This window comes from Trichosurus vulpecula, chromosome 2, assembly GCF_011100635.1.
Source record: "Trichosurus vulpecula isolate mTriVul1 chromosome 2, mTriVul1.pri, whole genome shotgun sequence".
Lineage (NCBI taxonomy): Eukaryota > Metazoa > Chordata > Mammalia > Diprotodontia > Phalangeridae > Trichosurus > Trichosurus vulpecula.
The window spans coordinates 60,218,475-60,289,225 of record NC_050574.1 but is presented as its reverse complement, the minus strand read 5'-3'; the positions used below and the strand labels follow the sequence as shown (position 1 = coordinate 60,289,225).

General features: G+C 43.2%; 3 protein-coding genes across 9 annotated transcripts; 2 read left to right on the top strand and 1 right to left on the bottom strand.

Moving 5' to 3' along the window:
* The first annotated feature begins 22,187 nt into the window (after positions 1-22,187).
* Positions 22,188-33,963, top strand: PAQR7 (progestin and adipoQ receptor family member 7). 5 transcript variants are annotated; one of them, XM_036747627.1, is made up of 3 exons: positions 22,188-22,263; positions 27,662-27,772; positions 31,158-33,963. In XM_036747627.1, the coding sequence occupies exon 3, from the start codon at positions 31,180-31,182 to the stop codon at positions 32,233-32,235; it is 1,056 nt and encodes a 351-aa protein (XP_036603522.1). In that variant the 5' UTR covers positions 22,188-22,263; positions 27,662-27,772; positions 31,158-31,179; the 3' UTR covers positions 32,236-33,963. The 5 variants fall into 5 exon arrangements, with proteins under 5 accessions (XP_036603522.1, XP_036603520.1, XP_036603524.1 ...); XM_036747625.1 differs by lacking the exon at positions 22,188-22,263 and adding an exon at positions 22,494-22,662; XM_036747626.1 differs by lacking the exon at positions 22,188-22,263 and adding an exon at positions 26,044-26,084.
* Positions 33,964-34,658: 695 nt separating this feature from the next.
* Positions 34,659-47,153, top strand: LOC118838652 (aurora kinase A and ninein interacting protein). The gene is made up of 3 exons (XM_036745999.1): positions 34,659-34,863; positions 42,990-43,131; positions 44,980-47,153. Exons 1-3 carry the CDS (start codon positions 34,777-34,779, stop codon positions 45,819-45,821), a joined length of 1,071 nt encoding a protein of 356 aa, XP_036601894.1. The 5' UTR covers positions 34,659-34,776; the 3' UTR covers positions 45,822-47,153.
* A 1,256-nt stretch (positions 47,154-48,409) lies between these two features.
* MTFR1L (mitochondrial fission regulator 1 like) lies at positions 48,410-66,325 on the bottom strand. 3 transcript variants are annotated; one of them, XM_036746397.1, is made up of 7 exons: positions 66,108-66,325; positions 65,135-65,227; positions 63,750-63,854; positions 56,078-56,187; positions 53,404-53,615; positions 51,775-52,096; positions 48,410-49,402 (listed from the first exon to the last, which is right to left on the bottom strand). In XM_036746397.1, the coding sequence occupies exons 2-7, from the start codon at positions 65,147-65,149 to the stop codon at positions 49,297-49,299; spliced, it is 870 nt and encodes a 289-aa protein (XP_036602292.1). In that variant the 5' UTR covers positions 65,150-65,227; positions 66,108-66,325; the 3' UTR covers positions 48,410-49,296. The 3 variants fall into 3 exon arrangements, with proteins under 3 accessions (XP_036602292.1, XP_036602294.1, XP_036602293.1); XM_036746399.1 differs by having other exon boundaries at positions 65,860-66,110; XM_036746398.1 differs by lacking the exon at positions 66,108-66,325 and adding an exon at positions 65,576-65,807.
* Between the last annotated feature and the right edge of the window lie 4,426 nt (positions 66,326-70,751).

The following is a 70,751-nucleotide window of genomic DNA, read 5'->3' as shown; positions in this document are numbered from 1 at the left end:
TATGGACTATTGGGGGAAATAGGTGAAGAAGGAGTCCTACCAAATTCTTTTAATGACACAACTATGGTAGTAATACCCAAACCGGGAAGAGTCAAACAGAGAAAGAAAATTATAGACCAATTTCCCTAATGAATATTGATGGAAATTTTTTAAATAAAATATTAGCAAAAAGATTGCTGCAACTTATCACGAGAATAATACACTATGACCAGGTAGGGTTTATTCCAGAAGTGCAAGACTGGTTCAATATTAGGAAAACTATCAGCATAATTGATCATGTCAACAACAAAACTAGCAGAAACCATATGATCATCTCAATAGATGCAGAAAAAGCCTTTGACAAAATACAACACCCATTCCCATTAAAAACACTAGAAAGCATACCAATAGATGGAGCCTTCCCTAAATTTATAAATAGCATCTACCTAAAACCATCAACAAGCATTATTTGTAATGGGGATAAGGTAGATGCATTCCCAATAAGATCAGGGGTGAAACAAGGGTGTCCATTATCACCGCTACTATTCAATTTGGTACTAGAAATGTTAGCTGCAGCAATAAGAGAAGAAAAAGAAATTGAAGGAATTACAATAGGCAAAGAAGAAACTAAATTATCACTTTTTGCAGATGATATGATGATTTATTTAGAGAATCCTAGAGAATCAAGTAAAAAACAACTTGAAATAATAAACAACTTTAGCAAAGTTGCAGGATATAAAATAAACCCACATAAATCCTTGGCATTTCTATACATTACTAACAAAGACCAACAGCAAGAGATAGAAAGAGAAATTCCATTCAAAGTTATTATAGACACTATAGAATATTTGGGAGTCTATTTGCCAAGACAAACCCAGGGTTTATATGAACATAATTATGAAACACTTTTCACACGAATAAAGTCAGATCTAAGGAAATGGAAAAAATCAGTTGCTCATGGTTAGGCTGAGCTAATATAATAAAAATGACAATTTTACCTAAATTAATCTATCTATTCAGTGCCATACCAATCGAACTACCAAAACATTATTTTACAGAGCTGGATAAAATAATAACAAAATTCATCTGGAAGAACAAGAGATCTAGAATATCTAGGGAATTAATGAAAAGAAATGCTAGGGAAGGTGACCTAGCCATATCAGATATTAAACTGTGCTGTAAAGCAGCAATCATCAAAACTACCTGGTACTGGCTAAGAAACAGTTGTGGATCAGTGGAATAGGATAGGTATGTAAGATGCAGTAGTCAATGACTATAGCAATCTACTCTCTGATAAACCCAAAGAATCCAGGTTCTGGGCTAAGAATTCACTATTTCACAAAAACTGCTGGAAAAATTGGAAAATGGTAGGGCAGAAACTGGGCATAGACCAATATCTTACACCATATACCAAAATAAAATCAAAATGGGTTCAGGATTTAGGAATAAAGGCTGATAATATAAGCAATTTGGGAGAGCAAGGAATAGTTTACCTATCAGATTTATGGGAAAGAAGAGAATTCATGACACAACAAGAGATAGAGAGCATTACAAAATGCAAAATGGATAATTTTGATTATGTCAAATTGAAATGTTTTGTATAAAGAAAGCCAATGCAACCAAGATTAGGAGAGAAGCAGAAAATTGGGAGAAAATCTTTACACCCAGTGTCTCTGATAAAGGCCTCATATCTAAAATATACAGGGAACTGAGCCAAATTTATAGGAATACAAGTCATCCCCCAATTGAGAAATGGTCAAAGGATATGAACAGGCAGTTTTCAGAGGAAGAAATTAAAGATATCTATAGGCATATGAAAAAATGCTCGAAATCTCTGCTGATTAGAGAAATGCAAATCAAAACAACTCTTAGGTACCACATCTCTCTTGTCAGATTGGCTAAAATGACAAAACAGGAAAATCATAAATGCTGGAGGGGATGTGGGAAAATTGGAACATTGTTGCATTGCTGGCAGAGTTGTGAACTGATCCAGCCATTCTGGAGAGCAATTTGGAACTATGCCCAAAGGGCTATAAAAATGTACATGCCCTTTGACCCAGCAATACCACTTCTAGGGTTGTATTCCAAAGAGATCACACAAGTGGGGAAAGGACCCATGTGTACAAAAATATTTATAGCAGCTCTTTTTATGGTAGTGTGGAGTTGGAAATCAAGGGGATGCCCATCAATTGGGGAATGGCTGAACAAGTTGTGGTATATGAAGGTAATGGAATACTATTGTGCTATAAGAAATGGGGATGAGGGACTTCATACCAACCTGGAAAAACCTACACGATATAATGCTGAGCGAGTGGAGCAGAACCAGGAAAACATTATACATAACCACAGATATATGGATTCTGTGATGACTAACTCTGATAGACTTCACTCTTCTCAGCAATAAAAGGTGCAAAGACAACTCCAAAGGACTCATGATAGAGAGTGCTATCTACATCCAGAGAAAGAACTATGGAATCTGAATGCAGATTGAGGCATACTTTATGCTCGCCTTTTTTTTCCTTTGTTTTTTTTTCTCTTTTGTTTTTGTGTTTTTCTTTGGTTCTGTTTCTTCTTTCTCATGATTCATTCCATTGGTCATAATTCTTCTTTACAACTTGACTATTGTGTAAATAAGTTCAATGTGAAGTTACATGTAGAAGATATATTGGATTCCATGCCGTCTTGGGGAAGGAGGTGGGGAGGGGAGGGTAAGAAAATCTGGAACTCAAAATTATATAGAACCGAGTGTTGTAAAGTAAAAACAAAAAATCTCAAAAAAAAAAAAAGGAATGTAAAGAGAGCAAAGAGGAATACACTGGGGGAATCAGGGAGGGGAAGGAAGATTAGGGGAAATTATCTCACATAATCAGTTGTGCAAGTGGAATTCCATGCAAACAAAGAGGAAGCCAGAGGAGAGGGTGACTTCAACCTAATTTTCTTTTTAGCTGGTCAAGGGAGGGAAGAATACACATACATGTAGTTGGGTACACTCAACAAGGAAATAAGAAGGAAAGGGAGAAAGAAAGGAGGGGAATTAGAGGGAGAAGGGAGGGTAGTCCAAAGCAAACATTCTCAATAAGGATGTATGAAAATATAGCTTTTTTGTGGTAGCAAAAAATTTTAAACTAAGGCCACAGTGTGCAATGACTGACTTTGATAGACTTAGCTCTTCTCAGCAATGCAAGCATCTAAAACAATTCCAGAAGACTCATATGGAAAATGCCAGCCGCATCCAGAAAAAGAAATATGGAGTCTGAATGCAGATTGGAGCAGACTATTTTTTGTTGTTTTGTTTTGTTTTATGTTTTTTTTTCTCATGGTTACTCCCATTCATTCTAATTTTTCTATACAACATGACTAGTGTGAAAATATGTTTAATAGGATTGTGTATGTAGAGCCTATATCAGATTGCATGCCATCTTGGGGAAGGAGAAGGGAGGGAGGGGGAGAAAATTTAAAACTTATGGAAGTGAATGTTGAAAACAAAATAAATTAATAAAAAAATTTAAGCTAAGGGGGCACTCTGGGAAGCAACCAAACAAATTACTGTATATAAGTAAGATAAAATACTATTGTGCTATAAGAAATGACAAAGGGGATGGTTTCAAAGAAACTTGAGAAGATGTGTATGAATTGATGAAGAGTGAAGTGAGCAAAACCAGGAGAATAATTCATACAATGACTACAATATGGTAAAGATGAACACGTTTGAAAGATTTGGGATCTCTAGATCTCTAATCAGTGTAATGACCAACATATGTACCTCCTAATAGAGAAGTGAAGGACTCAGATTGCAGAATGAGCAGTGTGTGTGTGTATGTGTGTGTGTGTGTATAACATGGCCAATGCAGAAATTTGCTTTGCTTTACTACACACATTTGCAACAGGAGTTTCCTTTTTCTTTTTTGAATGTGGGGTGGGAAAGGAGCAAGAGGGAGTGAAGGCAGATTTTTTTCTGATAGAAAAAAATTTTTTTTAAAGTGTCACCTTATACAATTTGCACACTTTGCAACCTTCATTAACAGTCACTGTATTAAGAAATATAAAATGAAATCTACAGACCATTTTTTTATAGTTATGACAAGAATAACCAACTTTTTGGCTTTAAACAATATTATCCCCCAGTTACATGTAAAGACATTTTTTAACACTCATTTTTTTAAAATTGTGTTCCAAATTTTCTTTCTCTCAAGTTCCCCCTCCCTGAGACAGTGAGCAATTTGATATAGGTTTACATGTACAATCATGAAAAACATGTTACTATATTAGACAAAAGTAAGCCAAAACCAAAGGGGAAAAAATACAGAAAGTGAAAAATAGTATGCTTAATTTGCATTCAGACTCCATTAGTTCTTTCTCCGGAGGTGGATAGCATTTTTCATTATGAATCCTTTGGAATTGTCTTGGATCATTGTATTGCTGAGAATAGCTAAGTCATTGACAGTTGATCATCATACAATATTGCTGTTTCTCTATACACTTCTTTGTTCTGCTCACTTCATTTTGCGTCAGTTCATCTAAGTCTTTTCAGGCTTTTCTGAAATCATTCTCATTTTTTCTTTTTTTTTTAAGTTTTTGAGGGTTTTTAAAATAAATTAATTAGTTTTAGTTTACAACATTCAGTTCCTCAAGTTTTTGAGTTTCAAATTTCTCCCCCTCCTCCTCTTCCCCCTCCCCACCCAAGGTGGTATGTAATCCAATATAGGTTCTACATATACCTTCATACTAAACATATTTGCACAATAGAAAAGTTGTGAAGAACTATAACCAATGGAATGAACCACAAGAAAGAAGAAACAAAACAAATAAAAATAAGCCAAAAAAAAAGAGCAAATAGTGTGCTTCAATTTGCATTCAGACTCTGTAATTCTTTCTCTGGATATGAATTGCTTTTTCTATCATGAGTCTTTTGAGGCTGTATTAGAACCTTGCATTGCTGAGAAGAGCCAAGTCTACTAAAGTTAGTCATCAGAGATACCGTGTGTCTGTAATCATGTATAATTTTCTCCTAGTTCTGCTCCCCCTACTCAGCGTCAGATCATATAAGTCTTTCCAGGTTATTATGAAGTACGTTTGCTCCTCATTTCGCATAACACAATAGTATTCCATTACATTTATATACCACAATTTGTTTAGCCATTCCCCATTTAATGGCCATCCCCTTGATTTCCAGTTCTTTGCCACCACAAAGAGAGCTGCTATAAATATTTTTGAACATGTGTGTCTTTTTCGCACTTGTATGATTTCTTTGAGATACAGCCCTAGAAGTGGTATTGCTGGGTCAAAGGGCATGTACATTTTTATAGCCCTTTGGGCATAGTTCCAAATTGCTCTCCAGAATGGCTGGATCAGTTCACAACTCCACTAACAATGCGTTAGTGTTCCAATTTTCCCACATCCTCTCCAGCATTTATGATTTTCCTATTTTGTGATGTTAGCCAATCTGACAGGTGAGATGTGGTACCTAAGAGTTGTTTTGATTTGCATTTCTCTAATCAATAGTGATTTAGAGCATTTTTTTTCATATGACTATAGCTACTTTCAATTTCTTCCTCTGAAAACTGCCTGTTCATATCCTTTGACCATTTCTCAATTGGGGAATGACTTGTAGTCTTATAAATCTGACTCAGTTCTCTGTGTATTTTAGAAATGAGGCCTTTATCAGAGATACTGATTGTAAAAATTCTTTCCCAGTTTTCTGCTTCCCTCCTCATCTTGGTTGCATTGGCTTTGTTTGTACAAAAACTTTTCAATTTAATGTAATCACAATTATCCGTTTTGCATTTCATAATGCTCTCTATTTTTTGGTCATAAATTCTTCCCTTCTCCGTAAATCTGACAGGTGAACTATTCCTTGCTCTCCCAGGTTGCTTTATAGTATGAGCCTTTATACCTAAAATGTGAACCCATTTTGACTTTATTTTGGTATATGATGTGAAATACTGGTCTATGCCCAATTTCTGCCATACTATTTTCCAGTTTTCCCAGCAGTTTTTGTCAAATAGTGAGTTTTTATCCCAGAAGCTGAAGTCTTTGGGTTTATTAAACAGTAGATTACTATAGGCATTGAATACTGTGTCTTGTGTACCTAATCTGTTCCACTGATCTACCACTCTATTTCTTAGCCAGTACCAAGTAGTTTTAATGACTGCTGCTTTATAATACAGTTTAATATCTGGTATGGCTAGGCCACTTTCCCTAGCATTTCTTTTCATTAATTCCCTTAATATTCTGGACCTTTTGTTCTTCCAGATGAATTTGGTTATTATTTTTTCTAGCTCTATGAAATAATTTTTTGTAGTTTAATTGGTATGGCACTAAGCAAGTAAACTAATTTAGGTAAAATTGTCATTTTTATTATATTAGCTCAGCCCAACTACGAGCAACTGATGTTTTTCCAATTATTTAGATCTGACTTTAATTGTGTGAAAAGTGTTTTGTAATTGTGTTCATATAGTTCCTGGGTTTTTTTCTGCTCATTATTTCTTATAACACAATAGTATTTCTTTACAATCATATACCACAACTTGTTCAGCCATTCCCCAATTGATGGACATCCCCTCAATTTCCAATTCTTTGCCACCACAAAAAGAGCTGCTATAAATATTTTTGCACAAATAAGTCCCTCTCCCTCCCCCCTTTTAAAAAGCTTTGAGGTATAGACCTAGTAGTGGTATTGCTGGAACAAAGGGTATGCACAGTTTTATAGCCCTTTGGGATTATTTCCAAGTTGTTCTACTTACTTTGTTTTTTTCCTTTAAAAAAATCATTAGAAAGAGATTGCATTTTGCAAAATCATATGATGATATGAGATTCTAGATTATTGTGGAACAGACTGGTGTAATGCCAAGTACTTCTATAGATATTCAAGTTAAAAGAAGAAACAATTTTTGGTTGATAATGAAAATGAAGCAAATTCATTTTATGATACAAGTTTCCTCTTGCAATTTTACACCCAAAAACAAGCTCAATCATCACATTAATATTTGTTATTGTTGAGAGACAGCATGATAAGGTAGATAGAGAACCAGCCTCAAAACAGAGAAGAGCTGGAATCAAATCCTACCTATGACAGGTCATAGAGACCCTGGGCAAATCACAGCTCTTCAGCACTTTAAGAAACTCTAAGACTTAAGTTTCTTTGCAGAGGAGTTTCTTATAACAATTAAATCATAGGTCCAGTCCCTATTGTTATTTTTATTTGATAAATGTCAAGCTGTGCAAGATTTTATTTTTAAAAATCAGTTATCTTGTTGCATATTATAAATTCTTAATTATGTAAAAAAATGAACTAAAATTGCATAGCTTGTTTTATAAAATGTGGACAGCATGACATTTTTTAAGTGATTATAACTACACAAAGTTCAGGAACCACTGTGTAGGCACATGATAAATATTTGATGAATTTTATTTTGTTGAATGCATGGTGTTAGCTCAAGCTGAAGAAAAATAATTGTACTCCTTTGTACTATTAGTTGTTGTTTCAAGTGTCATTTCTCTTTACCCAGACTTTGAATGCCTCAAGGGTAGGGACTATGTTATTAAACTCTTTGTATCCCTTGGCATATATCCAAGTTCACTGTTTGAAAAAGTTGTGCCTGTCTGAATGCCACCTCCACACCCTCTTCACCCTGGCAGCTGGGTTTACTTCACTTTCACCTGCAGGCTCAGACCTGCTCTAGATTCTGATACCACTAGGAGTGGATATATCCAGTTAGTCTTGCTGCGGTTCCTGCTTTAAAAGGTGTTTCTACCATTATTGAGTTCCCTAATTTATGCAACCCCTTTGGCTTGAAGCCTAACAACAACCACAGCAACAACAAAAAAAAACAAACCACTAAGATCTTGGCAACTGGTCCCATCACTCCCTGGCAAATACAGAGAGAAGAAATGGAAGCTGTTTCAGAATTTATTTTCTTGGGCTTAAAGATCACTGCAGACAGCGACTGCAGCCATCAAATTAAAAGACATTTGCTGCTTGGAAGGAAACCTATGGCAAATCTGGACAGCATAATAAAAGGAGAGACATCACCTTCCCGACATAGGTCTGTATCGTCAAAGCTATGGTGTTTCCAGTAGTGATGTATGGCTGTGAGAGCTAGACTGTAAGGAAAACTGAGTGCTGCAGAATCTGTGCCATCAAATTGTGGTGCTGGGGAAGACTTGAGAGTTCCTTGGACAGCAAAGGAGATCAAATCAGTAAATACTTAAAGAAATTAAGTCACACTATTTACTGGAAGATCAAATAACGAAGCTGAAGTTTAAATACTTTGGCCACCTAATGAGAAGACAGGACTTATTGGAAAAGACCCTGATCTTGGGAAAGATTGAAGGCAAAAGGAAAAGGGGATGGCAGAGAATGAGATGGATGGATAGTGTCTGGAAACAACAAACATGAACTTGGACAGACTTAAGGAAATAGTCAAGGGTAGAAGGGCTTGGTGTGCTATAGTCAATAGGATCACAAAGAGGCAGAGATAACTGAACAACTAAACAATTTATGCCACATTCTCCCCCAACACACACACTGTGACTGGATTCTAATTAAAACTTTTTTAAGGATCACTATGTATTAGAAGTTTGTCTCTGCACTCCGCCCCAATAGAATCTAAGTTAGCATTCCTTTGTTTGTTTGTTTGTTTGTTTTTTGGCTTTTATTCAGTGTTTTATTTTTCCCAGTTACAGGTAAAAACAATTTTTAACATTCATTTTTAAAACTTTGAGTTCCAAATTCTTTCCCTTCCTCCCTCCCCACCTCATTGAGAAGGTGAGCAATTCTATATAGGTTATATAGTGTGGTCATGCAAAATATATCCATAATAGTGAAAGAAAACATAAACAAGAAAAAACTTAAAAATAAAATTTTAAAAAGTGGGCTTCAGTCCATATTCAGACACCCATTTTTCATCATAAGTCCTTCAGAATTGTCTTGGATCATTGTATTGCTGAGAATAGCTAACCATTGCTGTTACTTTGTAAACAGTACATTTTGTTTTGCATCAGCCTGCAAGTCTTTCCAGGTTTTTCTCGAGAGCATCCTATCATTTCTTATAGTACAAAAGTATTCCATCATAATCACATACTACAACTTGTTCAGCCATTCCCCAATTGATGGGCTTCCCTCAACTTTTTTTTAGTTTCACATTTTTATTTAATATTTTAGTTTTCAACACTGATTTCTACAAGATTTTGAGTTACAAATTTTCTCCCCATTTCTACCCTCCCCCCTATTCCAAGATGGCATATATTCTGATTGCCTTGTTCCCCAGTCAGCCCTCCCTTCTGTCACCCCACTCCCCACATCCCCATCCTCTTTACCCTTACTTTCTTGTAGGGCAGGATAGATTTCTATGCCCCATTCCCTGTATATCCTGTTTCCCAGCTGCATGCAAAAAAATTTTTTTTGAGCATCTGCTTTTAAAACTTTGAGTTCCTAATTGTCTCCCCTCTTCCCTTCCCACTCACCCTCCCTAGGAAGGCAAGCAATTCAACATAGGTCACATGTGTATCATTATATAAAACACTTCCACAATACTCATGTTATGAAAGGCTAACTATATTTCCTTCCATCCTATCCTGTCCCCCTTTATTCATTTTTCTCCCTTTTCAAAAGTGTTTGCTTTTGATTACCTCCTCCCCCTATCTGCCCTCCCTTCTATCATCCCCCCCTTTTTTATCCCCTTCCCCTTACTTTCCTGTGGAGTAAGAGACCCAGTTGAGTGTGTATGTTATTCCCTCCTCAAGTTGAATCCAATGAGAGCAAGATTCATTCATTCCCCCTCACCTGCCCCCTCTTCCCTTCCCACAGAACTGCTTTTTCTTGCCCCTTTTATGTGAGATAATTTACCCCATTCTATCTCTCCCTTTCTCCCTCTCTCAGTATATTCCTTTCTCACCCCTTAAATTTATTTTATTTTTTTAGATATCATCCCTTCATATTCAACTCACCCTGTGCCCTCTGTCTATATATATGTATATTCCCTTCAACTACCCTAATACTGAGAAAGGTCTCATAAATTACACACATTATCTTTCCATGTAGGAATGCAAACAAAACAGTTCAACTTTAGTAAGTCCCTTAGGAATTCTCTTTCTTGTTTACCTTTTCATGCTTGATTCTTGTATTTGAAAGTCAAATTTTCTATTCAGCTCTGGTCTTTTCATTGAGAAAGCTTGAAAGTCCTCTATTTTATTGAAAATCCATATTTTGCCTTGGAGCATGATACTCAGTTTTGCTGGGTAGGTGATTCTAGGTTTTAATCCTAGCCCCATTGACCTCCGGAATATCGTATTCCAAGCCCTTCAATCCCTTAATGTAGAAGCTGCTAGATTTTGTATTAACCTGATTGTGTTTCCATAATATTCAAATTGTTTCTTTCTGGCTGCTTTCAGTATTTTCTCCTTGACCTCTGGAATTTGACTATAATATTCTTGGAAGTTTTCATTTTGGGATCTCTTTCAGGAGGTGTTCAGTGGATTCTTTCAATTTCTATTTTACCCTTTGGTTCCAGAATATCAGGGAAGTTTTTCTTGGTAATTTCTTGAAAGATCATGTCTAGGCTCTTTTTTTTGTCATGGCTTTTGGGAAATCCAATAATTTTTAAACTTTCTCTCCTGAATCTATTTTCCAGGTCAGTTGTTTTTCCAATGAGATATTTCACATTGTCTTCTATTTTTCATTCTTTTGGTTTTGCTGTTTCTTGGTTTCTCATAAAATCTTTAGCTTCCATTTGCTCCATTCTAATTTTCAAGGAATTATTTTCTTCAGTGAGCTTTCAGACCTCTTTTTCCATTTGATCAGTTGTGGTTTTTAAAGCATTCTTCTCCTCATCGGCTTTTTGGACCTCTTTTACCATTTGGACTAGTCTATTTTTAAGGTATTATTTTCTTCAATTTTTTTTGTGTCTCCTTTACCAAACTGTTGACTCATTTTTCATGATTTTCTTGCATCACTCTCGTTTCTCTTTCTAGCTTTTCCTCTACCTTTCTTGTTTGATTTTCAAAATCCCTTTTGAGCTCTTCCGTGGCCTGAGACCAATTCGTATTTTTCTTGGAGGCTTTGCATGTAGGAGCTTTGACTTTGTTGTCTTCTGAGTGTATGTTTCGTTCTTCCTTGTTACCATAGTAATTTTCAATAGTCAGAATTTTTTTCTGTTTGCTCATTTTTCCAGCCTATCGGTTGACTTTTAACTCTTTGTTAAAGTAGGGCTCTGCTTCCAGGGTGGAGGGTGTACTCTCTCAAGCTTCAGGGGTTTCATACAGCTGTTTTTAGATGTACTTCTACAGACCTGTAAGTTTTCAGTTCTTCCAAGTTGGTGTGATCTAAGGAGAGTTATTTACTACTCTCCTGGCCTATACTGTTATCTGTGAGCAACTACAAGCACTCTTTTCTGCCTGGAAAACTGGAACTGTGGAACTGTGGGAAGAGTTTCCCCCTTTGCTACTGCTGCAAGCTCTGCTCTGCTAGTACTCATCCTCACCATGGGACTGCCACCCAGGACTACGACTAGGGTCCAAGTATGGGCAAAGCAACAGAGTCCTGCCTCAGTGCTAGTATAAAGACCCTTGTGATTGCCTTCTGACTAGTTGTTTGACTCCCTTACCATCTGTGAGCTGAGAGCTCCGGAAGCAGCTGCTGCCACTGCTGATTCAGTCACTCACAAGACCTGCCCCTGGTTTGTTGGGGCTGGGGCTGTGCTGGCCTAAGTTAGTATTCTTAACATAAAATCCTGAGGCAAATACCCATCTCTATGAGGCCTTTAATTTCTCATTTGAGGAAGCAACCCAGATCCATTCTGTCAACACCTGCTATTCAGTTTGAGAGGCAGACTTCCTTGGGAATACTCATATCTGTATCAATTAGCTAGCATCCTGTAAGTTGTAATTGTTCTTTGCTTTCTTTTGCTTTTATCCCACCAAACCAACCAAAAAGGTCTCTCCCTCCCCCCCACCCCCCCAGTAATAACTGAGCCCAAACAGCCCCATTGTACCTGGCATCATAGACAACACTATCCACATCCCTCTTGTTAGTTAACCTTAAATAAATAGGTAAACATTCTAATCTCATGCTCTCATTCCCCTTAATTATTTATTCTACTCAAAAATCTCAAAGTGAAGATCTGAAAGTAGAAGTAGCAGATGATATCTTATTCCCTATCAATTGATCCTGGAACCCCTAAAAAGGAGGCAGTATCTCTTAATGCACACCAGAGTTAGGAATTTTATTGTATAAAAAAAAAAAAGGGAAAGCTGGGGAGTCATGTTCAGAACTGCTATGCCACTAGTCCAATTTAGACTCTAGTTGGGAGAACTGTAGCATCCTATGCCCATCTCTAGGCTTCTGGAGCCTCTGTTGACTGTACTGCATATCCTTTAACAAATCTTTTGAACATGATAGTTTTGCATATACATGGGCTTTTTCCTCTCTGGTACAAATGCTGAGAGGTAACTTAACAATCATTCATTTGGAGGTGCCTTTGCCAGCAGATGTAGGAAGTCATTTTGTCCTCAGCTGTAGCTGAGTGGTCCTAATTTAATAGGTTCCACCTGGAGATAAGCCACTTTTAGTTGCATTCAACAAATAAAGTGGCAATTACCAGTTTTCAGCCTTCACTCTTGCATTGTGAAGTAAGGTTCATTTGTTCCAAAAGTATTTCTATAAATGTTTAACTGGTTTGCCATGTGCTCTGAGAACATCTATCAATCCTCTTCTGGTTTGTCAAGGAAACTTTTCTGTGACTCCTTGGAGTGACAAGCCCTATGTTTTGTAAACATTATACAGGTTTTTGTTTGGGCACTTATTATCATTATTATATAATGCATCCATCTCAAAGCCAAGTGATTTGTTTTTATTATCCAGTATTTTGAATTGTTTGTTCCTCTATCTTCACTCTTCTCCATGGATAATTGAGAGAAGACTAATGAGTCTGCACCTAGGATGGGTGGGGAACCTGCAGCCTCAAGGCCACATGTGGCCCTCTAGGTCAAGTGCAGCTCTGGGATTGAATCCAAACTTCATAGGACGAATCCCCTTAATAAACGGATTTGTTTTGTAAAACTTGGCCTCTGTCAAAGGGCTACACCCCAGAACCTAGAAGGCCACATGTGACCTTGAGGCTGCAGGTTCCCCACCCCTGACCTAAGATCATAAGATCACATATCTCAAGCTGTAAGGGACCTCAGAGGTTATCCAATGCATATCTTATTTAAAAGAAGATGAACTTAGGCTTGGGGGGATAATATCACACAAGTAGTAAGTAACACAGGCAAGATTTAAACACCAAGTCCTCTAACTCAAGCCAGTGATCCCTTCCACTATACCACCTAGTTATTTTTGGGTTTTTGCTTGTTTTCAGCCTATCAGATTCTAAAATCCTTGAGGTTGAAGCTGGTATCTCCCTCATCCTTGACTCCTTTTCTTGACACACCTGCTCATCAGACTGGGAGTTCCCTGAAGCTTGGAGGCAGTGGAATGTCTGTCATGGAAAGGAAACTACATTTGTGATTAGAAGTGCTGGGTTGGAATCTATGTAACCATAGGCAAGTCATGTAACATCCCCCTGCTACAGTTTCCTCCTCCGTAAAATGAAGGAGTTTAATTCAATGCAACAAACTTTCATTAAGTTCCTAGCTGTGAGAAGGTCCCTGGCTGCCAGAACAGGACCCAGAAAAGATGTGGAGTAGATATGCTCCTTGCCTCACACAAAGATTAACTGAGAAACACTGTGCTCCTAGAAAGACAAGCTAAAATAAACTGCTGCTGCCCTGGAGAGTTTAGTAGGATGATACGACACAGATGGATAGATAACATGTATTCTTGTGTATCATAGGCCAGTCCGTTAGGGTAATGTAAGTGAAGGGTTGTGTGAAGTCTGAGGTTGGAAAGGAGGTGGATCTACTCAGGCCGTGTCGTATAGCTAAGGAGTCAGAGGGCCAGAGTTCAGTTCCCTACTCTGACATTTATGAGTGGATGATCTCTGTCAAGTGATTTTGGGCCCGAAATGAGGGGGTTGGAGTAGATGGCTTCGGAGGTCCCTTCCAGTTCTAGATCTAAAATCATTAGCGTAAGCAGCAAGGCACCCTGAAGAGGAGTCAGGGAAGCCCACTTGAGCCCATGAGCCTTGGGAATAGCAGTGAACCCCATACTCTTAGATATGTTGCCAGCCCAGCCCCCATAGCCACCGTGGATGGGAGAAATCATTGTGGAGGTTTGGGGGCGGGGGAGAGGGAAGTTTTATCAGCACCAGCAGAAATTGCTGACCAACTGCCACCAGTTGTTATAAAGGCCCAGGAACCCTGAAAATGGTAGCGCCTCCTAGACCACAAGTCCTGACTATAGGCCAGCCCTCATAGCCATCACCAGGGAATCAGCTGCTTTTTGGCAGGAACTAGCCGTCCTCACTAATCACTAACCAACTGTCACACCCAGGGCAGCCAGGCCCGCCTAGCTCAAGCAACAAGGTGCGCTGAAGGGCAGCAGGAGGCAAAGCGTGTCAGGAAAGGCAGATGACCACCACCACCTTGACTAGCATCTCCCTCCTCACATCCTGGTGGAGTTAGCCCATGACTTGGAACCGTGGGCATAGTAATGCTTTTAGCCTTCATCTTAGGAAATAACCCCTGTGGAGAAGCAGCCATAGCTGTAAGTGCTACAGCCATAGCTACTGAAAACTCAGAAAAAAAGTTGTCACCACAGTCCTCAACCCTGTCAAATAGTTCAGCATCAGAAACTGACGTGATCTTATCAGTGAAAAGGACATTAAAGAACAGGCATCACCCTCTGCTTTGTCTCTGCACTCTAAGGTTCATGAGACTTTTCCGTCTGACTTGTCCCGGAAACCTTCCATATGTGTTGTCTTCCTCTTTAGAATGAATGTGAGCTCCTGAGAGCAGGGACTGTCTTCTATTTGTATTCCCAGTATTTAGCATAGTGCTTACAGTAAGTGCTTAATAAATACTTCATTCATCCTTTCTAAGGTCCCTTCTAGCTCGAATATTCTGAATACTAGGATTCCATCTTCCCACAACCCTTAGCACAGGTTCTCGCTTACTTATCCCTTGTTGATAAATGACCTTAATTAGGAAATAGGGTCATTTGGTCCCTGCCCCTGTGGCAGAAATTGTCCCAAAGTCTTAAACCAGATTTGGTTCCCTTATAACAAAATACTCACACAATCAGATTGGCTAAGATGACAAAAACGTAAAATGACATGGAGGGACTGTAGGAAAATGGGTACACTAGTGCACTGTTTGTGGAGCTGTGAACTAGTCCAATCAGTCTCAAGAGCAATTTGGAACTATCCCCCAAAAGCCATTAAATTGTTCATACCCTTTTATCCAGTGATCTCTACACCAAAGAGATCAAAGAAAGAGAAAAGAGTCCACATGTACAAAAATACTTGTAACAGCTTTTCACCAGGACAAAGAATCAGAAACTGAGGGGATGTCCATCAGTTGGGGAATGGCTGAACAAGTTGTGGTATATGAATGTGATGGAATACTATTGTGCTATAAGAAATAATGAAGGGGATGGTTTCAGAAAAACCTGGAAAAATTTCATGAATTGATGCAGAGTGAAGTAAGCAGAACCAAGAGAACAATTTATCCAAATAACAGCAATATTGTAAAGAAAATCAACTTTGAAAGACTTAATAACTCTAACATAATGACCCACCACAATTCCAAAGGATGCTTTTTTCTTTTTAAAATAATATTTTAGTTTTTACTCAATTACATGTAAAAACAATTTTTAACATTTTTTAAATTTTGTGTTCCAAATTCTCTCCCTCCCTCCCTTACCTCCCCTCCTCCCTGAGAGAATAAGCAACTTGATATAGGCTATTTGTGTACAATCATGCAAAACATTTCCATATTAGTCTTATTGTGAAAGAAAACACAGACAAAAAAAAAGGCATGAAAAAAAGTAGACAGCAGTATGCTTTAATTTGTCGTCAGACTCCATCAGTTCTTTCTCCGGAAGAGGACAACATTTTTCATCATGGGTCCTTTGGAATTGTCTTGGATCATCGTATTGCTGAGAAGAGCTAAATCAGTCATAGTTGATCCTCACACACTGTTGCTGTTACTGTGCACAGTGTTCTGGTTCTGCTCACTTCACTCAGCATCAATTCACGTAAGTCTTTCCAGGTTTTTCTGAAACCATCTTGCTCATCATTTCTTATAGCACAATAGTATTTCTTTACAATCATATACCTCAGCTTGTTCAGCCATTCCCCAGTTGATGGGCATCCCCTTAATTTCCAATTCTTTGCCACCACAAAAAGAGTGGCTATAAATATTTTTTGTACAAATAGGTTCCCCCCCCCCTCTTTTTTAAAATTCACAGACCTAGTAATGGTATTGCTGGATCAAAGGGTATGTACAGTTTTATAACCCTCTGGGCAGAGTTCCAAACTGATCTCAAGAATGGTAGAGTCAGTTCACAATTCCACCAATAGTGTATTAGTGTCCCAATTTTACCACATTCCCTCCAACATTTATCATTTTCCTTTTCTGTCATGTTAGCTACTCTGATAGGTGTAAGTTGGTGTCTCAGAGTTGTTTGAATTTGCATTTCTCTACTCAAAAGTGATTTGGAGCATTTTTTATATGACTATAAATAGCTTTGATTTCTTCATCTGAAAACTACCTGTTCATATTTGACTGTTTTCTATATGTTTGAGAAATGAATCTTTATTAGAGACACTTGCTGTAAATATTTTTTCCAGCTTTCTGCTTTCCTTCTAATCTTGGTTGCATTGGTTTTGTTTGTGCTAAAACATTTAAATTTGGGGGCAGCTAGGTGGCACAGTGAGTAGAGCACTGGCCCTGGAGTCAGGAGGACCTGAGTTCAAATCCGACCTCAGACACTTGACACATGTACTAGCTGTGTGACCTTGGGCAAGTCACTTAACCCCAATTGCCCTGCCAAAAAAACAAAACAAAAACATTTAAATTTGATATAATCAAAATTATCCATTTTACATTTCAGAATGCTCTCTATCTCTTGTTTTGTCATAAATTCTTCCCTTATCCACAGACTTGGCATGTAAACTATTCCATGCTCCTCCAATTTGTTTTTGGTATCACCCTGTATGTCTAAATCATGTACCCATTTTGACCTTGTCTTGGTATACAGTGTAAGATGTTGGTCTACATCTAGTTTCTGCCATGCTGTTTCCAGTTTTCTCAGTGTTTTTTGTCAAATAGTGAGTTTTTGTCCTAAAAGCTTGGATCTTTAAGTTTATCAAACACTGAATTGCTATGGTCATATGCCACTGTGTATTGTGCACCTAATCTATTTTACTGATGCAACACTATTTCTTAGCCATTGCCAGAATGTTTTTATGATTACCACTTTATAATACAGCTTGAGATCTTGTATGGCTAGGCACCTTCCTTCACATTTTTTCATTGGTTCTCTTGATATTCTTGACATTTTGTTAATATTTTTTCTAGTCCTATAAAATAATTATTTGGTAGTTTGGCATGGCACTGAATAAGTAAATTAATTTAGGTAGAATAATCATTTTTATTATATTAACTTGGCTCACCCATGAGCAATTTATATCTTTCCAATTGTTTAGCTCTGTCTTTGTGTGAAAAGCATTTTGTAATTGTGTTCATATAGTTCCTGGTTCCAAAGGACTTTTGATGAAACATGCTCTCCACCTCCAGAACAGGAGCTGATGGACTGATGGAGTGCAGATTGAAGCATATTCTCTTTCTTTTCTTTCTTTTTGGACATAGATAATGTGAGAATTTGTTTTTCATTACTAAATTATATTTATAATAGATTTGGTTAATCTTGCTTCTCAAGGTGTGAGGGAAGGGAATGGGGAACCAAAAATAATATAAAATTAATTTTAAAAATAACAAAATAGTTAAGTAAAAACAACTGGTACAGTGTAGTCACAGATAGTACAATATAGTTATCTGACAATGTTTGCAACATTTTACTTGAGTAGTCTCCTGCTACTCTGCCCAGAGGAAGTAGGTTTCTCACTATCTATTCTTTGAAGCCGTTATTAGTTTTTCAGTTGCTCATCATCCTTTAATGATCTTTCATTCATATACACACATATACACACATATGTATGTATATATAATTTATTTGTTTCAAATTACATGTAAAAACAATTTTTAACCTTTGATTTTTACAATGTTGAATTTCACATTCTATCTTTCCCTCTCTTCCCTCCTCTCTTTGTGAGAAAGTGATTTGATAAAGGTTATACATGCGCAATCATGCAAAACATTTCCATATTAGTCATGTTGTGAAGGAAAACATAGAAAAAAAATCAACTAAGAAAAATAAAGTAAAAAAACAGTATGCTTTGATTTGCATTCATATTCCATCATTTCTTTCTCTGGGGTTGGATAGCATTTTTCATCATAGATCTTTCAAAATTGTCTTGGATCTCAGTGATCTTTCATTTCCATGGCTGTAGTCATTTCATATATATGACACTTTGTGTATGTTGTGTGTGACACTTGGGATGCTGCAGTAGTAGCTAAAGTCCAAATTGGTTTTTGAACTGGCTTCCTTAAGTCTACAGGAAGGCAGCATGTCACCATATTATCTATCAAGGGGGTATAATATCTGAGTTTCTCATCAGGTGGTACCATCTGCTTGAACCCGTAGCCTTGTGGCCACCTTAGTTCCTTTCTGAGATATGAGTGTCCAAAAGGCCACAGTATCCTCTCTGTCTACCAGAGGGTAACAACCTGAAGACACTTAAACCCCTCCTACATTCCCATTCACCCCACCCCACCTCCACACCCCTCTTGTCTTCTACATGATCACAATGGTTTCAAAGCAGTGATGCTGAACAGTTTAAATCTAAGACAGCTGGGTTCAGAATTTAGCTAGCAAATGATTTAGAATGTTGTTCAAAATGTCAAAAACATAGAATCTGATGACTCTAGAGACCCCCCCCCCCACCAACACTCTCTACCCCACAGTTGGAATCTCCCCTCTTAGTTGTCAATTCCCTATATTTCCAGGACACAGGTTCTAAACCTGCAGTGGTACATAGTTTATTAAATATAGTAAAAATGAAAGGACAGAGATTAAGTTCTCTTCCATAATAATGATAACCAAAGCTAGCATACTGTGCTCTAAGGTTAACAGAGAACCACATGGAGCAGACTACTTCTAGCTATCTCCTCAAATCTCATTCTGCTTGCCCTGCTGGGTGTTTGGGATGGAGGGAAGTTTCTGAAACACCTAGAGATCGTGGAAAGGGAGATAAGGTGTCAAGGATCTAGTACCAAGGGAAAACAGAACCATGGGGGGAGAGACAGAGACACAGACAGAGACAGAGACAGCTGTTTTCTTTAGCTTACCAGCTTATGAAATTAATTTTCAATAACTTAGTCTAGGCCATTCTAGTTTTATCTCATTCTAGGATATGGCTTACTTTTGTCAGTCTGATCTCTGCTACCCTAGTCCTTGGTCAGTCACTTGAATTTCTGCCCATAGCCATATTGGCAGTAGCTGCTAGAGTGGCCCAGGCCACCCCCTCATCTCATGGAAACCTGAAGTCTTAGTCTGAGCAATGCCTGCAGCTGTTTGCTCCCTGTGGCTTGCATGTTTGGACAGCAAAAGCAGCAGAAGGAAACAGAGGGAGCCAGTTCTGGATGGCAGTGTCTGAATTGCATTCCCTTTATCCTATTGAATGGCTTCATGCCCATTGCAGATGCATGACCCCCTCTCCCCTCTTCTCCAGTTTCCTTTTGAAAGAGTGAAGGATGAGATCTCCAGGCTTGCTTTCTTCCCAAATCATCATGGACCCAGAGTAAATAATAATTTAAAAGAGATAAAAGGGCATGGTGTTGGCACATATATGCAATAAAGACCATTCGTGTGTGTATACACACATATGCATATATATTCATTCAGTATTTCCTATAAATATTCTAATGTTTCTCTGGATTCTTCATAAGTAGGCTAACATTCTCTTACTTTCGTGTGCCACAGTTTGTGTAGCCATTTCCCCAGTCCATGGGCATCTGCTTTGTTTCTAGCTCTTTGCTGCTACAAAGCATGCTGCTGATATTTTGGAATATGTATGGAACTGGGTAGGAGGTGGGGAACACTCCCAGGAATTCTCATATAAATTTATCATATCTGAATTTGCATTATATTGGGGTGTGTGTGTGTGCGTGTTAGCTTTCCTGTCAGATTTTGAGCATCCCAAGGTCAGAGACTGTGTCTTACTTCTCTTTGCATTTTTCTATTATGCCTACTATAGAGTAGATGCTCAATTAATATTTATGTTTAATTCTTAGTTACCCTCTAGGTATCCTCCCCAGGCTCATCAGAAAAAAAAAACAAAACAAACCACAGATGAATGAGCATTCCTGATAGGAGCCCTGATGTCAAAGTAATTTACTTCTCCCTACCATCTCCTGGGAAAACTAGTTAACTGAAACCCAGAAGCAAAACTGAGGGGTAAGAAGTGAAGCCAAACTTTGGATCTTATCTTTGTTCCAAACTCACTGTGGAACCTTAGGTCTTTGTAACCCAGATACAACCTAGCATAGGTAGGTGTGGCACATAGGAATCAATGATGAAATGCTTGTTGACTGACTGAGACAAGTCATCAGATTCCTCTCTGGGTCTTAATTTCCTCTAGTGTAAAATGAATGGGTCAAGAGCTAATATTTCTTCTAGCTCTAATAGGACTTGGCACAGTGCCATTCCTGGCATCAAAATTACAGAATTGCAGTTCCTGCAATAGGAAGAACCTCAGAAGTCATTTTGCCAAATCAGTCCCTGACCAATAAGCCATCCGCTCTACATGACCTCCCCCATCACAAGCTCATGCAGCGTTTGCTTGAAGATCTGTAGTCACAGAGTAAGCATTCCTTTCTATGGCCACCCATTCCACTTTTGGTGAACTCTAATCATTAAAACCAGACCTAAATCTGTCCCTTTGCAACTGCCACACATTGCTCGTGATTTTGTAATCTTGGGCCAACCAGAATCTACCTGCCAGCCTTTCAGTTACCTGACCATTCCTCCTTGTGTCTCCCTAAAGAACCAGCTTTGGTTTTGTTGATTGGTTCTTTGGTATTTTTGGTTTCCAGTTTACATTTTTTCCTCATCTAATTTGTGCTTATCTGGGGTTCATCTATTTGTTGATTTTCTAATTTTAAAAACTACATATTTGGTTTGTCTTCTTTGTCTATTTTGTTAATGTATATTTCGAGACAAGATTTCCCCCCCGAGGACTATTTTAGTGCCTCACAAGTTTTGAAATGCATTCTCATTCTCTTTCACATAATTATTGTTTCTTTGTGAATGAATGTATACATTCATTATTCTGGATGTCATCAAGTCTTCATTTAAGTCTGTATCTTTGTGTTCTCTGTAGCAATTGTTTTTTTTTCTGCATAATGGTCTGTACAGGATGTATTTAGTATTTCTGCTTTAAAAAAATTTTTTTTTACATTATGTAAAGTTTCTTTGTGCCTAGGTACATGGTGTGATTTTGTAGAGATACTCTTAGGTATTTTTTAAATGTACATTTAAAATGTTCCTATTCAGAAGACACCTTCATTTTTCAGCTCTAAATTCAACAATTTCTTCAGTTCTATATTTTCATTTTCCTTCTTCAAGACTTCTTTTCTCCAAGCTAAATATCCCCAGTTCCTTCAAGTCCAGTTCCCTCACCACTACTGTGATCGCCCCCCTCTGGACGTTTTCTGTAATGTACATCCAGAATTGTACTCAGCCTTTCAGATGTGGTGTGACCAGGTATAGGACAGTGGGACAATCGCCTTCCACTTTCTGAACATTCTAGTTATAACCTGTAGGACCGCTTCTTTTTTAAAGATCTGAGCTCTGACATTCTATGCTCTAGAGTCCTTTCGATCAGGTCCCCTCCAGTTTAGACAGCAAAATTTTGAGTGAGCACTTTTGGATGGGGGTGGGAGGGAGGCGCGGGTGTGATGAAGAGATGAGCACTAGGGAGAGGAGAGTGAGTGATGATACCCTCCAAAGTTCTTTCCAACTCCAAGATTCTATTACTTATGTGCAGAATAACCAGTATTGGCAGCTACTTAGAGGGTACAGAGCTGGAACCTTTTTGGAGACAGATAGGACCGGAACACGGAGGGAGGGCAGAGGGAGGAAAAGCATCGAGGAGGAGGGATCTGGCTAGTTGCCGTTTATATAACAATAACGCAGGAGGCGCCCAGAAGGGATACAGAGTTTGGAGAGCCGGTTGCCTGACGGTGCTTTCATTCATTCATTCCCCATCTCCTGCTGTGTTCAAGGTTCTGTACTAGGGACCTGGGGAGAGGCGGAGGAGGGAGGGATACAGAGAGCCGAGGCACTTATTCTCAGCCCCAGGCGATCGAAGATTCGCGTTACCGAGGTCTCTCGCTGGGGTGAGGATTGCCCAGAGAGGCCGCAGATCCCAACGGGGAGGGACAGAGGAGGGGCGAGGGCAAGCTGTCTGGGCGGCTCCCGGGGGGGAGGGTGTCGGGGGGGCGGGCCGGAGCCGGGGCGGAGTAGCTCCTAGCTCGCCGCTGACTGTTTCTCCTTCCCTCTTCTCTTTCCTGGGTTCTCTGGAGACGGAAGCCTGGGGTTGGGGTTGGGGCTGTGACCGCCGGTCTGCGAAAGCGGCGGCTGCAACCTATCCTAGCCACAGCCCGGAGGGGCTCGGGCGGCAGGTATGTGAGGAGGCCAGGAAAAGAGGGAAGGGAGGGAAAGGAAAGGGAAGTAAAAAGGGGGGAGCAGGGAAGCCTGTGGTGAGCAGACGAAGCGGAGCGCAGCTGGAGTTGAGTGTGCTCAGGGCCGGTAGCCCTGAAGGGTCAAGGAAGGAGGCGCGTGGCGCACATCTGGGGAGGCCGTGAACGAAGACCAAAGGAAACAATTTGCGGAGAAAGCCGAGGCTATGAGAATGAGTTTTAATAGATAGGAGGTAGGAACAGAGAGAGCCGTGACAACTTATTCTCGGCCCATGCACTTGGAGATCCTCTCTACCAAGGTCTCTTTAGCTTCACAGAGCACACAGCTGGAGGATGAGCAAAAAAACAAACAGGGTCAGGGGTTTTTAAGGGATTTGAGCTTTGCTGATACTTTTGCAAAGCTGGGGGTGGGGCGCAGCGGAGGGGTGGTGAGGTGGGGGTGGGGTGAAAAAAGGGATTGGACACCACCTCTTAGCTACCCCTAGGAATAGCCAAACCCTAAACACCGGAGATCCGATCTTCAGAAAGGAGTCTTTCAGGAAATATGGAGAAAAAGGCCTAGATATATATGGATCCCTTAATATTCATAAATTCAGAGACATTTATGTCAGAGCTGTGAGGACCCTTAGTACAAGGAGGATAGGACACAGGTTTAGCAAAGAAAGAGGACTCAAAAGACCAACTTGTCCAACCTTCTTATTTGATGGTTGAGAAAATGGAGGGCCAGAAAGATGAAATCACACAGCCAGTTAATCCAATTGACAGTCTAATAAACCTGTCTATGTAAAAGACCCTGTTGTAGGTGCCACACTCAGAAGGCCTAGGTGGGCCTCATGCCAACCCCCAGGGATCCAGGGAAGTGTGGAGAAATCTCCCAGGAGAAGCTGCTCAGATATTTCTGAGCTATACATCCTAGGGAGTCCAGGAAGACTCTGGGATCTTTTTTCCTAGAACAAGATGAAAAAACTCCTGGTTGGGGTGAGGAGTGTGGGGGGTGGGGATGGGGATGTGAGAAATGACTGGGGAGTGATTGTGACTAGTAGAGATGTAACGAAATGATAGTCTCAAGGTTCCTGGTGTAGGACATGTTTCAATTCACTAAAGCCTCCATGTTTCCTTGGGCCCTTTGTGGCTTGGCTCAGAACACTGTGTCCTGCCTCAGAGAGGAGATGGGACAGAGCATCCTTTCTTCCCTGGGACTAATGCCAACTTCATGATACCTTGGCTGAGGATGCGGCTTCTCTCAAGACCTCTTTTTCCTTCATCTGTTGTCTCTTCTTTGGCCCTTTTGTGTATGTCTTGTGTCCCTATAGGAGACTGAATTTCGGGGAGCTCTTACAGGTTGGTCACGAGCTCCCTAGAGAAAAAGACCTATTTCTGTTTTTGTCCCTCATGCACTGTGGTGATACTGAGCAGCTCTGTCAGCCTCTCTCTGTCTGAGCTTCTTTATCTTTAAAATATGAGTAATCCTCTTCCTGGAGCATGCTGTAATTAGGAATTGAGGAATTATTCAACTATCTGAAATTATTAGAGAAGTAATTATTCAATTTATATGCATTCATAACAGCAGGAAATTTTAAAAAATCATTATTTGGTTTCAGAATGCATTGTGGGATTTACTCTTATAAAAGCATAACAGACTTTGTAAGGTTCAGCACAGAGGTGAGCCAGATGTTAGGTGGCAGGAGAAAGCTAGCCAGGCATTAAATTCTCTTTGCCATTTAGAATCCACAGAGTGTCTAATTATAATGCAGATAATTGAGAATTGGCTGGATAAGTAGTTCCTCTTTTCTAGCTCCCAAGAAATGCATCCTAGTCATTAACTACTATAGACCCTTGCTGGGGCCCTAGACACCCCCTTTCACAGACCCCACCTTCTTGTATTCCCATGTGCAGAAGCCATGTTTACACCCTGCCCCCTCAAGGGCTTACTTCTCACTAGATTCCTTACATACCTCCAACAGGGGCCCCTGTACCTTTGCCAGTGCTTCATGGACTTATACTAGGGGCCCTTGTACCTACCTCCAGTAGACTACAGACAGAGATAAGAGTAGAGTGGGGGTTGAGATGGAGAACAAGACTTGTGAGCCAGGTATGGAATCCATCAGGAAGAAGGGACACCTGGAGGTCCAGTAGAATCTGGAAAGTGATGGGTGGTAGAGGGAAGGTTTGAAAGTAACATTGGGGAACAAGGAGTATGTCAACTTGCCCTGCTGGCGCTGGATATCAGGGGGTATGAGAGCAGCCAGCATTGGAGAGGGTGCCAAGAGATGGGTTGTTTTCTGTAGAAAGCTAGATTTCAGCAAGTACCAGGAGATAGAAGGAATGCAAAGGGTGGGGCCTAAAGGGAAGTTTGTTAATGATAGAGGGGGGTTCCAGAGAACACACCAGAAAGGGAAGGCAGAAAAGGATTGGGATTGTGGAGGGCTAGGACTGAGTTCATCATTAGGGGTGGGGTCCCCAGGCTGGGAGATGCATTTTGGGACAGCAAGTTCCACTTCTGGGTGAGAGACATAATGACTGTTGGACTGTGGGGATGACAGGGGGCTGGGCTGGGAAGGAAAAGCAAGAACTCCCTCCCCATGTTGGTGCCTGGGTCAAAGTTCTGGCCATCCCATGCTGCCTTCATGCATATGTGCTCCGTGTACCCCCATAAATGCCAATATTGGAGCCTTTCCGCAGACAGCCACAGCATTATCAGAGCATACTAATGATTTTGTTAAACTTTGCTTTAAAGGTAAGATAAGCCTTTTATAAGAGTACACAGAATAGAATGTTGAAGACCTCAAAAAAGCAACAAAGGTGTTTTTCAGGGAGAGAAGAAGAGAAATGATTAACTCAATAGGTCAAGCACAGTCTGTCTGTGTCTGCCTGGGTTGAACTGTAAGGTGCCTTGGACAGGGTCACAGTCAGGTAACCCAGTGCTTAACAATTTAATAACGTGGGCTGAGCAGTGACCTTAGCACTGTCCCTAAATCATAAATTCAAAGGTGTTTCCCCATTTGGCCAAGTGAATAGGAATGGCATCCAAGAGTCTAGATTTACAGCTTGGAGAGAACTTAAGAGGCCTTTGAAGAAAACCCCCTTGATTTTGTTGTTCAGTTGTACCTGACTCGTTGCGACCCCATGTGGAGTTTTCTTGGCAAAGGTACTGGAGTGGTTTTCGGTCTCCTTCTCCAGCTCATTTTGCAGATGAAGAAACTGAGGCAAACAGGATTAAGTGACTTGCCCAGGGTCATATAGCCAGTGTCTGAGGCCAGATTTGAACTCGTGTCGTCCTGACTCCAGGCCTGGCACTCAATCCACAGCACCACTTACCTGCCCTTCATTTTACAGATGATGAAACTGAGATGCGGAGCTGTTAAGTGATTTCCCCGTGGTAACAGAGCTAGCAAGTGTCTGAGGTAGGTTTTGAACCCAAGTCTTCCTGATTCCCAAGTCCCTGTGCCCTCTTTGCTACACCAAGCTCACCATCACCATATAAGTAGTGGCGTAAGTATTGGATTTGGAGGCAAAGGACCTGGTTTTGAACCCTGGTTTTGTCATTTTCTTACCTATGTGTGTAGAATTAATCTATTGACAAGTATTTATTGAGTATCTACTACCTGCCAAGCACTGGGAATACAAAGATTAAAAGCAAAAAACAAAAACCAAAGTTTCTGCCCTCAAAGAGTTGATATAGGAGTGTGACAAGGGTTCGAGTTCCATGAGGACTTGGGTTCAAATTCTGTCTCTGCCACTTTCCACCTTCGTTATTTTGGACAAAACCACTTCCCCTCTCTGGGTCTCAGTTTCTTCATCCTTAAAACAAAAGGCACAGGACAAGCTGACTTCTAAGATCCCTTTTAGCATCTAAGTCAATGGTTCCATGATTCATCTTTCCAGAAATAGAATCCTCAGTTCCTAAGAGGAGCACAACCAAAAGATGTGATACCATAACAATATTCCCTACTGCCTTGCTGCGTATTGGTCAAAATGGATTTAGGCAGTGCAGAATGGTCTTTACATATGTCTCTGCCCAACTGGAAGGGTAAACTGATTCCCCCACTCCCCACAACATCACACTAGCCATGCCAGTATGGGAAAGGTTATCTGGAGCATCCATTATTTTTGATTACCATACCTCCCCCTCTGTGGTGGACCATCATCTGGGCCCTTGTTTGTGAGCTGGCTTCTGCCTTGGGCCTACACCCAGGCCTCTGCTAGTTTTCAAGGCCGTGGGACTCTCAGAGGACTTTTTGAATGGACCTAATGAGCTCTAGACAGTGAACAGAACAATTATTTACCGACTGAGAGATGCACTTGACAGTGTCTTTAGGAAGTCCAAACCTTGGCAATATCTCAGACAAACTTCCACTTTCACCCTCCCCCATATCCCGAAGGCTTGCCATTGGACCAAGGTGAAGCTCTCCAGGAATCAGAGTTCTCGGTATTCTTAGAGGCCACAAGACCCTAGGGGATCAGTTGGTGCTCTAGGGCTTACCAGTTACTTAAGTCCTTAGGGAGAACTGAATCCCTTAAAATAGCTCCAACACAACCCTCTCTAGGGTTTTGATACTGATATTTGATGCTGCCCATTTGGAAGGCTGTAGGGTACAGGAAAAAGGATGCTCTGGTTATAGGCTCGGGGCCCAACTTCATATCGGGGCTGAGCATTTCTCTGTATCAAATGAGGGGGTTATCAACACAATTATCAAGTGATTCCAGAAGCCCGAGGATGAAGCCTGCCATCCACCTCCAGACAGAAGGGATGAATCCATGATGCAGAATGAGACAAACACGTTTGGATATGGAAAATATGGGAATTTGTTTTCCTTGATTGTACTTATTACAAGGGTTTTCTTTTTTTTCTCCAGTGGGGGTTGGGAGACAGAGAAAAAAATGCTTGATAATTTAAGAAAATGTAAAAAATGAGTGGGTTTGGATAGGATGACCTAAGTTCTCCTTTCGTTACAAAATTTATTCCTATTTGCATGAGTAGATTGGAGTACGCTTCTAATTTCCTAATACCCTGTGAAAAGAGTTCTGGACTGAGAGCCTGGAGGCCTGAGACCTGGGACTGTCTTTGCTTTTGACTGCTGGGTGATTTGGGGTAAGTCACTACTTCTTTGACCTCAGTTTCTCCATCTGTACATTAAGACAATGACTATGGATGGCATCTGCCTCCTCTGACCTCTTTCTGATGTGAGGAGAAAAGGGGTGGAACTTTTTTAGGGGAACTCCCAAAGACTAGTAGAGTGGGGATAGGAACCTCTGGGCTGATCCCTCCTTTACCTAAAGATGAATAGTGGTGGGCAGGTAGTAGGGCTGTCCTCAGCCCCACCCTTTAGTGACATCACACAGGACATCTCTGATCCCTGGAAACCCTACCTGTAGCAATCTCATCTGTCTTGTAGCAGTGGAGCATCCTGGGAAGTTGCCCGTTCCCTTGGCAGAGATCATCTGCCCTGGGTTTGAGAGAATCCTCCCCTTACCCCCAGGTGACCTTAACATGCTTTGAAAGTTTTATCAGGATCAAAGGGTGGGCTGGTATATTTAATATATTAATTGCATGGCCCAGATGGGCAAGGGAAGCCAGGACTCAGGGGTCAGACTTGTTGGAGCAGGTTCCAGGGAGGCATCCAGATGCTTCCCCTACTGCTCCCTACACTCCATGCCAGGTATCCATCCCTTATGACCTTTCTACCAAGTCAGTGTTCATTTCACCAGCATCTAGAGATGGGACATGATTTTGAAAAACAGATCCTGGTTGGAAGGATACCCACTATGAAATGGAGCCCCAGTGCTTCCAACACCAGGGCCTCTTCTTCCTGAATATCCTCTCCCTCTTCCTCTTGGGTTTTTTTCCTGGGAGAGGAGGGGGAGGGAGCAGATCCTGAGATGTTTACTGGAGGCCCAGGGAGATGGGAACCTAAGGAAGTGGGTACGCTTTGGAAGGAAGAACAGGAGGGGTAGAGGGCTGCTGGGAAATTGTGTGTGTGTATGTGTTAGAGGGTTGTTTCTGGAGCTTATGAGATAAATTCATAGGCTTGGGAGCTAGAATCTAGCCTAACCACCTGATTTTACAAAGAAAACTGAGGCCCTGAGGGAGGAAGTAACTGCCCAAGGTTCAAGTTTAGTAAGTAGCAGAGTTAGGATGAAGAACTCAGAGCAGATGGTATAAGAAGATAAAAAATCATTTCAAAAAACATGTACTAACATATAGTCATGTTGTGTCGACGATAGGAACTAAGACTGTGGTTGAGGACAGAGTCCTTTCCTGGGGCTGAGCCCACTGTGGGGGTTGACAGAGGAATGAGCAAAAGTCCTGGCTCTCAGAGAGCTTGGTCCTCTCGCCTGGGGACAGAACAGATGCTCCAGAGATGGCTTAGTGTTTATAAAGCAACAGCTAAAAGTTATCCAAAGTAATGAGAGCAAACTAGGCCCCTCAGGGCTTGGGATAAAGAAGACAAGTTTTCTAGAGGGAGGGACTTGTCAGCCTCAGAGGGTAGAAAGTGGGTGGAGAGGCAGGATGTTGAAACCAAAGAGAAAGGGTGTGGAGTCAGGGGAGTGTTAGGTTTGGATTCCAGCTGTGACCCCTGCCATCTGAGTGACCCTGGCTGGTAACCTTAACCTGTTTCTCAGTTTCCTTTATTTGTGAAATAGAGGTCATTGTTACACTACTCATGCATCACAGAGTTGTGGTGAGGAAAAGGCTTTGTTCACCTGGCAGGGCTTTAGAAATGTGAGTTGTGGTTTTATCATCACCACCATCATGATTCTGGGGTCTGTTTTCTTGTCTTTGGCTCTACTGTCTTCTCTAGGATTAGCTTCTGTGGGCCTCAGCTTCTTCTTCAGTAAAACAAAAGGATTGGGCTAGAACAGATGATATTTGAGATAGCTTAAAAGTGTGCTCCTATGAATTTTTCCTGCTGATCAGCTCTGGAGGATTTACTTTTTTTTTTTTTTTAAATGAAGGGGTTGGGCTAGATGGTTGCAAAGATCCCTTCCAGTCCTGGCAGTCTCTTTTCTAACACTCTGTGTCCTAAGGTCCTGAGGGCCCTCCCAGCTCTGAGATTCTCTGTTCTAAGGGCCCTCCCAGCTCTGACTTTCTTCTAAGGGCTATCCCAACTCTGACATCCTGTATTCTAAGGCCCCTCCCAGCTCTGAGATTCTCTGTTCTAAGGGCTCTCCCAGCTCTGACCTTCTCTGTTTTAAGGGCTGTTCTAGCTCTGACATGCTGTGTTCTAAGAGCCCTCCCAGCTCTGATATCCTGTGTTCTAAGGGCCCTCCCAGCTGTGATATCCTGTGGTCTAAGGGCCTTCCCAGCTCTGACTTCCCTTGTTCAAAGATTCCTTTCTGCTCAGACACTGTGTGCTCCAAGATCTATTCCAAATATGATATTCTCTTTTCTAAGGTCTCTCTGAACTCTGAAGTTCTAAGGGTTATTCCATCTCTGACATCCCGTGATCTGAGGTCTCTTACAGTTCCAACACTGTTGTCCTGAGGGGCTGCCTTGTAGTAATCTATGATTTTTCTGATTGGTGGAGAAGAGGAGGCAGGATGTTCCATTGAAAGGGAATGAAATTGGGAAGAGAAAGTGGTGAGTTTAATGAGTCTCAGTTAGAGAGTAGGTAACAAATTATAATATTTATATGAAATTAGTTGGTAGGAGGCCCCTCCCTGATGGCTGAATACAAAAAAAAGAATGAGGATCCGTAAGAACAGCTAAGAATAGTTTCTTTGATATAAAATGGCCTAATCTAGAGAGACAGCACCTCTGATAGAAATGATGGAGCTGATGCAGTTGCAGGGGCAGGGCTGTATAAGCTTTTTGAGGGCAGGGACTATTTCATTTTTGTTTCTGTGTCCCTAGAATGTAGTATGGGTGCCTCTGCACATAGGTGCTTAATATGCTTTTTGAATTAACTGTTTACTGATAAGGGCTTATACTGTTTTTCAGATAGAATGTAATCTCCTCAAGGGCAGGAGCTATTTCCTTTTTGTCTTTGTATATACCCAGTGCCAAGCACAGTGCCTGGCACTTAGTAGGCCCTTATTAAAATGTTTATTGGCCATTTGATTAAAGAAGCTTGTTGGATTTGGCACTTGTGAGATCTTTGGTCTTTGAGCGAGCTCTTTGCCTGATAGGATGTAAGCTTCTTTTTGTCTATCACCAGCACCAGGCATAGTGAGCACCAGGCACATAGTGGACCTGGCCAGTAGTGGGCATTTAGCAATGCTTATTGGCTGTTTGATTGAAGAGGCCATAGGATTTGGAGATGAGGTCCTTGGTCTTCAAGAAAGCTCTTTCAATAAAGTGGTCAGGTTGACCTGACCTAAGGTATTAAGGAGGCAGTGCCCATAGAAGAAATGGACTGTTCTCTTTGGTATAATGCTCACCCTAACCACTCCCCAGGCTATTGTGCTTTGTAAACTTTGAAGTGGCATAGACACAGAGGCTATTTTCCTGATTGTTCTTTGTTCATTTCCCACAGCTCTCTGCCCTCAGCCCCCACCATGGCCACAGCCATAGCCCAGAAGCTCAGTCGCTTCTTCCCCAGTGTCCGGCAGCTGGGACAGATGCCCAAGCTCCTGGGGGAGCTGGCGTCCCCCCTGCCAGACAGCACCGTGGGTCGGGCTGAGGTGCCTCGCCTCTTCTGGAAGCCATATATCTACTCAGGCTACCGGCCCCTGCATCGCACATGGCGTTTCTACTTCCTGAGCCTTTTCCAAAAGCACAATGAGGCTGTCAACGTCTGGACCCACCTGGTAGCTGCCCTGGTGCTGCTCCTGCGCCTGGCATACTTTGCGGGCACCGTGGACTTTGTGGGTGACCCTCATGCCCAGCCCCTCTTCCTCATTGTCCTTGCCTCTATCACCTACCTGCTGTTCAGTGCCCTGGCCCATCTCCTTCAGGCCAAGTCTGAGTTCTGGCATTACAGCTTCTTCTTCTTGGACTACGTGGGCGTGGCTGTGTACCAGTTTGGCAGTGCCCTGGCCCATTTCTACTACGCCATTGAGCCCGCATGGCATGCTCGCGTGGCGGCCATCTTCCTGCCTGCTGCTGCCTTCCTTGCCTGGCTGTCTTGTGCTGGTTCCTGCTATACCAAGTACCGCCAGTTGCCGGGGCTGCTGGGCCGAGTTTGCCAGGAGATGCCCTCAGGATTGGCTTACGCCTTGGACATCAGCCCCGTGGTGCACCGCATCTATGTGGCCCAGGCCCTGGGCCAGGAGGACCCTGCCGTACTCTACCACAAGTGCCAGGTGGCCTTCTTTCTTCTGGCGGCTGCCTTCTTCTCAGCCTGCTCCCCTGAGAGGTGGTTCCCTGGCAAGTGCCACATCTTTGGGCAAGGCCACCAGCTGTTCCATGTCTTCCTGGTGCTGTGCACGCTGGCCCAGCTTGAAGCCGTGGCCCTGGACTATGAAGCCCGGCGTTCTATCTATGAAGGGCTCCACCGCCGTGCCCCCCACAACTTCACTGCTCTCTTCCTCCTCACTGTGGTCTGTAGCGTCCTCACTGCCCTCTTCCTCAGCCACCGTGTGAAGCAGGAGCTCAATTGCAAAGAGGACTGAAGGGCAGTGAGGAGGTGCTGGGTGGAGAGGGTGGAAGGGCCTGGGCCCAGCACCCAGCTCAGGAGCGAAGCGAGGAAAGCAATCAGACTATCGTAGAAGCCCCAGTAAAGTTGTTTGTGTTTGGCCACTGGTGAATCCAAGTGCCCCTTTTCCCCATGCACCCCGCCCCCCACCATACCCTTCTTTTCCCAGTTCCTAAGGGGTGGGGGAGGACAGTTGATCTGGGCTCTGATAGGAGGATGGGGTATGGAGCTTTAAGATGCTAGCACATTTCTTTGTCTCCAGCCTTGCTAATTCTGGCAGACTCCTCACTCTTTCTACCCTGTCCTATATGCATTCCTCACCCATTCCTCTTTCCATGGAGTTGGAAGAAATAGATTGTAGGAGAGGTGAATGTGCTTAACTTGATCACTAGTGGGTATGGTCTTAGTTGTCCCCTCCTCCTTTCTCTGAAGTTACTTTGAGTGAGATAGCTATGGCATATGGCCCCTGTCCCTTGGGCAAAGGGGGCATGCATCTGCGTGTCAGTTTGCGTCAGAGGCAAAACCCAGGGCTCTGAGATGAAGATGATGGGGAGCCACAGGTGGATTTGAGAGTGGGGAAAGGAGGTTCTAGGGTGGTCTCAAAGCTCAGCAACCCTCAGTGGTAGAGAGAAATGGGGAAAGAGATTTTAGGAGATTCTTGGGATTGAGGCCTTATACTCCTAGGGACAGGATACCAAACCTTCCTTCTCTCCCAGCAAAGCTTGTGGGCACTTTTTAGCCACAGAAGGTGCCCCAGGGGGTAGTTTGAAGTGAGCAGAGGAACCAGAAGTTGAGTTGGAGGGCTACATAACATCAATACTGTCTGCCTCCCTATGGACACTCTATTCCCAGCCCTCACCAGCTCAAAGCCTTTGTTTTCTGCTAGGGCATGGGGGAATGGAACTTTTTGTAATCTCCTTCCCTACTCCTCTCAGAGCCTATCCTTTTGATCCAAAGGTGTTTTCTGTCTTTTGGCTCCAGGCCAAAACCTAGCTGACAACTTAAGGATAGGTCTGGCTGGTCTAGCCCACCTCTCCTAGCTGCCCTGGGTCACCTAGTTTCCTGGACCCTGGAGTTACCTGGTCTGTCTCTCAGATGATCTCATCTCTTGCCACTCTGGACTGAATTAGGCTGACTTCTCCCTGAGCTGGGGATAGTGGGGGTGGGGAATAGAAATCCTTTAATCTACCTTCCTCATTTAATGAGGAAACTGAGGCCCAGAGATGAGAACATACCTGCCCAAAGTCACATGGCAATTTAGTGGTATAACTAGTTAAAACTCAGGTTCTCTGATCCTCTTTCACTAAGCCACAGCTGTCTGCTTCCTTTTCCAGGAAGGGTCTCAGATCTGTTCACTGAGGCCCTGAGAATTGATCTGAGAGCAGTACAGGGGGCATAATGCTCTCCCTGGAGGTCAGGGGAGACCCACTGCTACTGCTGCTATGTGGGGAGAGAGTGTGAGTGGGCTGGGGAGAGGTCCAGGCCCTCAGACTTAAGAGGACTTCCCTGACCACGACTTCCTGCCTCCTCTCCTCTGGCCACAGCCCCACAGAGAAGTCCAGGAGGTTCGAGGAAGGAGGGAAGCCTAGGTCAGCCCTTTCCTGAGATACTGGTCTGTCTGGGCAGCATGGGGCAGGGCTTTGGGCTTTTCCGGGTCGGTCTCCTGGACTGCAATGGACCTTAATAAATATTAACTGAATTTGAATCTGTTGCCTGGCTTATCAGAGCCTTTGTCTGGGGAAGGACACAGTCTGAGCCTAGAGTCAGGCTGAACACTGCTGCAGACCTCATAGCTCAGCGCACGACCCAGGCTGGGATGTGAGACAGGGGTCCAAGCCCGGGGTCTGCTAGTGGAGGGGGCGGGGTGGGGGAGGGGTAGTCCCGAAGAGATAAGGACGAGGTTATACCCCACTACAATCCTAAACTCTGCTCAGCGTCCAAATCTGGGACGCTGCGGGGGCGGGGCCGACTGGAGGTGTGGAGGTCCTGCTACAGGGGCGGGGCCTAGCCAAGCCTCGCCCACAAGCCCGCCGGGCCTTGTCCCGGAAGAAGGGCGATCCGTAGCGGGTGGAAACCAGGCCAAGAGGCTTGGGGGCAATGGAAGTACTGATGGGCGGGGCCTCAAGTTGGCGAGGGAAAGGCCGTCAGTAGTTTAGGGGCCCGGAGCATTGTGGGTGGGGGGGGCCTGTTAGCGGAGCTTAGAGGAATCGAGCGCTGAACCCAGGCGTAGTGGACGCGGGAGGGAAGGTTCCCTAGGTAACGAGGGCGGGACTGACGGCCTGGGGGCGGGCTCAGGCGGTGGGCGGGGCCAGGACGCCGAAGGAGGGGCTGTCTTCGTGAGCCGTCCAGCACGCGCTTTTCTCATTGGGTGCCGCGCGCAGCCCCGCCCACCGCGCAGGCGCGAGATCCAAACGGCTGTTGGCGTGCGGCCGCGGCCTCGGCGGGAAGGTCGGTCTGGAGACGTGGCTCACGCCCCAGCCCGGCCTGGCCCTGCCGAGACCGCCAGCCCTCGGCGATCATGAGGAGGAGAGGCCCTGCCGAGGCCGAGGCCGAGGCCTGCGGCGTGTGGTTGGATGCGGCGGCGCTGAAGAAACGGAAAGTTCAGGTGGGCTCCGTGGCCGGGGGCGGGGGGGAGGGGAGAACCCCGACGTGAAGGACAGGGGTGAGGGGCGGGGCGTGTCCGGGTGAGGGGAGATATGCACGTCATGGGGGACAGGGGTGAGAGGCAGGGTGACTCACGGTGGAAAAGACCCAAAGCTGAGACCTGGAGGGACATAACACTATGTGACAAGGGGGCTGGGGGTTCGAGAGAGGAGAACAGTGTAGGTCTGAATTGGTCAAAGAGTCAAGGTGGGGGGAAGGGAGAGTGGCCAGTGCAGGGGAGACGGCCTGGGAGGGAAGTGGGGGGCCAAGGGGTTGGAGGTCCCAGCGCGGAGGAGGAAGAGGGAGGAGTGAAAAGCCCATGGTGGGATGAAGGGGGCATCTGGGAGTTCTCGGAGGGGGAGGTGATGCGTTTGTGGGTGTTGGCCACGCCAAGGGTTGGACTGTCTGTGTGTGGCTGGGGGGGCGGGGCAGAGTAATGGGGAGTAGGCTGAGGAGCCCAGCGGTTAGGGAGTTTGAGAATCACTGCGGATGAAGCCCCCCAAATATGCGGGCAGGTATTGGGGAGCAGGGAGAACTTGTGATCAGGGTGTCAGACTCCTGGAGGAAGGAAGGGGCATGACCTGGGCAGTCTGTAGACAACGGCTGCCAGGATTCTGATTGGGCAGTGGATAGGAATAGCATGAACCTCACAAGAAGAGAGAGTATGAGTGATGGAGGAAGGGGGAGAACCTGGAAGTGGTTGTGGGGAGCAAGTCTTCCAACTCCCGCCCCCCCAGTGAGAACAGATTTCAGTGTGTCCGTGTCCTTGATTCTTTGTATTTTCCCGTTGGTGCTGTGCACTTTTGGGAGAAGAGAACTGGGACCGGAGAGAATAAATCAGGGGAATATAAACAAACAATAGAGAATGGATACCATTTCTTGATTCTGTGGGAGGATCTGACAGTAATATTGTATACTTGTCCAGTGCTTTATGGTTATTACTTATTTTACTGTGATACCTGAGTAGCCAGCTATTGCTAGAAAAACCCTGCCCCCAGCCACTAACTGCAAACCCCAGTCCTGCCGTTTGGCGAGTGTCTTGGGCCCCTAAGACATTTCCAAGGAATGTAAGCTAATTACCAGGAAAGCCTAACGATCTTCCTTTAACTAACTGAGTGGGCTGAGAGACAACTCTATCTCTCGTCTCAACAAAGCCAGCTGGAGCATCCCTCAGTCTGCCTATGGCCTTGAAGGATGAAAGCCTCAGCCCCAGATATTCTTTTGAATTATGTGACTGTTCCTAGCTCTTATCTCATGAGTCATGTTGTGGGATGTATGGCAAACTGGACACAGAGATCCTGGGTTGTAATTCCAATTGACACTTTGTCAGCTATCTGATATGTTGTATTTACAATCTATTCAGGAGGTTCCTCTAACGTATCATGGTCATAAAAAGTGAAATAACACAGGCTTGCTGAGTCTGCAAAGTAACATATGTAAACTTTAAGAGATAATTAAGCACTGAATCCTGTATTGTCTATATAAACTACCCTCTCCCTTTAAACGTGGTCATTTGCTTTGGGAATTTTCCCCGAATGACCGCCGGCTAATAAACTTCTCCATTCAAAACTTACACTCTGTGGCGTGTCTCACTCGCTTCTGGTATAACATTACATTAAATGAGTAAGGTGGATTAGAGGATTTCTATTCCCCACCCCCACCGCCCCCAGCTCAGGGAGAAGGCAGCCTAATTCAGCCCAGAGTGGCAAGAGATGAAATCATCTGAGAGACAGACCAGGTAACTCCAGGGTCCAGGAAACTGGGTGACCCAGGGCAGCTAGGACAGGTGGGCTAGGCCAGCCAGGCCTATCCTTAAGTGTTACACTTTTTAATAAGTGTATTCCATGTGTTATCTTATTAGGTGAAGTCAGGTTGTTCTAGTATTATTGTTCCCTTTTTTGCAGAAAACTGAATTCAAGTTAAGTTGATTTGATTGAAGTCATATAGCTTTGTGGGAGGAGTACAGTAGTGAAACTGAAATTTGAACCCTGTCTTCTGCTTCTACTTCCACCAATTTCCCTTAATACTTTCCACATTTAGACCAACTTCCTTTAAAAAGTTTTTAAAACAAAGTTTTTAAAGAAGTTAATAATCACTTTAAGGTTTGTAAAGTGCTTCCTTATAATGATCCTAAGGTGTAGTTCCGTAGTAGCAAACATTATCACCATTTTACAAATGAGAAGACTGAGGCTTACAACAACTTTTAGAATTCTTTTGTTGAAGTGAACTTTACAATGATCTTATGGAAAGTGTAATGTAAGCAAATAAGTGTAAGGGCTAGGATTTTAGTTCAGGTCTTCTGACTCAAATTTATATCTTGAATTTTTTCTGAAGTTATGTTTACTTAGCATACTGTTACATATAAGGAAATTGACTACATACTCCTGCCCTATATAAACCCATAATACATAAATTGGGAGGGAGATTCCCAATTCAAGTGCCACAGATTAGATAGATGTATAGATAGGTAAAATATTTATTAAATGCTCATTATATGCTGGCTAAGCACTGGGGATACTAATACAATTAAGCAATACTGACTTAGGGAGCTTATATTTTAACGGGGGAAGACAACTCTTTGGGTTGCTATTAAAGTGGGGAGGAGAAAATATCCAGAAAATATCCTCTTTTGAGGAGCTTGACTGGATGTGGAATGGAGACCTGAGTTTTGATCAGTTAAGGCAAAAAGCTCACCTGTCAGAACCATGGAAGCCTGGCTCTGAGTCCAAGGTTCTGGTGGAGGGGAGGTGTGGATGGTAGGTATAGAAAGCATGGTAAGGAAATGGACAGGAAGTGGTGTAGATGCTTGGGTACTGACACAAACTCACCTTTCAGAGCTAAGGGACAGAGTCCAAGGTTCTGGTGACATCATGGCAGATTAGAGATGGTGGTTGTAGTAGAGAAAGCATGGTGAGGAAATGGCTAGGAATTGGCTGGTTGCAATTCTGGTGGTTATGATGAGGGCACAGTCTCTGGGAACCCCCTTGAATCTGGAATACAGTCTCTGGGAGCCCCCTTGAACTATCCTTGAATCTTCCAACTACATCTGGCCTTTCCCTGAGGCCATAAGCCTCACATTATCATTAGGCCCAAATCTCTACCTAAACCTTGCCTTCTGTTGTTACTATAGATATGCATGCCTTCAGTTACTTCCCAACCTTGATACTATTGATATTCCTTCTGGAACTTCCTGCCCTTAATTCCATTCTCTTGGTTCCTGGACTCTGACCTCACCTTATCCTCCTTAGATTTCCCCTCAAGACCCTCCCTAAACCCCTCCTCTAGTCACCCCAGACCACCCCTCAATCCCTCCTACAATCTTGGTGTATATAATCTCCATCTTGCCTCCATGAAGGTGCTCAGATTCAATCTAATTCAGTAGGTTGAATCTGGCCGGCTTGTGGAAACAGGCGTCACAAAGCGGGGGTGGGGGGGTGGGGGGGGTGGGATTTCTTAAGACAGCCCGTTGTGGTGAATCCCTAATAAACTTTCTCTTTTTCCTTGGCTGAGAAGGCTTGAGTCGAATTCTTTCGGCAGGACCCGGCGTGTAGGTATTTTGGGGCCGCGGTGGTCACCCCTAGAAACCTGTGGTTCCCCTACAATCATCATTTACAACAACCTCTTCATTTAAGTCCAGTCAGTTAGAACTACAGAACACAAGGGAGTTGCACTGAATTACTGGCTGGGCCATGGTTCTATAGATGATAGCATTAGAAAAAGCATGCTCTTGTCTACCTGAAAGTTTGGTTAAAGGAGGCAAACAAGCTAGGTGATATGTAAATTCATAATGTTTATTCCCTTAAAGCTAATGAAGCTAGCTTACTTGTACATACAAGGAGCCAGAGCATAAGTTCTGACTGCCTGAACAAAAGAATGAGAAGGCTTAAAAGCATTTCAGGACAGTCCCAACTCAGCATGTCAAAATTTATGATCTCCATATATGTTTAATCACAGTATAAGAAAGGAATTTCTTAATTGGATAGATTGTAAATATAATAAAATAAGAAAGTTGACAAAGTGTCAATTGAAATTACAACCCAGGATCTCTGTGTTTAATTTATCATTAACATGCCATAAAATAGTATATGTCCATAAAATATTAAAATAAGAAAGTCCCATTATTCAAAAGTGTTTCAGGTTAAGGGTCTCATCCTTAATGGCCATGAACAGAGGAAAGGATGCTCTTAAGTCAGCCCCATCTGAGCTTGTTGACATAAGAAGAGGACAAAGAAGCTGTTAGGTCCAGACTTTGCTTCTGGTTGATTAGTTAACACTGAAGTTACTAAATTGATATTAAATGATTATCACTCTATAGCCTAAGGTCTGCTTGAAGACCTCAAAATAGTATTTGCAGTCCCTGCCTTGTTTGCTCTTTGAGATTTGGGATACTTTTAGTTTTTCGTGCACAGCCTCTCAAATCACCTTAGCTAGTGAAAGTCAAAGTGATGCTAAGGACAATACCTATCAGGTCAAAATTGAAATGTCTTCATTGTCACATACCGTTTCTCAGGGAACAGATCTATGACTTTCCCAGTGATTCTGCCACTTAATAGACTTTTTTGTCCTTGTGTGTTCCTAACATGCCAAAAAAATGGGTCAGTGGCATGAACCATCTCCTGAGTGACAAATACCTGACAGAGCTCTTTGTCGACATTAAAGACATATCCTTCGCAAACCCCCAAGCATAGATTACTTAAGAAAGAACTCCTTATTTGACAAAAATTGCTGAGAAAACTGGAAAGCAGTTTGACAGAAATTAGATTGTTTGGAATTTAAAGCTCTTCACAACTGGGCTCCATCTTTTGAATCTTCCCATAGTTTACTCCTACATATTCTGTGACCTAGCCACACTGGCTTATTTGCTGTTCCCCTCCATATCTCCTATCTCTGAACCTTTGCCCTGTCTCTCTCTCATGTTTGGAATGCTTTCCTTTCTCACATGTGTTTCTTAAGATCCCTGCCTTCCTTCAATTCTCGGCTCAAATGCCACCTTCTACAGGTGGCCTTTCCCTGTAAGATTACCTGTTGTGTACTCAGTATGAATCCTGTATGTGCCTAGTTATTTATATGTTGTCTCTCCCATTAGAATACGAACTCGTTGAAGACAGGCTATTTTGCCTTTGTATTCCCAGTTCTTATCATAGTGCCTGGCCCATATTTAAATGCTTAATAGATGCTTATTAATTAATATTTCATAATAATTTCAATGGATATGTTGCCTGGATAGTAAAAGTCATACCATAAAACATTAGAGAATCAGATCAGGTACCTTTCACAGCTATGGCTAGGGGATGAATCTTAACCAAACAAAGGAAAGAGATGATCACAAAAGATAAACTCAGTAATTTCAGTTACATGAAATTGAAAAGCTTTTGCATGAATAAAATTCATGCAACTAAGAAGAGAAGCTGTTGATTGGAAGAAAAATCTTTGTATCAGTTATCTCTGATGAGTCTAATATCCAAGATAGTGTTAAACCTGAAAATTTGGTTGAAGGAAACAACAGAGCTAGGTGATAGAAAAATCCATGTTTATTATTTTCCCTTAAAGCATAGCGGAGCTAGCTTACTTGTACGTACAAGGAGTCAGAGTATAAACTCTGGCTGTCTGAACAAGGCAATGAGAAAACTTATATACGTTATTTTAGCAGAGCTAGCAAGCCTGTATGACCTCATTTTTTATGACCCCCATGTATGTTTAACCCTGATACAAGAAGAGGATTTTCCTTAATGGAATAGAGTTGTATAGGATGTTGACAAAAGTCAGTTGAAACTACAGCCCAGCGTCTCTGTGTCTCATTACATTCCATAACATAGTATATACCTGTAGAATATTAAGCAAGGTAATCTCTCTTGGGGTTAGGGTAATGTCCTTAATGATCTGGCCTTGTTGACAGAGGTAAGGGTATTTATTACCTGAGCAAACTTTTAGAGAAAACAAAGAAGCCCAGGTCCTGGATCTTCATCCAGTTACTCATTAAATCAGGCTCTGGGTCTGGTTGAAATTAGAAAATGATATAAAATAGTATAATATTTTCCACAATAGATAGACAACAGACATCAGTTGACAAGTGGTAAAAAGATATAAACAAAATGTCTTAAAGAATTGCAGACTATTAATAGCCATATGTAAGATTACTGCAACACTAATAATAAGTGCAAATCACAACTCGTCCCTCAAATTGGCAATGGTGACAAAAGATGGGAAGAGTTAATATTGGAGGGGTTATGGAAAGAAAGGAACACTAATGCTTTGTTTGTAAAGTCACGAGTTGGTCTAGTCATTCTGGAAAACAACTTGGAATCATGCTAAGAAATGACAAACATTTCCACGTTCTTTAGCCCAGAGATCCCACTGCTAAGCATATAAACCTGGGAGGTCATAAAAGAAAGGCCCCATACGTGCATGTACACGCAATTACACATGCTTATATGTATCTGTAAAACAGTAATTTTTTTTATAATAGCAAAGAACTAGAAACAAAGTATATGTCCATCATTTGAGGGAATGGATAAGCAAGTTGTGGTGTTTAAGGTAAGGGAATATTTTTGCTCTGTAGGAAGTGATGAATCTGATGAATATAGAGAGAAACTTGGGAAAATTTTATATGCAAAATGAAGTAAGCAGAACCAGAAAAACAGTATGCTCAGTGAGGATAAGGGGATGGGGGAAGGGAAGGAAATAAGCATTTCTATAGCACCTGCTGTGCACTAGGAGCTTTACAAACATCTCATGTGATCCTTATGATGATCCTGGGAGGTATGTATTGTTATTATCCCCATTTTACAGTTGAGGAGATTGAGGCAAACAGCCTTTAAGTGACTTGTCCAGTGTCTGAGAAGGGATGTGAACTCAAGTCTCTGACTGTAGGCCCAGTGCTCTAATCACTGAGGCACCCAGCTGCCTACAACAATGTAAATAAAAACAATGAAACAGTTGGACCTGACTATTATGACTAAGCTTGACCCCAAAGAAGATAAATGAAAAAGCATATCCCTGTCTTTGTAGAGGTGGGGGATTTTGGGTGTGGAATACTTTGTATAATTTCCAGCATTTTTGGAAATGCTAGTTAGTTTTGCTGAATTGGTACCCCTCCCCCCCCTTTTTTAATGGATAGCTCATTGAGAAAGGGAAGGGGAAGGGATGAAATGTAACTGATATAAAGCAAAAGATATAAATACAAATTTATTTTTTGAAAAGAAGTATTCTTAAATATGATCTTATAGATGATCACTTAGCTAGTAGGTAGTAGAAATGGGTGTTTAACCTAGATCTTCCCCCCCCCCCTTTTTAAAAATTATTAACACCAAATAAAATGAGAATTTCATATACAGAGTAGAACAGAAAAAGATTTTACACAAAACTCTGATGTGTATCTTTTTTTTTCTTTTTAAGTATATAATAAATTCAACTTGTAATTTTCAAAGCGGTACTGCTTATGTTTTTCTTTTGGGCTTTCCTTCTGGGTTTTTTTTTTCTTTCCCATAGATCCTTCTAGGAAAGTATTTCTAATATAATAATACATCATGCCAACTTGGGAGGTGGAGGGACTAAGCAGTTAGTTAGGTGTTGGAACCTAGGAGCTGTGGTCCAGAAGTATTTGCTTCCTTTCCGAGTAGTAGTATTTTCATGAAGAACTCCAGCCAGCATCTTGCAAATTCACATTGCTAAGGATAAGCATTATTAGGTCAGAGGGAGTAGCTATTGACCCATCACTCCTGTTGGGAAAAACAGCTCAAAATAGGTGGTCCCACTGATCATAGTTAATAGTATTAACAGTATCATGCCTAAAAAAATTATGGTTTTGTAATCAGCCTGAATTTTTCTAGGGGATGAAAACAGAGCTGGGCTATATTGGAATAAACTATTACCTAGAAAACTAGCTGTGAGGAAGATAAGAAGTACAACGTGGTGCTTGAAGCAAACTGTCCAGAGAATAGAATAAAGTCAGTTAAATCAGGAGGGACCAGTTCACTAGACTAGAACAAAAGGGTTATAGAGCATCTCGTTTCCAGCTGATGTTTTATGTCTTCTTTAGGTCTGATGATCTTTCCCACCCCCCCCCCCCACCCCTGCTTTTCTCCTTAGACTCGATTATCCAATCCCATCACCAGAATGCTGCCTCCAGCTCGAGGTGAGAGAGAAACTATTGTTGGTTTTACTCAAAGAAGAGCTCAACCTGTGGGTACCAGGCAGACTCTCATTGCATCATTTTTCACTTCAAAGTCAGGTATTGATCACTCTGGGGGCACTTGGAATTCACTTTATTTAGTTCTAGAATCCAAGGAATGGAAATGTGTAGGTAACTATTCTTTAATGGAAGGAGCACACACCTGGGTTTGAGAACTGGCTCTATACCTTTATTAGGTGTGTGACCTTAAGTAAGCCACTTAAGAGCTCTAAGCCTCAGTTTCCCCATCTATGAAATGGGGGTAATCTCATATTAACTACCTTTTGTATTGATTTGCATTACCTTGCTTTGCATTATATGGGAATCAAATACAACAACGTGTATAAAGTACTTTGTAACCACAAAGAATTGTAAAAATAATAAGTGTTGTTGTTGCTATTGTAATTGTTACTAGTGCAGAACTAAAGTAGACCATGAGCAATTCTGCAGAAAATGTCTGAGTACCGCTAACCATAGGTATTAGCTAAATAAAGGTGTCTGTGATATGTGGCAGGATGCCTTCGAAGAGGCAGCATGGTGCAGTGAAAAAAAGGAAGTCAGGAAACCAGGGTTTTAGTTCCAGTCCTCTGTCACTTTGCTCAATCACATTTCCTCTCTGGACCACAGTTTCCACCTCTATAAAATGTAGGGCTTAGCTTAGATGATATGTAATATCACTTTCAGCTATTAAATCATTATTGTAGTAACCAGATATAAACTGTAATGTCACCAGAAAAGATGAAGTGTGAGTGTAGCTGGAAAAGTTTGTGGTGGTGACTTTCCTAGCCCGAAAACCTTTGGGTATGTTATTGATATTGTCACGGTGACTCCTGGAACCAAAAAGGCCCTTCCAAAGTTAAACATCCAAAGGTAGGAGAATCTCAGACCCATCCTGGTCTGTCTGGGGAGCCTGAATGCAGATCGTTCATTGCCTTTTATCATTGTTCAGCTGTCTTAGCATGCTTACGATGCCTGGTTGGGCTATATCTGGAATCTCTTTCTATGAAGCCTTTAAGGACAAAGGGGAGCTAGTGCTCTTCTTCAGTCTGTTCACTGCCCCAAATAGGAGAGTTAATGTGACCTTTAAGACCTGATGTCACAGTTGTGTGTGTGCTTGGCATTTCCTGAGAGCACTAAGTAAATAAGTAGTCACTCTCACTATTTAGCAGAGTACTAAATTTTTGTCCTGAAGCTCATCTTAGGATACAATAAAGTAACATTTACATTTTAATAGATATCAACTATATCTATACAGTTTTGGAGCTAGAAAAAAACCTTACAACACTGACTGTTTGGAGCTGGAAGAGAGATCTATCTAGTCCAACCCCTTCATTTTACAGGGGTAAGATGGAGCCCAAGAGAAGTAATGTGACTTGACCAAGGCCTCCCAGCTAGTAATGACTACACCTGGACAAATCAGGGTATTCTGGCTGTTAGGCCAGCTTACTTTCCACTCTCCTATGTGTCCTGATTAGTAAAGGAAAAACATATTCCAGCAAGTTTTATCTTTTATTGAAATGAAAAAAGTTTTTTTAATACAATGGAGATGTCAGTTTCTATTTTTAGAAAAAATTAGTTTTTTGCTGCCATCTCATTTGGTTTAATGGGTATTTTAAACATTACAATATTTTGATTTATTTACAGCTTTTTGGGAACATCTGTTATATAACATGAAATACATGTGTATCCCATGAAAAAATCTAGCTGTTTGCAGGCTGACCCTGAGCAGGCTTTAGGGATCCAAAGACTTCCTGTAAAATGATAGGGAATTTCCTATGGTGGCTTATTTTTTTCAAATGTCAAGCATCACAGAGGCCATGCAGTGGCCTAGATATTCCCACAGTGATTAGGATGTGTAGCTGCATTTCAGTCAGACCACTAGACATTTCCAGATATATTGTCTTTCAGGAAAGGCAAATGATGGTGGGCAGGGAAGGCCTTCACCTGGTACAGCAAGTCAGAGAAAGAAGGAACAGAAAAGAGATGTCATGTGGTTGGATCCTCCTCCGTTGGTCCCTGGGGATGAGTGTGCCCAGTGTCCTGAAACTGCAGCTGCTTCAGTCACTAACGAACCTGAGGAGCTCATCTGTCCCCCTCCATCTCCCAAAGAGGTACCTGACTGTTGCAGAGAGGCAAGACCAGCTGTGCTCAGTAGCCAAGGCCAGAAACTGCCTCTGCCCCAGTTGGACACTGTAGGCTCTACTGAGGTGGATTTCGACTTCACCCAGAACTCTGAAGGCCTTGGTGTGCTAGCCCATGGAAGAGAGGGTGGGAAAATACATTACAGACAAGGGCAAGAGACCAAGTGCCTAGTGGACAGGGCAGATTTGGAAAGGACAGTATTTTCCAAAGAAAACAAACAGTTCTTTGTCCTTCCCCAAGGCCACCAAGAAGGCAAAGCAGGGAAGGGAGAAAACAGGGAGCCCTGGTGGGGAAGGGATACTGAATTAGTGGAAAAAAGACCCTGCTCCAGCCAGGCCTTTTCTTGGGATAGTGAGAGGTATGACCTAGACTTGAGAAGCCAGTTGTTCACAAAAGATTCCCAGGGCCAGAGGGTCATTGCTCACCCTCCTCGAGCTGCTCTCCAAGATATAGCCAACCTTCCAAGAAAGCCCTTGTGTACGTCCCTTAGTTCTCAGGTTCAGTGCCAGAGCAAGTCTGTCCTGAGCACCTCTCATTTAAATTCCCAGCCTGATATGCTCTTTACCCAAGACTCTCAAGGTAACAGAGTCATCAAGCACTGCTTTTGAATTTATGTTTTGGTGACAGGGCATTAGACCCTTAAGTATCCAGTTGATAGAAAAACACCCTGATAATCTTGAGTTGTTTAGTCATTTGGTGAGGGTGGGTAGTGGTCTCAATATGGGCCTAATTCTGGATTTGAGAGAATGGAGGCAGTCCATTGTTTAGCTTCATCTTAAATTATGAGCTTTTTTTGTGAATGTAAATAAAACAGGCACTTTCACTTGTTGAGGGAGTATTGGAAGAGTCAGGTTGGCAGGCACTCTTTCTGAAAGAATTATGTATCTCTCAGCTCTTCTTGGAAGAAAACTACCATATTGATCTGAATATAGGCTACATCCTCTTCTAAATCCAGCCAATATTAAAACTGAGTGTGGCCTATCATTGGTGTTATTTTTCAGTTTTTGCCTATATGCCATTTCCTTTCAAAGAGATCTGTGGAGTGACCATGGCAGTTATTCAAAGCAAAACACTTTAGTGCAGGCTGTTCTTACTCTGCAGAAAAACTGCAAGGTTTGACTCAGACTTTTCAAGTGCTTTGTGTCCATCTTCTGGCTTGGTTACAATTTGGTTTCAGCAGGCTGTAATTCTATTAGTAGGTCCCTCATCCACAGACCCGAAGCCTTGATCTCTAGATCAAGGGGTGAGAACTGGCTCAGGGCTTTGAGGATCAGTTGAAACTCAGGTGGAAAGCGTGGTCCATGATTCTCCCTTGTAATTTGTTTTCAATAAACCAATTTCTGAGATTGGAGACATAATAAGCTAAAGTGGCCATATTCTGAACCAAAATGATTCAGGCATTTTGAAATGCTGGGGACTATGGCAGCCCCAAGGAGAATGCTTGAATAGAGGAAGTGCTGGGTTTCAGAAATATCCACATACCCAACAGCTTTGTGAGGCAAATTAGGGCATGTGTCATTGTCACGAGGAGGTGGAGACAGAGATGAAGTGATTCCTCCAGTAGTCACACTGTTTGTAACTGTGACAAGACTATAATCTGAACCTCTTAGTCCCACTACTTAGTAATACCAGATTTGTGGAATAGGAATGTGATTCAGGTCTCAAGTACACAGTCTCTCTAGGAGAGCAGTGTATTTCAGACTTGTATGTCATAGAATTGTAAACTTTTCTCTGTTCCAGCTCTGCTGCTCTATAAATGTGTAGCTTGCACAAAGACAACAAAACTTTTTAAGTACAAAGATTGTGAGGTGAAAGCAAGTTATTTTGGAAAGTTTCTTTTTTAAAAATGTAGAGTTATGTTTTGGTTTGCTGTTTAATTCCCTATTGTTCGTTCAATGTTAAATCTGTAATAAAAAGTTTTTTTTTAAATGAGTGTATTGAACTAGATGGTCTCTGGGGCTCTTATCAGCACAGTCTGACATTCTGTGATTCTAAATGCTCCTCCTCCCCCACCTTTCTTGGCTCTACCATTCTATTGTTTCTTTAGATATTACAAGCTCTAGTAGGGTCTTTGTAGTAGAGTTAGAAATCAGTGCAGGGTGGTGGTAAGGTGGCACCTGAATTCTAATGGTGGAGGTTGGCAGGCTTTTTCAACCTTTGGTGATGTGATTGCGCTATCTAAAAAGGTCATTATGTACATACTTCTTAAAGAATGGACATAAGGTTAAGTATAGGTAAAAGTAACATCGTTTGAATTGGAAGGCCATCTTATTTTGATAATTCTTTGAGTGTTCCCTTCACCAATGCAGATTGCAGTCCATCTAAGCAATGCAGTTTTGTGGCCTTTCTCTGGCTCCTCCCACATTTTGGAGGAACTTGAGGTCCAGAGAGGTAGATTTGCCCGTTAAGACACCATCAATTCAGAGCTCTATAATACTGGCTGCTTGTAAATTTCCCTTGCCAAAAGTGGACTAGTTTAGTGCTTGCTCGCCTGTCGAAGGGAATAAAAATTTATCTAAGACCTACTATGTGCCAGGCACATATTTGCTTATTACAAATATCTCATTTAATGCTCACAACTGCACAAAACAGAAGTGACCTGCCCAGGGTTATGGTATCTGAGGAGCTTAACTCAGTGCCTAGAGGGTGCTTGTTTCTCTATCGACTGAGGATGGATTTGAATTCAGGTCTTCCTGACTCCAGGCCTAGCACTCTATCCACTGCATCACAAGCTGCCTGTGGGACTGCACTTAAGTCAGATACACCATTCAATTTCAGCCATTACTTAGGTCACGCCAAATGGCTTATTGGAGGGAGAAGAGGTGGGAGGTGGTATATCTAGAACTTCCTGCTGTTCTGGGTGGGAAGGAAATATGGATGGGGTAATAGAAGTCTGAAGTTTGCCTGGTAAAGAATAGACTTCATGTGAATTTGCCTTTAAGATCACTTGAAGCCCAAGAAAGGACCTTAGACTGCTTAGTCCTGCCAGGTAAATTATTTACAGGATTACAATTTGCTCCCAGATATGTTTTTTTCTTTTTTCTACAATTCTACTTACACTATGTGGAAAGAAGCTCTGGAGGGTACTGACTTGGCAGGGATGATTCCTTATCAGCTTTGGGGAAATAGCATGGCTGAGGGTATAGAAGTGACCTGGATGAGCATCTCAATGTGCAGACATACACAGCAAACACAGTAACCACTCAAAAACTTTCTTTAATACCAGGTAGTGCTTCAATCCAAACACTACACACACGTGCACACACCTTTACTAAAGAGGTCCCAAGGAAGGCTGGGTCATGCATTAAGTGTGTTGGGTGAGGACTTTGGCATGACCTAACGGGTTCAGGTATGAGAAAACGTGGCCCCAAATGAAGCACAGCCCCCTCCCCTCTTCCTCGCTGAGAACCCTCAATGGCAGTGGAACAAAACATCAACGCCATGGCAATGAGGAGGCCACAAGGATCCTGGGGGGTAATGGAAAGATTTGGTTTCTTTACAGTATTACAAAATGTATTTTAAGAAGAAAAAAAACAGCCCTGGCCTGCCAGCAGCAGCCTCTTCATGAGTTGGAGCTACAGGACCTGTAGGAGGCCTGAACACAGCTGGGTGTTGGTAGATGAGGGCAGGGGGAAAGTCTTGTTTATGACTGGTATTGAGAAGACCTCGGGGCTCCCCAACACCCTCATCCCCTGCAAGGAAGCAGCTGAGTCTGAGGGACATATTGCATGTACCCAGTTGAGACCAGGAGCTGGATAGATAGTGCAGTGAAGCTAGTCATCAGTCTGGGGCCTATTTTCACATGAGGAGGAAAACAAAAACTCCCATCTTGATCTTCAACGTAAAACAACACGACTGATTACCTGCAAACCCACAACTCAAAACTACTTTTAGAACACTGTCCTTAAAAGTTTTGCTAAGGTTTGAAGTGTGGGGAAGCAGTTCAGCTTCTCTCTTCTCCCCATTTCTAGCCTGTCAGTGTTTTCCATTGTGGAAGGACATTTCTAACTGCAAGGCAGAAGTATCTGTTGTGAGACAGCTTATAGAGAAAGGGCCATATATAGGGCGCCATAGAAAGGGTCATCAGTTTCCTTTCATGCTGATATCCTCTTCCTTCAGAGCAAACTTTCTCCTCAACACCTCTGAAATGAGGACAGCAGGGTCTTCTTCCTTCATCAAGCTCCGATTCCTAGAGGTACAAAGGGTCATTAATCAGCAGGGAGCAAGATTCAGAGGCTGAATGGGGTTGGGTATAATCCATGCAGGGAAGTACTGCTCACAAACCCTACATTTTGATAAGCTGGCACTCTACTACCCACAGAGCCTGCAGGTCTTCTGTTAATCCTGCTGTCAGCTTTTGGTTATCTCACTGCTCATCAGTCCTTTCCTAGGGGACAAACAGGGCAAACTCTCTTTCTTAAGCTATTCTGCTTCTCAGCAGTTTTGGGAAAGGCTGTGCTAAGGGCTTATTCCAGGGGATCCTGGGGGTTGGCTTGACAGGAAGAAGAATGTAGAGACGCATAAATTTCATGAGACCAAGGGGAAACCAATGGAGCACTGTGGTGGAAAGAAAAGTAATTAGGCTGGCTGAGACCTTAAGAAAGATCATCTAAGTCCAAAACCATTAGTTTTACCAATGAGGATAAGATGACTTGCCCAAGGTAATGCAGAGAGTAAGTAGCAGAGATGGGAATGGAACCAACGTCCTCTAAATCCAAATTCTTAATGTGTTAGATAAATGTGAGCTATTAACAAGCAGGCATCCAGACACCTGTAAAATAGATGCTTCAATTAAATATAACCTACATAAGTACAATGAGGTCGTAATGGATAACAGAACAGGTTTAAGACTAGAGCTGAGCACACAAGGAAAACCCCAAACAGCTTCTAAGAATTTTCAGAGAGTGAGCCTCGGCACTTGGCCTTGATTTGCTTTGTGGACATAAAAGAAAAGCTGGGTCAGCTCACTGCCCTGGGGGTCCTGAGAGTTGGGCCATTGAGATGGAAGGAGGGGGGGCAGAGGAGATAGTGCTGGGAGAAGTCTTAAAGCCGAGCTAGAGATCACATGGTGACTTGTCAACTGGCTGGAGACAGGAGGTACTGATGGGGATGGGAAGGTCAGGGCAGAGGCATAGCCACACACCTGGGCCCCTAAAGGTTTGTTCCCAGAAACTAAAGAATCATATAATCTGACTTTAAAGCTGGAAGTCCCTGAGGGAGGAGGAATACAGGCTCGGAGAAAGACTGACCCAAGATTGCAGTTACTTAGTAGCAAAGCCTAGAATAGAACACAGGTTTCCTGACTCCCAGGCCAATGACCTGGCCAAAACACCATCCAGTCTTTCATGGAAAGACATGAAGGGTAGCAATGCTTATCCTAGTTGTGGTTTGTGGTATAGTTATTTCCTGAAAACTGAACTGGGGAACATGTGAGGGAACCAGAGTTCTGAGCACAGAACCTCAAAGCTAAAACGGACATGTAAGTTCAGTTTACCACGATGAAGAAGTTGAACTCTTGAGTAATTGAAAACCCAGTAACAGTCCTGAAGAGGTGACAATACGTATCTCCCACACCTCATAGCAGAGAGTCAGGGAGACTATAAGGGCAGAACTATCAAGATGCGGTCACCAGGGCTGATATTTTTGGTTGAGTGGTTTTCTTTGCTACAAGGTAGGGTTCAATCTGCATGGGGGACTTCTAGAAATGACAATGATGTAAAACATTAAAAAAATAAAGGCTATTAGGGTCTAATAAATGCTGTGGGAAAGGCTGGGTTAATTACTCCCATTCAGAACTAGTTTAGGAAAGAAACAGAGACTAAAGACCCATAAACTGCTTGCTTTGGGCAGATAGAATAGCAGTCCCTTCAGAAAAGCTCTACTGAACAAAGTAAGAAGTGTTTCCCCTTCAGCCCCCAAAAGCAATTTTATTCAGCACAGGACTTTCCACATAAGTAGGTATTGCTGAACTGAAATAAAATAGTTCTGAAATCTGTTAATGATGGTGATTTCCTCTGAGGCTCCTTGATTAGGAGGGTGTCCCTAGTCTCCTCTGCTTAAAGGTACAGAACACCATGAATTTTTCTAGTTGAGAGGTCTATACAAACTTTTCAAAGAACAGAATTTCCAACTCTAATTTTAAAGGATGATAGAGACTAGGGCTGCCTAAATATGAAAGAGAAGGGGTAGAGGGAGAAGGAGAGGGAGGGAGGGAGAGAGGGAGAGAGCAGAGACAGCAAGTGCAGGAATGTATGCACTTGAAAGGATAAGGAAGATGCAGAACAAGCCTCCACCATGAATGAAATATTGAAGCAGAGACTGGATAACTACCTGTCAGGAATGCCATTGGGGTTGTATAACAGCTCTCTAAAGTGAGCCTCCCAGGTTTGAGATTTTACTTCAATTGCTACTGCAGCAAGAGGCTGTTTTGTGCCAAGAAATCAATACCCTGGAGATTTCTGGAGCCTGTGGGCACAGTGGGTGGCTGGCAGTGCCGAGGGCCTCTGTTGCCAAATGGCACCAAGGACAAGCAAGATTGAGTTTCCCACCAAAGCCACTTACAGGTCTTGGCTCTGCTTCATCCGGTGAATGTCCTTCAGGATGCCCATCATGTCTGCAAAGCTGCTAGCCTTTGAGAGAGACACACAGTCCTCATCTTCAGCCAAGCTGCACGCAGCTTTGGAGTCAGTTTTGCAACATTCAGAGCTGGCAGAACAAAGCATGGGAACCGATGGAAGCTCAGGGCCTTCTAACTCAGCCTCCTCTGTGATGTCACTAATGACAAAGGAAGTTGTAGAGTGGAATGAGGATCCAAAACAAGGTAAGGGAGAAGAGACATTTGAACTTCCTGAAGATAAGAAATCTGGCGTTAATGAAGCCGAAGCTGAAAAAGAAAACAATAGGTATTGGTGGGCACTGGAGCCAAGACACAACATTTTCTTACTTGAGCAACAGTTGGGTTGTCACCATGACAACAAGATACTATGGATTTTGCTACTGCCCAGGAAGCCCCAGTGGCAGGAGTCTCTCGAAGCACTCTTCCCAGTTACTAAGGAAAAGGCTTACCATGAGCTTTTTAGGTAACACTCACAGACTGTTCAAGGTGGAAGGGGCTTCAGAGATCATCACTTTACAGAGAGGCCCAGTGGGAGGAAGTTACTTGCTTAGGGGCACATAAGCTAAGTGGTGAAGCCAAAACTTCAATCTCTACAAGAAAAGTTCAGTATTCTTTCCACTACACTATGTTCCTCTTAGAGATGGTAAAGAGGACTCCCATTCCCTGTACCCTTCCCTCTGAAAGAAGTCTCTGCTTTCAAATTCTCAACCCCGCCCCCAACCCAACATATTTAATGGGCAACTAATCTATTTCAGGTCTGCTAGGGGGTCCCTGTCTTAAGGGTCATCCTGGCCATTTCTCTCAAACTAAGATATCCCCCTGCCCTGCCAAAATGATTAGAAACTCTCCCAGAGTCCTGATTTAGGGAGCTTAATCTCTTCTAGTTTCTGAGTATCACAGAAGAGAAAGAACATGAGATTCAGGGAATAGGAGAGAATGTGATTTGTAGGATAGGGGAAGGAAAAGGCTAGATACAGCAACTCTGGAGAGACCCACATAGTGTTCCTGCCTATTGTAGTTTCTTGGGATCCTTTTCCCTCTCGATCCTGTGCCCAATGTCTCTAGATGAACCATCTCTATAGATTTGAAGCAACCAGAGAAATGGTGTGATGGAGACCTCATTTCAAGGGGTGGGGGTGGGAGAGAGAAGGAAAGAAGCAGTAATTTTTGGGAAATTATCTCTTGTTTGCAAAGGGTAGAAGGAACCTTCATTTTTTAGAAATAGATGAAAACTTAAGGGTGTGGACAGAGCTGAATATAGGTATTTAAATGGCAGAGCTAACCATGGGATAGAACCATCCTCAAATCCCAGATTTTGGGTTGGTCTATTAAAGATTTCAGTTTTTCCTAGTACTTGTGACTGGGAAGGAGGCAGCCTGCAACAGAGTGAGGTGCACCACAAACTTTTTTCCCCTGTTGTTATGAAAAACCATAAAGATGGGTGTATCCGGGTTTCAGGAAACCCCTATCAGAGGCTATCTGTCCTGTTACTACCAGGCTGAAAGGCTTGGCCTCCTTCTGATTCTGCTTCCTGGATTTGGTATCTGGTTCCTTGGCAGCTTTGGGGCTCTTACCTGCATCTGCTGCCACAATCTTGGCAATCTGGCTGCGTAGGTGACTTAGCTCATCTTGTAGTTCAGTGGTTCGGCTCAGGGCTGGTAGGCCAGGCTTCTTCAAGGCCAGGAGTTTCTCCTCTGGCCCTCGAAGGTTGGGCACTGAGGCATTGCGCTGCATGACAAACAGTGGGCTGGGCTTCCACTTGTGCCGCAATGGCCGGGTGTCACTCCTGAAAATTGGGGGAAAGGCCCATTTTAGCTAGCTAGACCCACTCTTCTTTTTTACCTGGATTTAGGAAGCCCAGGTGTTCCTGCCCATGTCTCTGCCCTCAAACACAAACTATCCAACCAGAAAGAAAAGAGAACAACTTTGAGTTTTGCCTTAGGCCCCAGGGCTTAGGTAAAATAGGTCCCTGCTGTTTCCCCCTTGCTCTGACTGCTTCCAGTTGAGCCCTTCTTAAACTCCTCCTTCACATGGCGCTTTTTCAGTACTGACTGGTATTCAATAAATAAGTCCAGTCATTACATTAAAAGTTGTATACTTCCATGTGTAATACCCATTTAAGAGGCATGGACCATTGGGTTTGGATTTTGTTATGTGTCATGCCATATTATTATCAATATTAATAACTTATATAGCCCTTTTAAGGTTTGCAAAGTACAATTATTTCATTTGATTCTCATGGCGGGGAGAGAAGAGGGAGGTGCTGTTATTATCATCCTTATTTTGCAGATGAGGAAACTGAGGCAGAAAGAGATTTAAGTGACTTGCCCAGAGTCACACAGCTAATAAGTATCTGAGGCTGTACTCTTATCCATTATACCATTAGCTGCTCAACGACTAGATAAAACTAGCTTCTTACAGCCCCAATATTCTAACTTCCTTATAGGCTCCACTTAACAGCAAGCCCACTGCACCTACCTAGCCCCTCACCCCTGCCCCCCACACACTCAAAATCCTAACTTCTTCATATATGCCTCACTGCTCACTTGAACAACAGGTGTGTCCACGAACTCATAGTTCTCACAGAAACAGCAGACGTGTCCATGTGATGGGAGCCCAGCCACTGCCTCTAGCTAGGTACTGCCCCCAGACCCAATCCTCAAATTTCCCACAGAAAACAGGTATGTCCATGCACTCAGCCACAACCACATCCATCTAGCCTTAGACAGGACCACAACAGTCAGCCAATCAGAAAGCAGCACCACCAGGATGCCCAAGCAGGATGTGGACCCCAAAACAATAGAAGGGACTTTCCCTAAGTAGGCACCTGCACAGTAATAGTAAAGAACTGACCTAGAGTAAACTTATGACATAGGCAGGCTTATTATAATATCATCATACATACATACACACACCGCAAACGGGTTTTTCTATATGCATTGTGGGTAAACGAACGCACAGTTCCACTGTGGCTGGAACCCCTCCTGCCTTTTTAATATTAATCATATTCTTCTATTCTATGTAAATTTTGATTGTGTAATCTGCATCTTTACTCTATAAAAATCCATTTTGCTTTCTCTGAAGTTGCTGGTTCCTCTTGGTATTTAGCCCACTTCATGAGAGGTGTCAATCTCAATAAATGCCTATACTTGGATTAGAGGTGGTCTTAATTCTTTGAGATGGTTCCACCACAATACATCATGAAACCCCCAACAGTTTTTGGGTGGGCAGAGTCTAAACCTCAACAACACCAAGGGGGCAGAAATGCGTATCTGAAGTATATATTAGAGCTAATACTGTTCTCCCTGACAATGGTCAGCTTTTGGTGATGGTAATATGCTGGAATTGATGAAATTCAGAAAAATGTTTAGCCATCTAATTAAGAAAAAACCCCCTATAATGCATTTTTATTAAAATTCTCTAAACTGCATTTCTGATCCATGGAGTGCTACATTTATGTCTAAGCTATATATGAATTAAATTTCCCAAGTGCCTCTCTGACCTTGTCACTCTTCCACTTAAAAATATTCAAAGGTTCTTGTTGCGTACTGAAAAAAGTATAAACTTTTAAAGGCTTTCACACAGCCCAATTCCAACCCCTATGTCCAGATTTCTTTTTACTTCCTTCCCTTCACATATTCAGTGTCTTTGGCCAAATTGTAATACTCTCTCTTTCTATTCCCATGCTTTTGCTCACAAGTTCCAATGTATGGAATGCCCCAGTTTCAATCTCTACCTGCTAGAGGACACTTCCAAACCACCTCTCTGTGGAAGTGAGAGGTCCACAGGTGTTACACATCCAACATGTGTCCAGTCTTTTTCAAAGTATTGATTGGTTATGCTTTTTTCCCTTCTAAATTCTATTTGCTAAATGAGATGGCTCTCTGGGAGGGGGTGGGGGAAAGAAACTAGACATAACTCTGATAATGTAAGAAATAGCAGATATACATAAACTTATTTTTAAAAACCACAGAAAAGCAATCTCTTCCAAATTTCTCAGAGCACTTTGCACGTCTCTTTATGCACTTTTCTCATTCACTTCTGCATCACAGTGTACACGTATTTTCCCTCTATTAGAGTATAAACTCTGATCTACAGCAATGAGCACAAAGCCTCTACAATGTCTGTTGGATTAGTGAGGGCCTAGATCTCTATATGTGGCAAAGAGACAGGGAACCTATAGTTCTCACACCTTTACCAGTCAAATGCTAGGCTCTGCTACACCGAGGCCTGGCTCCCATGCTTTACCTGACTCGAGCATAGGTTTCCTCTTCATCTGCTGCTATCCAGGCAATATCGGCCAAAGTAGGGACAGGGGGCACATCGCTCAGATATAGGTCAGAGATGTTGGGTAGTGTCTATGGAAAGAAGCAAAGAGGTTCTTTGGTGGGGCTGGACCGAATAGTCTCATCATAGAAACAACCAATCAAGGCCACTCTGATGACCTTTTTGCTGGGAGAGAAATCTGGTAATAGCACAAGTGTTCAGAAGTACCACAACATTGTTATTTTTATCATTATAAACAGTAACAGCTTGTCACCTCAACAAATACTTCTATTTAAATACGTCACTGTTTGGACAGTATGTTTAGACAATCGAATCTACTTGCCACAGGTGAATAGGGCTTTACACAAATTACACATAATATTGTAAGTAAGGAGGACTTTGTTGTTCTTCCTTAAGAGTCTAATTTCCTAGGACTCATGGCCATAACAATCTTTAGTTTCTAGGTGCTAGATAATAATTCTCATGATCATGGTTCAAAACAGTTTCCATACTGGCTCAGTGAGATACAGGGATTAGGTAATGTAAAATTGTGAGGCTGTTACTGGCAATATGCCTTCTTTGTCTATTGCCCTATAAAGCAAGTGGACACTGGTCAGTGAGTGGGGAACCCACAGGGGAATGGCAGTGTAATGCTGTGTGTGCCTTGATCAGCCCCCATCAAGACTTGGGGGTGGGGTGGAGAACCTGTATGTTTGCTTCAACCAGCCCCCATTGAGGCTTTCGGGATTTAGAGGAGTGCACAAGCTGGAATGCCGTTTTTGTCTTGACTGACCCCATGGAGAGGTAAGGTCAGTTGCCCCTCCTCCCCTTCTTGTTGGCCCCTGCAAGAAGGGTGATTAGGGGATCCTATAAGAGTTAGTGCTCCCATTATCAGGAATCCATTGAGAAGACTAGACTAGAATAATTAGAACAAAGTAAGTTTAACTCTTCTGAAGCTGTTTTCCTGTCTGCCCAGATCAAGAGTGAACCTGTTAAGAGGCTGAAGTCCAAAAACTCAATGCCTCCCGTGTGTTATTTGTGCAACAAATATATACAAAAACTCCTGTTTACACAAATGAAATTCTTCACTATTTGACAGACCTGTGATCTCCTCAATGTAAGCATTTCCTTCAATGGTGCATGCAGATCACAGCTCAGCTGTGCCTCTTTGTCCTGCATGTTACCTGTGCTGGTGCTCAAGTACCTTTTACAAAGGACCAATTGTCACACTGTGGGGCCTTCTTGAATATGCCAGCTGTCTGCTCACTATACTTGGAGCTCATTACATGGCTGGCCCACCTTGGTCAACCATACTTTCCTCTGGTGATATCCATGAAATTCCCCTGATAAAAAGTCACCTCAAGATTCCTTAAAATAGGAGACTTGCTGTAAATCACACTTCCTATTGTTCTATTCATGAACTTTCTTTGTAAAATCAGAATGCAGCCTATTTAGCAAACACAGATGCATGAGTGTGACAGGTTTATGGCACAGACAGCCACTGCTCAGTGACTTCCAAACACCAGGTAGTCTCTGGACATTTCAAAACATCCAACAGAACATTAGTTTTTATAACAGACATAGTCCCCCCCCTTTTCTCCCCCCAAGTACACAGTTGCTCTCACTGCTTTCTCCAACCTTTCTAAACACCCCTCCAAAAACATAGAATCTGCTCTCTGTTCCACTGCTACAAGGCTAGGAAGAGAATCCCAGTCACCTGACTCTGGCCAAGGCTTAGCCCAGGCCAGATGGGGCACAGAACCTTAGACAGAGGGTGGGAAGGGGAGGAGTGGACAGCAGGTTGAATTATGGTCAGTCTGGCTCCAGGGCCAAATGCTGCAGTTGAGATGGGAAATCCCTCAGGTCCTGAAAACCCCACCCACCTCCCCTGGTTTCCTTTCTTCCTAAAGTAACTCTACTCAACAGCTGTAAATGACTTCCTGAGAGCTAGGGGAGGGGGGAGAAAGGGTAAGATCTGCTTTAGAACCAGCAAGGGAGCAGCTAGCAAAACCTAAATGCTGTATTCCCAGCCAAGATGGGCCTTCTAAATCCCATCCCTTTAATAGGCCCATCAGAGAAACCCCACCTCAGGGAAGGGAGCTCAACAGGAGTTTAACTTAGAACAAGTTCTAAAGCTCAGTTTAAAAATGAGTTCCCCCAAAGAATCTGCTTTTGATTACGCTGGGTCATTCTTATACTCAAAACACTGAAGTTTGTTTTGAGGCCACACCTGAAGTTCCCTAACCTATCAGCAGCAAAACAGCCCTGGGGTGTGGGGCTGATGTAGCTTCCTCCTAGTCCTGGCTTGGATATGTCACTTACCCCTCCGTAAAATGAAGATGCCTATCTCACAGGCTGTGAAGAAAACACTTTGGAAACCTCCCAGCATGCTAATACTCATTTCAGTTGTTTTTCAGTCGTGTCTGACTCTTCATGACCCCATTTGGAATTTTCTTGGCCAAAAAACTGGAGTGGTTTGCCATTTCCTTCTCCAGCTCATTTGACATATGAGGAAACTGAGGCAAAAAGGGTTAAGTGACCTGCCTAGGGTCACATAGCTAGTAAGTGTATGAGGTCAAATTTTAACTCCAGAAGATGAGTCTTGCTGACTCCAGGCATTAGGCCTTAAAGCTGCTGCCTCAGTATAGCTCCTCCTACCACCAACTAACCTTGATTAGTCTCCTTAATTCCCTAGCTGAGCTATCAGTAAACTCTATTACTGAATCGAGAAGCTTTAGCACAGATTTAAGGGAAAGAGGATCCTGCAGTGGCATAAAATAGAAAGTTTAAGGTGCTCAGGCTTACAAAAGCTAGAACAGTTTTTCCCCTTAACCTTGTCAAAGGGGTCTCGGTCTTATCAAGCCCCACTGTCCTTTGCTTCTTCTAACCATGATGGCATGGTGCGGGGAAAGAGTACATTGCCAAATCTCCTTCCTTCTCGTTTGTTTTATTCTTGATGCCTTGGTTTTACATCAGTCATTTTCAGATATACAGCTACCTGGGTGGTGGGGAGCAGGGGCCTGCTCCGCACCCCCCCCCCCAAAACATACACTGAGCCCTTCTTTGAAACAAAGAAAAACAGCTAAGCAAAACCAAGATGGTGTCAGCATCTGACAGTATATATAAAACATTCCTTACCCATGGTTTCCCCCCTTCTCACCCTTCCTACATTTGAAAGAACAACGGAAAAAGCTTGTACACCGCTAAGAGGAATTTTTACATGCCAGTCACCCCTAAAGATTTTCTAGTTCCTTATTGGAGGTATAAACAGAAGAAAAGAAAACACTCAAGAGTTATTTTTTCACACCAAGCCCTGCAATGCACTGAGCTCTTCTGACAGCATGGTTATTGGAGGCTGGCTCAACCATCCTTTACTCACTCTTTCTGCCTTCCTCAGTACCCCATTTATGGGATGCTTGGCCACACACTGGTACAGGCTCTGTACGACTGAGCTAACTGGTCTCTCTGGGAATCAAACATGCTGCCTTGCTTTCCCTGGTCCCATGGCCTAATCCACTGAGCTGAGGAGCTATTTTGACCACCCCAACAGTGTAATTTCTCAAATGTTCACCTATGGCTCCTTCTCTTTCCCTGCCATTTCCCTCCTTCCTCACATTTCTTAAAAAGTGCTTGGCCTTTATCACACTTTCTCTTGTATCACACTTATCTGCATACCTACTGTATCCCTTCCCCCTGCCCCAATTAAGTCAGGAGTACATTTAGAAGGATGGTGTCCTTTTTCATCACTGCATCCCTAGCAATGAGCACTGGGCCTTGTTTGATGTTTGCCAAACTGAATTCCTTGATGAATTCCATGTGTCCCTTAACCTCTCTGGGCTTCAGGTTCCTCATCTGTACAATGTGTGGATGGCCTAGATGGCCTGAGGCCCTTTCTAGCTCAAGCTATGCTCCTGTCATGTATGATTGCAGCAAACAAGTATGCTTACAGTGCCCTGGAACACATATTCCCTGTAGGCAAGACACATGCTTCAATACTTCAATACCTAACATACCTCCTAGCTCAGGGGGCTCCTTGTTAGACTGTTGTAGGGCCTGACAAGGGAGGCCCTGAATAATGGCCCAGTGTTTCACCTGAGGTCAGTGAGCCCAAAGCCACCTGGAATCTCAAAGAGAGAATCCAGCCCCACTCTAAAACAACCCCCTACATCTGAGGTAGCCTGTTTTACTTTTTGGACAGCTAAGTTTTTCCTTAAGCATAATTAAATTTGTCCTTTTTAATTCAATAAGCTTTTACATGTCTAATATGTGCAGGGCACTGCGCTAGGCCGTAGGGATTCAAGGACTGAAGAAATTTACATTCTACTGGAGAGAAGCTCAGGTCAGGCAAGGTCGTGTATTGTTGGGAGCTGGCACCTGAGTGACCTCCTGGAGGAAGCCAGGGATTCTGAGAGGTAGTAGTGAGGAGGAGAAAGTGTGTTCTAGACCTGGAGGACCCTTTGGGTAAAGGCAGTAAAGAAGATGGAATGTCCCTCAAGGGGATATATGCTCCCTGAGGGCAAGAATGATTTCTTTGTAGTCTTGTACTCCTAGTACCTATCATGGTGCCTCATGTGTGGCAGTAACTTAAGGCAGGCTGCAGCTGGATTATGGAGGGCTTGGATGCTGGGCCAAGTTTGTACTTTCCCTAGAGGCACTGAAATGGCAAAGGGGGTGGGAAGTGGGGCTGTCCCATACTCATATCTTAAATTATGGAACAAAAATTTGGCAGCTGTGTCTAAGAGGGATCAGAAAAGGGAGATAATGGAGCCCGGGATACCAACCGGGTTACTGCCTACTGTGAGCAAGAAGTGATGAAGGCCTAAATTAGGGCAGAGACTGTAGGAGTCATTCTGTTGTCCTCACTCACCCCCCATAGCCAAGCTGTTGCGGAATCCTATTGATTTCACCTTTGTAAAGTCTCTGAAATTTGCCCCCTTCACTCCTTTGACCCTGCCACCTCTCTGGTGCAGCCCCTTGTCACCTCAGACTTGGGACTGTAATAGAGGCTGGTGGGTTGACCCCACTCCAATCCAGCTTCCATTTAGTCACTAAAGTGATCTACCTAAAGTGAAGGTCAGATCATGTCACTCTCCCCTCCCCCCCATCCCCAACTCAGTAACTCTGGGGGCTCCCTCTAAGCAAATACAAAATGCTCTGTTTGGCATTCAAAGACCTTCCTAACCTAGCTTCCTCCTACCTTTCCAGTCTTCTTGCACTATACTCTTCAGTCCAGTGACCCTGGCTTCCTGGCCGTTCCATGAACAAAGACAGCTTATTTCTTGGCTCTGGGCCTTCTCTCTGGCTATCTCCTGTGATCAGAATGCTCTCCTTCCCCTGCTCCAGCTACTGACAGCCCTGGCTTCCTTTACATCCCAACTAAAATCCCACCTCCCTCAGGAAGCCTTTCTTAATTCCAGTGCTTGCTTTCTTTTAATTATTTCTATTTTTCCTGTAGAGTTTGATTTGTAAATGTTTATTTGCATGTTGAATCCCCCATTAGATTGTAAGCTCTTTCAGGATAAGGACTATCTTTTGCCACTTTTTGGATCCCCATGGCTTAACACAGTGCCTAGCACACAGTAGGCATTTAATAAATGTTTACTGAATTGAGTGAAAGGAGAGAATGGTTGTGAAAGATGTCATGGAGGTAGGATTGACAGGATCTGACAACTGAGTGGATATGGGAGATAAGAGAAGGAAGAATTAAGGATAGCTGGTTCACAGCTCAAGCAGTATGTTAGAGGCAGCTGGGGCAGCAGACAAGGTGCTGGATTTTGAGTCGGGAAAAGTGGAGTTCACATTTGACCTCAGACTTTCCTAGCAGTATGACTTTGTGGCAAGTCACTTGTTTCTATCAGTTTTCTCAACTGTAAATGGGTGTAACAGCAATACTTATCTCCCTGGGTTGTTGGGAGGATCTAGGGAGATAAATCCGTATAGTGCTTAGCACAGTGTGCCACATGATGGGTGCTTAATAAATGCTCCTTCCCTTCTCCTTCTCCAGTGTGTGTGTCTGTCTTCCCACACAGCCTCTCTAAGAACAACTACTGCTGTTGAGCTAAAACCTCATTATCTTAATTTGTACTTATTATTATAATGATTTGGACCAATCTTTCATGTGGTTGTCAATAGCTTGCAATTCTCTTGAGGACTGCCTGTTCATATTTTTCACTACTTTTCTATTGGCAAAAGATCTTTGGTCTTATATATTCATGTCAAATCTCTGTAAATCTTGAACATCATTCCTTTATCAGAAATATTGATGAAAAGATTTTCTCCAGTCTATCAAGGACCACTGACAGTGGCTCAAAAATCTTACCTGCTAGTTCTTTTAGAACTCTTTCAAGACCAATAAGGAGGTTAATGTAATAGTCCTGGGACAGGTAACAAACTCAAGGGCACTGAGCTGGTATCACCTTACTTGTCTTATGTGTACTAGGCACACTAATAGTAAGTAGTTTCCACACTAAGCAGTTTTGTTCTCTTTACTGTCTGAGGAAAATAGCTAGGTTGCAAGCCTGGGTAACTGGGAGGATACTGGTGCCCTTGACAGTAACAGGGAAGTTTGAAAGGAGGGACGGTTTTGGAGAAAAGAAAATAGTTCATGTTGGGCCGTCCAGTTTGAGATGTTTAATAGGCAAGTGGAGATGCAACACCAGAGGTCTGCGCTGAACAAAATCATCACTATTTTGAATTACATGGTGATCAGCATACCTTGAATTTCCTACAGGTATTCTGAACAGCTCCCTCCTATCAAGAGCCTCTAGGCTTACTATACAGACAGTTCTTGCTTTACACAAGTTTGCATTATGCAGATTCAGGAGTCCTCTACTTTAGGCACTGAAGCTGTTCTGGCTGGGCTGCAGGAGGTGAAGTCTCCATTTATGTTAACTGAAAGCTGGCTGGTTCTTCAGGTAGGTAGGGTAGAAATTATTTTTAGAAATAAAGAAAATGAGATGCAGAAAGGGCCTTATTCCCTCACAAAGGGGCCCAGAATAAGTAATAGCTGATGTCTGCATAGTACCTTAAAATCTATAAAGGGCTTTACAAACATTATCCCTTAATCTTCACGACAATGCTGTGACGGAGGTTCTACAAGTGTTCTATTTTACAGATGAAGAAACTAAGGCTTTCCTCATGGCCACAGAGCTGGGAGTCCTAATAAGTCTCTCTGGGTTTCAAGTTCATTTTTCCACTATACCTGCTGCACTTTTCAATTTAACAGGGACAGAAACCAGAGGACCTATTCAGAGGTGGGAGTCCATGAGTAAAGAACACTGAATACTTCAGATTTTTAAAAATGTATTTATCAGTCTTGCTAAATTTTTTCCTTATTTTTCTTTCTGAAAAATTGTTTTAAGGGATGTATTTCGGGGAGGGGGGGGAAATCTAGGTAATACAACAAAAAAATACCAATCAAAGAAATGGAAGTAGTGAAATACTGTTTCTGCAATCACAGATTGGAAGAGACATGAGATATCACCTGGTCCTTTCTCCTTACACCTAGGGAGGTGGGGGACATGACCAAAAGTAAGAAACCACAAGGGCCAGGACTAAGCCAGGCCCTTGGCCCACTGCTTTCTTTACCATGTTAGACAAACTTGATTCCCCTCCCCCTCCCCCCCCGCGCGCCAATGCTTTCATGCCCCTTTACCTGAAAGGACGCCCGAGGACATGGCTTCAAGGGCAGGTTAGTCCCAATCCTCCGAACTACACTTCGAGCAGCTCCATGTGGTTTGTTCTGCCAGAGTGGGATAGTCTATTGAAAAAGAAAATCACAACTCAGTTACTTTCCCCAGAGCCTGGAGACAAGGTCAGTTTACACTAATTAATTCTCAATAATGTTTGCTTATGATTATGCATAGGAATACTAAACTCTAGCATTTGAAATCACTATTTTCTTATGTTTCAACCCTATCATATAACATAGCATTTGCATATGTATAAGAGCAAGCCAGTTTGGCTAGAGTCTGTGAGGAGTAATATGTAACCTGCCTGGAGAAAGGCTGTAAACAGACTGTGAAAGCCTTTGAACTAAACCTTCCTGAGCAGGGCTGAGTGGCCACAGCTGTGAGGATGATTGAAAGGGAGAACAGATAAGATCCTGGGTAACTGGAGGAATGGTGGTATCCTCAACAGAAAGAAAAGGAGTTAGGAGGAGGGCCGGGTTTAAGGAAGCTTAGGTTTAAGCTCAGTTTTAGACATGTTTTGTTTGTGATGTCCAGCGGGCAGTTGGAAATGCTATCTTGGAGCTCAGAATAAATAAGAGGTGTGGGCTAAAGGACCTGGAATCCATTCAAGCATGAAGATGGGACATGGATGATATTTCTAGAAAGAAAAACCAGGAGGGATCAGTGAGACATGTACAAAGAGAATTAGGGCAGAGAAATGTCAGTAAAACCCAAGGAGAACTATCCAGAACCAATAGTGTCAAAACTGCAGAGAGGTCAAGAAGAAGGAAGGTTTGGTAAAGACCACAGAGATTTTAGCAATAAAGATACAATTTGAGTGGTAGTTATGGAAGACAAGTTAAGTGAGTGGGAGATAAGAAATTAGAGGCCATGAAGAAGAGACAGCTTTTTCTAGGAGTTTGATTGTGAAAGGTAAGAGACACAGGATGACGTTATTAGGGAACAATGAAGATTTAAGGAAGAATGAGAGGGTCTGGGCAAGTTCTAAGGCAGCAGGGGATAAGTCAATGGATAAGGAGAGACTGAAGAGGGAACAACGGTGGGACAGGAGGAGACAAAATCAAAGGCACAAGTAAAGGGGCTAGTGTCCGCAGTTAGGACCACCTCTTCCTCTAAAATTGGAGCAAAGTGCCATTGATGTGACTTGAAGTATGGAGTTAGGGAGCAGAGTGAGGCGGAAGGTGGTGGTCCAGGTGGCGTGAAAAGAAGTATAGACTAAGTGTGGAGAGTGATCCAGCTTTACTACTTCTGCTCAATGAAACCCACAGCATGCCTGTCCTCACCAAACAGATGGAGTATTCTTTGTTTCCCCACCCTGCCAACCACTGCAGATGTGCACATAACTTACAGAATCTGTTTCCATCTCCAAGATCACAGCTGGCTCCCACCTGGCAGGGCTTCCTCATGTTAGGCCATCTTCGGGAACAGCATGTCTCTTTAACTGTAAAGCAAGAGTTCCCCCAAAGGACATTTAATGGAAATAAACAGAAATCTCCTGGGTCCCTAGCGAACTAGTGAATGCATCTGCTAGTGCCAAGGCCATTTATATTGGTCTTTGCCACACAAAAGGTGGTCTTTTTACAATACTACCTTTGTGAAAACGTGCCGTTTTTAGACAGACCCATTGTAACAAGAGTCCAGCTCTGGGAGCCTGAGTGAGGACGTTAGCAATCTGCCTCCACTGTCAGTAAGTTAAAGGCTGAGCCTCTAGTGGGCTGGGCAGTAACCTCTCAGAGCCTTGCTTCAAGTATTAATTTAATACCGATGGGAGAGAAGAAACTTGTGTTACCGGGGGAAAACAGAAGCAGGACAAAGTCAGGGCTCAGCGGCCCTTCGGTGACCTCAACATGCCCCCGGCAGCTGTGCTGCCTGCCGCTTCTAGCGAAGTGCAGCGGGAAAAACTTGGGAGCGACGGACCCGGAGCAAGAGACAAGCTCCGGGCTTGGCCCCGTCATCCTCACTGGGCTACGGTAGCTTCAGAGCCATCTCGCAGTCCGGAGGACCTGCCGGCCTCTACAACCTGCCTCCGCCCGGGCCTCGCGGCCCTTCCCCCACGGCCCGGCGGTCACTTACTGCGCGCCGAGCCCACGGCCCGCAAGGTCAGGGCCGGCCCCCGCGCCCCCGCCGCGCCCCTTCCGCGCTCAGGGTCGCGCAGCGGCCCCGGGCCGCGAATCGGGCTACGGACGAGAGGGCGACTGCTCGGGCTCCCAGGGTCCCGAGGCCCGGGGACGGTCCCCGGAGGAGCTGGGGGAGGGGGCGGGCAGCGGGCCGCGCTGGGGGCACGTACGGCGCGGGGTGACCGGGCGGGCGGCCTCACTCACCTTACGGCTCCTCCTCCCAGAGTCGCCCGGACGCGGCCCGCCCGGCCCAGCCGCTCACTTCCCCTTCCGCTCTCCGCCGTCCCGCGGAAGTTGCCCTCCACGCCTGCGCAATGCGCTGTCCTCCCCGCCTCCCCCCCCCCAACTCTGGGGCGCTCGCCGCTCCGGGCGTGGGCCGGACTGTGGCGCGTCCCGCTAGCCGACGTCTACGGTCGCGCTCCGGAGGGAGGAGCCTTGACCCCAGGAGAGGAGCACGTGGGGAGTAATCAGGAGGCGGAGTCGGGCTTGGAGCTAGGCCACGCCTCTCCCTGGAAGCCACGCCCTCGCCGGATTGGCCCTGTTTTCCGACCCGAGGTTCAGGCACCAATCTCTCCCGCCCCGCCCCCGCCCTGCCCCCACCCAGCCCCCGGTGGTCGCAGGGCTGGAGATTCTCCCCTGGCAGTTTCCGGCCTTTTAGGCTGACTAAGCGTTTTACGTTCATTTCCTCACCCATGGACTTGGCCGGGGTCACAGCGGCCGCTCTGCCCACTCCCTGGAGGGCGGGTCCTACTCTTGGACTGCTCGAACTGTTCGGTTCTCCCTTCGCTTCTGCTCGTCAGTCACCGAGAGCTCGCTCCTACCCCGCAGTCCTGGGTGTCCGCGGACCCCGCCGTTCTCTTCTCCCTCTCCTCTCCTTTGTTACGCGTCCTCCTCTCACACCCTGGCTTCGGGCACGTCTTTCCCCCCGTGGGCTCCGAATCCCCCGCATCGCTTAGTGGAGTGGCCCCCGGCTGGTCGCCGTGCTTCAAGCCTTGCCCTCAGTCGGCATTAGAGCTGCTAAAGGGTCTCAGGTCATTCCATTTAACCCAGTCATTGTCGGGGGTCGCTGGGGTCAGATAACACATCCGAGGCCGGAGCCTTGGACTCCGTAGTTCTCCACGACCAGTGACATCAGGACAGCGAAAGCTTGACTTGCAAGTGAATTTCTTCCTTCCTTTTCTTCCTCTGTCCCCATGGGGAGTCACACCCTTACACGTCGGTGCGCTGTCCAAAGGAATATGTATTTTGATTGCTTATACTCCTCTAGACATGGGATTTTTTTTTCTACCCTATCATTGTCCCTCCCCTTCTCCCGAAAAACTAGGACAATTAACTCTTGTTTCTTGTAGTTTTCATATGATTTCTTGAAATGTCGCTCAGAAAAATCAGGCTTTGATAAAAAGCCCTTTGGGATTCAAATGGAGATACTTGACTATGCCTTTAAACCCAAATCACTCAGGTTCTCACTGATTGGTCAGCTATAAATCCCAGCTCAAACCTCACTCGTTGTTTGGGTTTTGATGGCTCAGAGGGAGTGAAGTAGCCGTTGTTTCTGGGCTATTCAGTTCTGGCCCTAAGGGTCTTCCCCTCCCATATTGATTGTTTTGAGAAGGTAAACTAGGCCATCTTTTGCCCCAATTCTTACCTAGCTTTTAATCACTGAATGGGTGCTGCTTCAGACAAACTGAGATGTGGGAAAGATCTTAGCTTAAAAAGGCTGAGGTCTCCTGCCGAATCCTGAACCATCTCCAGTTGTCCTGATCTATATCTTGCCACTGGACTCTGAATGAGTCTGGAGGAGAGAGTGAGGCTGATGACTTTGTAGGGGTCTGCATGACTTAAATCCATTTTACTTGCAAGTCATCACCCTCTTGATGTCAGAACAGTTCTTTCCACTACCTCAATTCTTCCTTCAAATCATTGTTGTTTTTGAAGGTGATGCCATAACATGGAAGTAAATTGGATTTAAGTGAGGGGGCCTGTGCAAAGTCTGGTGACTTACTATCTCCTCTGGAGCCATCTGGGTCCAGTGGTGTCGATCTGAAAGTTTTGTTAAAGGAGGCAAACAGGCTAGGTGATATACATATACATACACACACACACATATATTATATAATTTATTCCCTTAAAGCTAGCAATACATGATTATGGAGTCAGAAGCAAACTTCTGACTGTCTGACAAAAGAATGACAAGGTTTAAGGACACTTTAGAACAATCCCAACTCCAGTTTATGGTCTCCGTATCATAAGAAAGGAAGTTTCTTAGTTGAATGAGTCAAAAATACGGTAAGACAAGACAACTGACAAAGTAGTTTAGTTAGAAATTAGGATCCCAGGATGGTTGTGCTTCTCCTGGATATGCATATGTCCCTAGGATATCAAGATAAGAGAAATCCCACTGTTCTGGTTGCAGACATCCTGTCACCAACAGGAAAGATATTCCTTGTCAGTCTTATTTGGTCTTTGAAATTGCTGACACGGGAAAGGGCATTTTTTTTTTTTATTTTAGAGTAGAGCAAAGCAGTTTGGTTGATTAATTCAGGCTTTAGATCTTATGGGGGTACAAATTATCTGAAAGGATTGTCAGTGGTGAGATACAGATCAGAACAACTGGAGATGGCCCAGGATACAGTGGGAAACCTCGACCTTTATAAGGTAAGGTCTTTAATAGGTCTCAGTTTGACTGAGGTAGCACTCATTCAGCCGCTAAGGCTGGGTAAGAAAAGAGGCAGAGAATGGCCTCTTTACCTAGTTAAAAAAAAAAATCAATCTTCCAGGGACCCTCTCAGTTTCTGGTCAAAACAGAAACAGTTGCTATTTACATTAACTCTGAGCCAAGCAGGGCCCAAACAATGACCAAGTTGGGCTTGGACTGGGACCTATTGTTGGCCAATCAATGACAGCCTGAGTGATTTGGGTTTAAGGCATGGTCCTTAAAAATAGTTTCAGAGATCAAAATTTACATTCCTTTGGGCAGAGCACCCGAAGGTATGGGTATGATAACCTATGTAGACAGAGAAAAGAAAAGAAAAGAAGAGAAAAGGAAAGAAAAGACAAGAAAAAGGAGCTGTGTTGCCCAACTGGCCAGTTGGGTCCCATTCTCTTGGTTCCTGGAGTCTGACCTCACCCCAGTCCCATCAAGCTCACCTTTAGATTCCTCCTCAAGACCCTCTCTAAACCCCTCCTCCCATCACCCCAGGACCACCCTAGATCCCTCCCACAATCTTTCTATATATAAGTTTCATCTTGCCTCCGTGAAGGGGCTCAGATTCAATCTACCTCAGACTGAATCTGGCCTGCTTGTGAAAACGAGTGTCACAAATGGTGAGATTTCTTAAGACAACCCAATATAGCAAACCTGTAATAAACTTTGTTTTTCTCTTTGGCTGAGAAGGTTTGAGTCGAATTCATCCCAGCAGGATGTGGCATGTCAGTATTTTGGGGTCTTGAGCACCCCTAAAAACACATGGTTCCCTAACTTGATCACTTTCTTGAAGAGGACATGACACCAGGAAGATGATGCCATGACATGAACTGATTGGATTTAAATGTGGGAGGGCTGTGCAAAGTCACCAGCCTCACTCTCTGCCCCAGAGTCATCTGGATCCAGTGGCCAGATATGGCACAGTGCAACTGGAGATGGCCCAAGGATGCAGTGGGGGACATGGGCCTTTTCAAGCTAAGGTCTTTAAGGTCTCAGTTTGACTGAGGCAACACCCATTCAGTGATTAAGGCTTGATAAGAAATGAGGCAGAGAATGGCCTCTATACTCTGGCAAATGAATCAATGAATGAACAAAAATTTTTTTAAAAGGATAAATCTTGGGAGAGAAAGACCCTCAGGGTTTCTGGGCAAAACAGAAACAATTGTTATTTACATTTATTCTAAGACAATCAGGGCCCAAACAATGACCAAGTCTGGCTTGACCTGGGACCTACTGTTGGCCAATCAATGAGAGCCTGGGTGATTTGGGGTTAAGGCATGGTCCTTAAGAGAAAAAAAATTTCAGATTAAAAGCTGCATTTCCTTTGAGCGGAGCAACTGAAGGCAAGGCTGTGATACCCTACATGCACTGAGGGAAAGAGAACTCTCAAACTCATCTTGTTTGAGCTCTGCCACAGTCCTGTGAAAGAGGGACAGTCACACCAGTTTCCTATATGAGAAATGTGAAACTGAGAGAAGTTAATTAACTCACCCATGGCCACAGAGCTGGGCAAGTGTCAGGGACATGTTTAGGCCCTATTTTCCCTGACTAATCATTACACTGTTCAAAAGATAACAACTAACTCAACTTTTCTCATTTTGCCTATTGTCTCTGCCAAGGAAAATTATAACTGGACTGCAAAGGACAGAACACAAATGGCTAATTAATGAATTTAAACCCGATAAATAATTAAAAAAAAAAAGACTCAGCGGTTCTTGTCAATTGAAATTGCCAGATTCCAGGGAACCACATTTTGTTCTGGCTAGCCTGGAAGGGCAGAAGCTGTAGAGGCAGATCCACAACTTGTCAGCAACGAGAACTCTTCCCAAATTGAGTCAGTGGGCTTGTCCTTCTTTGAGGTCTGCTGTTAAGGGCTGTATGAGCACACATCAGGTGTTTTGTAGACCACATTGTTAGTCAGGTAGGCCTTGGACTAGGTGAGTTCCTTTGTGGAAGCCAGGTTCTGACCGCGAAAGTCTAGATGGGAAAAGAGGCCTCCTCTTCAGTACAATGCCCTCCATGAACACCACCTCAAATGTTTTATCTCCTTCCTAAAAAAAATAAGAGAACACCATACCCTCCCACTCCATGGGTATGGAATCACAACTGGTAAGAATCTGATGTCATCTTGTTCGAACAATACA

Excerpts from the sequence above, each read along its gene's own strand:
- PAQR7 (XM_036747627.1), top strand. The coding sequence starts at position 31,180 with ATGGCCACAGCCATAGCCCAGAAGCTCAGTCGCTTCTTCCCCAGTGTC.
- LOC118838652 (XM_036745999.1), top strand. The coding sequence starts at position 34,777 with ATGAGGAGGAGAGGCCCTGCCGAGGCCGAGGCCGAGGCCTGCGGCGTG. Across the intron at positions 34,864-42,989 it reads TGAAGAAACGGAAAGTTCAG|ACTCGATTATCCAATCCCAT; the intron begins GTGGGCTCCGTG and ends TTTTCTCCTTAG. Across the intron at positions 43,132-44,979 it reads ATTTTTCACTTCAAAGTCAG|GAAAGGCAAATGATGGTGGG; the intron begins GTATTGATCACT and ends ATTGTCTTTCAG.
- MTFR1L (XM_036746397.1), bottom strand. Across the intron at positions 56,188-63,749 it reads GTCCTCGGGCGTCCTTTCAG|ACACTACCCAACATCTCTGA; the intron begins GTAAAGGGGCAT and ends TTCTTTCCATAG. Across the intron at positions 53,616-56,077 it reads GAAACCTATGCTCGAGTCAG|GAGTGACACCCGGCCATTGC; the intron begins GTAAAGCATGGG and ends CCCAATTTTCAG.